Genomic DNA, 71,182 nt, shown 5'->3' with positions numbered 1-71,182 from the left:
AGAAATTGTTTACTATGTTATACTGTATTTCTCAGTAATTGACCTTTGCTTTTGGGGATTTGGTTTTTTATTTTTGAGATGGAGTTTCACTCTGTCGCCCAGGCTGGAGTGCAGTGGTGTGATCTCAGCTCATGGCAACCTCTCTGCCAACTCTCTGCCTCCTCCACCCATTTCTTCTTCTATGTATACTTCATTTGCATAGAATTATAACTTTGTAACTTCACCCTAGCCAACCAATTGGTGCAAAAAAACAACCAATCAGAGGTTTGCACAGAAGTGTGACCTTTGTAACTTCACTTCAGCCTCTGGTTGGCTGCTGTCCACAACCGTTCAGACTGATTGTGGGCTACCACTTCATTTACATGAGGTGAGTATGAAGTGGCCAATGGGAAACTTCTAGGTGGTATTTGAACCCAAGAAGATTCTGTATCTGGGCCCTTGAGCCACTGCTTGGCTAGAACCCACACTATGGAGTGTACTTTCATTTTCAGTAAATCCCTGCTTTCATTCTTTTGTTGCTTCATTCTTTTTTTTGCTTTGCTGGGCAATTTGTCCAGTTCTTTGTTCAAAATGACAAGAACCTGGACAATTTTCAGTCATGACCCTCTAGCGGTGACAAAACCAACCATTATTTGTCCATGTCCACCTTCTTACACCATACACTTACCCTTTTCACAAATAGCTCACTAGCCAGCCAGCACAAACACACACAAGGACTTTTTTTTTAAATATTTGAGACAGAGTCTTTCTCTATTGCCCAGGCTGCAGTGCAGTGGCACAACCTTGGCTCGGCTCACTGCAACCTCCGCCTCCTGGGTTCAAGCAATTCTCTTGCCTCAGCCTCCCGAGTAGCTGGGATTACAGGCTTCCACCACCACGCCCAGTTATTTTTGTAATTTTAGTAGAGACAGGGCTTCACCATGTTGGTCAAGTTGGTCTCGAACTCCTGACCTCAAGTGATCCGCTCACCTCGGCCTCCCAAAGTGCTGGGACTACAGGTGTGAGCCACCAGACATTCTTCATATAAGTACATACAGCAGATCTTGATGCCTTTGCTTTGTCTGGATTGAAGTGCCTAAAGGACTTTTGGATGGTAATACTCTGACCTGTGAGAACCTCTGGTAGAAGCCACGGAGCATACAGTAAACACAAGGGTGAAGTCCCTGCAATCACAGTTGACCCAAAGATCAGGAAGGAACAGACACAGTGAGGTGGAGGCAAGCCTTAACAACAGAAACAATCTATTTGAGAATGTATGTTCCAAAAATTACCAGATTTTACAAAATCATGTGTTAAGTCACAAAGTTTAGACTGTGTATGTGTTATACATACATACATATGTATATACATATAACATATGGATATGTAAAAATTGTATTGTAACATATATAATCTGAGGTATATATATCTGTTATATATAAGTAACATATGTATAACCTATATATATGAATTTCATGTATAACATAAGTATACTATAATGAATACAAGTAACATATACAAACATATATATAACCTATATTATATTAAATATATTATATATATGGTTTTATTTTATTTTATTTTATTGAGATAGAGTCTTTCTCTGTCGCCCAGGCTGGAGTGCAGTGGCATAATCTTGGCTCACTGCAACCTCTGCCTCCGGGTGTTCAAGCGATTCTCCTGCCTTAGCCTCCCAAGTAGCTGGGATAACAGGCACGTACCACCATGCCGAGCTACTTTTTGTATTTTTAGTAGAGATGGGGTTTCACCATGTTGGCCAGGCTGATCTCAAACTCCTGCCCTCAAGTGATCCTCCTGCCTCAGCCTCCCGAAGTGCTGGGATTACAAGCGTGAGCCACCAAGCCTGACCTATATGTAGATATAGTATACAGAATATATATAACATTTGCTCATTCTAATAATATTTAGTGGCAAACTATACATGTGCCAAGCCCTGTGATCCCTATAATGTGTGTTATTAGTCTACAATCTGCATCCAAACGTTCTTAAAATGAATGCAAAAGATCAACATTCAATAAGTAGGAGGTGGCTCACACCTGTAATTATAGCACTTTGGGAGGATAAGGTAGGAAAATTATTTGAGGCCACGATGTTGAGTCCAGCCTGGACAACAGAGCAGGACCCTGCCTTGACAAAAAAAAAATTTACATTAGGCAAGCATGGTGGTGCATGCCTGTAGTTCCAGCTACTTGGGAGGCTAAAGCAGGAGGATTGCTTGAACCCAGGAGGTCAAGGCTGCACTCCAGCCTGGGTGACAGTGAGACCCTGTCTTGAAAGGAAAGACGGAAGAAAAGAAAAAGAGAAAAGCAAGGAAGAAAGGAAGGAAGGAGGGAGGGAGGGGGGAGGGAAAGAAAGGAAGGAAGGAAAGAAGGAAGGAAGGATTCATTTAAGTAGACTAAAAAAGCAATTTTTGGCTGGGTGTGGTGGCTCATGCCTATAATCCCAGCACTTTGGGAGACCTAGACGGGTGGATCACTTGAGGTCAGGAGCTCGAGACCAGCCTGGCCAATATGGTGAAACCTCATCTCTACTAAAAATACAAAAATTAGCCAGGTGTGGTAGCACATAACTAGTCTCAGCTACTTGGGAGGCTGAGGTGAGAGAATCGCTTAAACCTGGGAGGTGGAGGTTGCAGTGAGCTGAGATCCCACCACTGCATTCCAGCCTGAGCAACAGAGGAAGACTTCGTCTGAAAAAAAAAATTAAAAATAAATAAATAAATAAAATAAAAAAGCAGGCCAGGCACAGTGGCTCACGCCTGTAATCCCAGCACTTTGGGAGGCTGAGGCAGGCAGATCATTTGAGGTCAGGAGTTCGAGACCAGCCTGGCCAACATGGTGAAACTCCCAGCTCTACTAAAAATATACAAATTAGCCGGGCATGGTGGCGCATGCCTGTAATCCCAGCTACTCAGGAGGCTGAGACAGGAGAACTGCTCGGGCCCAGGAGACAGAGGTTGCAGTGAGCAGAGATTGCGCCATTGCACTCCAGCCTAGGCGACAGCATAAGACTCCATCTAAAAAAAAAAAAAAGGCAATTTTTTTTCAAGCCTAGATCTTTTCGGGTCAGCCCAATGTAGCCAGTCAAGCAGATCTGCCTTTTCTCAAACTAACCATTTCACACTGCATCTGCAATAGAGTAAATACACCAAGATCAGGATCAGTGATATATAAGGGAGTTATCATGCACATTTATTAGAAAGCATTTTTAGATTATCAACTCCCTTTCCTGCTACATCTTACAGAGTGAAACAAACAACTTTAAAGGAAATGGCCAGTTTCTGACCTAATTGATCATATTTGATAAGAATTTTAAAATGGGGCCATGCACAGTGGCACACACCTGCAATCCAAGCATGTCAGGAGGATCACTTGAGCCCAACTGTTTCAGACCAGCCCGGGCAACACAGCAAGACCTCGATTCTATCACAAAATGTAAAAAGTGTGGTAGCATGCACCTGTGATCTCAGCTACTCAGGAGGCCAAGGTGGGAGGATCGCTTGAGCCCAGGAGGTTGAGACTTTAGTCAGTAATGATGGTGCCACTGCACTCCAGCCTGGGCAACATAGCAAGACCTTGTTGAAAAAAATAAGATAAAATAAAATAAAAATAAAGAATAAACTGCACTACCTTGTACAATTTCCCAAATCTCTAAGAAAAGAAGAATAGAAGTCCCAGAGCATTGTTAAATCACCATTGTCATCTTGCCTGTTTTGTCATCTCAGACGTTCCCCTCATTTGTTGGGTTTGTATTATGCCTTAACTCCCCACAAATACTCTTGCCATTCCCACTCTGCTGTTGTCTTGGGCCCTTGTTGCTTTGCCCAGGATTGCTGACACTGCTCCGTTCTCCCCGTGAACCGATTAATTCTGCACATTGCTGTCCAGGTAAGTGTCCCCTCTCAAAAGCCTTCCCTGGCCCATAGCATTGCTGTGTGTGCAGCGCCCCCTGCGGCAGTTATGTGCTTTGAGCAAGTTACTTAATAACTTCTCTGTGCCATTTCCCTCTCTGTGCAACATGACACATGTGTGTGCTTAGAAGAATGCCTGTCCCCTTTTCACTCTGTCACCCACGCTGGAGTACAGTGGCACTATTATGGCTACTGCAGCCTCAACCTCCCAGGCTCAAGTGATCCTCCCACCTCAGGCTCTCAAGTAGCTGGGACTAGAGCTGCACATCATCACGCCCAGTTAATTTGTGTATTTTTTTGTAGACACTAGGTCTCACTATGTTGCCCAGACTGGTCTTGAACTCCTGGGCTCAAGTGATCCTCCCAGCACTTTGGGAGACTGAGGCGGGCGGATCACTGGAGGCCAAGAGTTCGAGACCACTCTGGCCAACACAGTGAAACCCCGTCTTTACTAAAAATACAAAAATCAGTCAGGTGTGGTGACGCAGGCCTGTGATCCCAGCTACTCGGGAGGCTGAGGCATGAGTATCGCTTGAACCCAGGAGGCAGAGGTTGCAGTGAGCCGAGATCATGCCACTGCACTCCAGCCTGGGTGAGACATTGAGACTCTGTCTAAAAAACAAACAAAACAAAAACCAAAGTGCTGAGATTGCAGGCATGAGCCACCACGCCTGGCCAGAATACCTGGCTTTTAAGGGCAACGTGAATGCCAGTTACTGTTGCTGTTGTCCTTGCTGTTATTCTTAACCCCTCAGCCTTCCAAATCGTAGGACAGCCTTCCTGTCATTGTTGACTTGTAACTATTTATATTAGCCTACTATAGGTCAAATTCATGATTTGTCCCATGTATGTCTTGAACTTTTCCATTCTCACATTTTTGCCCTTCTCAAAACATCTGCCCCAACCACCTCCACCTGTCAAAACCTTACTAATTCTTCAAAACACACTCCCAAATGTCCCTTCCTTCTTGAAGTGATCCGAGTTCCTTTGAATTACACCCATTCCCCATCCAGCAAAGTGGAGTTGTTCCTGCCCATGACATACACATCAACATAGAACTTTAAACACTTTCGTTATTATTCTACCTCATGTTTGTGGTTATTTGTGTATAAATTGAATGTAAACCACACAAGGGCATAATTATATGTGTATCCTCAATGGCCTCCAACCCAGGGAAAATCATAATTAATGGTAGTTTAATGAAAAATATCTATAAGAATAAAACTAAGGGAAACTGTTCAGAGTTCACTTTTGCATTTTATTATGAAATTTTTCATGAAGAATGGTTGATTAATGAATACAAAAAAACAGTTAGAAGAACAATACCTAGTGCTCAATAAATCAGTAGAGTGACTATAGTAAACAATAATCTATTACCCATTTCAAAACTGTTAATAGAGAATAATTTGAATGTTCCCAGCATAAAAGAGAAAGATTTAAGGTGATTAATATCCCAATTACCCTGATTTGATTATTACACATTATGTAAATATATTAAAATATTACATGTACCCCCCCAAATAGCTACATCTATTATGTATCAATTTTTTCAAGTAAAAAAATATAGATGGGTTACTACCAAAGGGAAAAAAGATTTTTTGGTGATGTAATCAAAATTATAGCACTAAAATAAAGATCATGAATTAGTAAAAGTTAAAAACAAAAAAAAGAAAATTTTAGGAGAACACCTAGAAAAGACTCTGTAGCCACAGAAAAGACAGAGCATATGTGGAACACACAAGAAGACCTAATGCCTAGAGAGAAAAGAGTTCAAAGAAGAAAGCACGGTCAAAATCATGATCCTGCTTTGCTGAGCTCAAAACTCAAAATGTCCTGCATCTTTGTGCTTGAATGACCTTGTACCAGTTGCCCATGTGACTGCCTTAATAATAGAAAGAATTACTTAAACTACAGAGATGAGAACCAAGCAGAAAAGTGCCATGAAGTCCAGGTGACAGGGAGACAGCAGGGAGCACACAGGATGGGATGGAGGAAAGTCACAGCAAGCGGAGGAAGCTGCCTCCCTGCGGCACCTGCAGACCCGCAGTCTCACCAACAGCACGAGTGCCTGCAGCACCTGCCCAGAGGCTGGGTTCCCACCTAGCAGCAGCATTGCTTCTGGCAGCAGCACTTCCGCTGACAGCATCCCTTCTGCTGGCAGCAGCCCTTCCCATAGCCACAGCCACACGAGCCGCAGGTGCGGCGGCAGCAACAGATCACGGGTGTGCTGCAGCAGCCTCCACAGCAGCCACGGCAGCAGGGGCAGCAGCTGGAGCAGCAGCCCACCCGGTAGCACCTGCAGGTGGTGCAGCTGCCACAGCCACCACCACAGCCACCACTACAGCCACCACCGCAGCCACCGCAGCCACCACAACTTCCACAACCACAGCAACCCATGGTGTCAGTAGAGAGGACTGAGGAGAAGCGAGGATAGAGGGCTCAGGAGAGATGAAGAGGTCTGATGCCGCCTTCTGTCCGGGAAAGCCCTTATATAGCAACTCCAGCAAGCCAAGCCCAATATGTGGCCCATTTCTTGTTGTTGTTTATCCCATTTCTTGTTGTTGTTTATGAGATCTCATAAAAGATCTCATGAGTTGTCTTACGCCCTACCTCGTGAACATCTTAACAAGCTAATATTGCTAAATTTAACTTTTACTCATCTCTTAAACCTCTGTTTGGATGAGAACACACCTCTAAGACGTTTGTGTTTGCAAGAACTTAAATGTGTGTGTAGGGCTTAAAATAGTGCCTGACACATTGTAAGTATTCAATAGGTATCTTTTGAATTAAATAAATGCCTAGAACATTTAAGAATAATCTTCATTTCTTTATAATCATGAGAGTCTGAATCCAGAGCCAGGTACAAAGTCTTGTGTTTCTGTTGATACTTCTCAGTTGTCACAGGTTAGACAAAACATTGTTTTTCTCTCTATTGGAATTCATCACACAGTCTTATGATATAAAAAAAACTTTCTTGGCTGGGCCTGGTGGCTCACGCCCGTAATCCCAGCACTTTGGGATGCCGAGGCTGGTGGATCACCTGAGGTCGGGAGTTCAAGACCAGCCTGACCAACATGGAGAAACCCCGTCTCTACCAAAAATACGAAATTAGCCAGGTATGGTGGCACATGCCTGTAATCCTAGCTACTTGGGAGGCTGAGGCAGGAGAATCGCTTGAACCCAGGAGGTGGAGGTCACGGTGAGCTGAGATCATGCCATTGCATTCCAGCCTGGGAGACAGAGGGAGACTCTTTCAAAAAAAAAAAAAATTAGACCAGCTACTCAGGAGGCTGAGGCAGGAGAATCACTCGAACCCGGGAGACAGAGGTTGCAGTGAGCCAAGATTGTGCCATTGCACTCCAGCCTGGGTGACAGAGTGAAACTCCATCTAAAAAAAAGAAAGAAACAGAGTAGGCATTTCTGAATGTATTATCTTGCACATTATATCTCACCTTAAAACACAAATATTCTCTCTTCTGGCTCCTTGGGATTTTTCATTCACCAGAAGAATTGCTTGATCATTAAAAATTCCAAAAAAAAAATTGTGCTATGTGAAATGCTAAAAATGCAATTATTTAGGGCCTACTCCTAAGTCATCTGCCAAGGGTGAGGTTTCTGTTTGTTGTTTATCTGTTAAATAATTGGGAAAACAAAAGCAACAAAGTTTACATTTGGTGGCTGGCCTTCTCTCGTGTCTCTCTCACATTTAAGACCCACGGGGAGGCTCCAGGCTTAGGCCTGCCCACGCACTAATGGAATGTTTATTTGGAATGATCCCATTCGGTCCAACTGACTCTACCTGTCAGGCCTCCATTTCCTGCCCTAGGTAGCCCGTGGGTGTGAGTAAGTCAGTAGGGTAAGGTTCTTGCCTGACTGTCTCCAGAGTTTAAGGTCTGCCTGGCTAATCTCTATTCTCCAGACAACACACAGAAGAGGCCCATGCCGTGGAGACCCCGCAGTCCCTCTTGGAACTTACGCTGCAGGTTCTGATCAACAACCACCAGGCTCTGCAGGGGCTGCATGTCCCCCAGGATGTCAGTGTCCGTGGTTTTACAACTGGCACCTCTTTCATAAGCTGACTTTTTGAAAACAGAAGAAAGGCTTAAGAGACCCTCCCTTGATCTATCTCTCACAGGTGTGGGGCTGTGAGGATTCCTCCTGCTCTCCGTTTTGTCTGCCCAGCACCCTACATGAGACATGTGTGTAAGGTCTATGATGCCCACGTTAGAGACAGAAGGGCCAGACTCCCTCAGTTGGTTCCTGCTACTTCCAGACCTGCCTGCCCTGCTGTATGAGATGGCTGTCCTTTTTGTTTTATTTTGTTCTTTGATTTTTTGAGACAGGGTCCTGCTCAGTCACACAGACTAGAGTGCAGTGGTGCAATCATAGCTCACTGTAGCCTCAAGCTCCTTGGGTTCGAGTGCTTCTCCATCTTCAGACTCCCAGTAGCTGGGACTATAGACCCATGCCACCAGGTTCAGCTACAGACGGCTGACTCTGGACTCTGCCTGGGGACCTTGTTTTTGTACTCTTCTCCCTTTTCTTTTTAGATAGAGTTTCACTCTGTCACCCAGGCTGATGTGCAGTGGCACAATCTTCGCTCACTACAACATCTGCCTCCTGGGTTCAAGCAATTCTCCTGCCTCGGCCTCCCAAGTAGCTGGGATTACAGGTGTGCACCACCACACCTGGCTACTTTTTGTATTTTTAGCAGAGACAGGGTTTCACCATGTTGGCCAGGCTGGTCTCGAATTCCCGACATCAGGTGATCCACCCACCTTAGCCTTCCAAAGTGTTGGGAGTGTAGGCATGAGCCACCACGCCCGGCTTGTAGTGTGCTTTGACATCACAGCTAAGGAGTATTAATGACCTCAGTAACCCCTAACCAGGGAGAGCAGCGCTCCTAATTCTTCTACTTTCCTGGACCCATGTGTCCTCCAACACACACACAATAGCTTTGGGGCTGGGCTGGGAGATGTCAGGCAAAAACAGCAGCAGTGACAGCACGACAATGGCTGCCCTCCCCTCTCTGTGGAATGCAGATGTCTGTTTTTTCAATTGGCCAAAATCCTCAATGTCTCAGGGTTCCTGTAGGCTGAAAGTGAAGTAATTTGGGGGAAGTATCAGGGGATTGTTGGGCTCAAGTTTGCTCAGGTCATAGGTTTCAATAAGTAATTCACCCTAATCTTATTCTCTGCAAGTATTCAGCATTTATTTTTATTATTATTATTATTATTTCAGATGGAGTCTCACTCTGTTGCCCAGGCTGGAGTGCAGTGGCGCGATTTCAGCTCACTGTAACCTCCACTTCCCAGATTCAAGTGATTCTCTTGCCTCAATCTCCTGAGTAGCTGGGACCACAGGCACACAATACCACACCTGGTTAATTTTTGTGTTTTTTTTAGTAGAGACACGGTTTCGCTATGTAGACCAGGCTGGTCTCAAACTCCTGACCTCAGGTAATCCACCCATCTCATCCTCCCAAAGTGCTGGGATTACAGGTGTGAGCCACCTCACCCAGCAAGTCTTCAGAATTCTTATAGGTCATGCCCAGAACATCTTTGCTCAGGGAATTAGACCACATCTACAACCATTGCTTAGATTCCCAGGGAAACACAACCTAGATGGGACACCTACCTCAAAACACATTCACAACAGAGTTGAGGGTTGTTCCAAAATGCATGCTATGGATAGTAACAGCACTTACCCAAACACTTCAGAAGGTGCCACATCTAAACATCAGCAGTTGCCTCTGCCTCTTTCACGATCCACCTGTTGTCATGTCAGTTTATTGAGATTGACATAGAACATTGAAAAAGAAAAATGGGGAAAATTGAGTGGTTTTTCTCTCCTCTAAATTTTTTTTCTGAATTTAGAATAATAAATATAAGTTCATTATAAACAATTTTAAAATACAGAAAACCATAAAGGAGAAAATTAATAGTGCCTGTAATAACCACTTTTACCATTTTGTCGTATTTTCTTCCGTCATTTTCCTATGCCTTTTAAAAATGGAGATGGGGGTCTTGCTGTGTTGTCCAGGCTGGTCTTCAACTCCTGGGCTCAAGCAGTCCTCCTGTCTTGGCCTCCCAAAATGCTGAGATTACAGGCATGAGCCACTTCACATTGCTCCATCATTTTTCTATGTTTTGTTTTTTCCCAATATTTGTATTTTGTGGAATCTTAAACCCACAGAAAATTTGCAAGAATATTACAGTAAAATCCTGTATACCATTTACTTAAGTTAACCAGTAGTTAGCACTTTGTCATACATTTCATTATAGTTCTCTCTCTTTCATTTTATTTTATTTTATTTTATATTTTTGTAGAGATGGGGTCTGGCTATGTTGCCCACACTGGTCTTGAACTCCTGGCCTCAAACCATCCATCCACTTCAGCCTCCCAAAGCATTGAGATTACAGAAGTGGGCCACTGCACCCAGCCTTCTCCCTCCCATTTGAATGAAAGTAAGTTGAAGAAGAATACTACAAATTTTAGTAAGTGTCTCCCAAAAGGGAGATTCTCCTATAGAACTACAATAATATTATCACACTTGAGAGATTTAAAAGTGACATGTTTTTATGTAATGTTTAACCAATCTTAAATTTCCCTAATTATCCCAAGAATGTCCTATAATTTGGAATTGCATTTTTAATAATTTTTAATGTTAGATCCAATCAAAGATGTATTTTTATTGAACTTTAATCTAGAACGGTTTTCCAGTATTTTATTTTTGTCCTGGAGAGTTGTTTTGCAAAATAACCCTCAACAGATTTGGCTCGTTGTTTCCTCGTGGTCAGGTTCTGGTTAAACGTTTTTGAAGAAATATTACGCAGTTGATGTGTTTTCCTCAGTGCATCACATCAACAAGTGTGTGATGTTAATTGATCCCATTTCTAGTGGTATTAAATTTTATCACCCAATTAACATGATGTCCACCAGATTTTGCCATTGCTAATCTACTGTTTTCTTTTTTTTTTAATTAATTTTTTTTTTCTTTGAGACGGAGTTTTGCTCTTGTCACTCAGTCTGGAGTGCAATGGTGCCATCTCAGTTCACTGCAACCTCCACCTCCCAGGTTCAAGTGATTCCCCTGCCTTAGTCTCCCAAGTAGCTGGGATTACAGGCATGCGCCACCACGCCCAGCTAATTTTTATATTTTTAGTAGAGATGGGGTTTCACCATATTGGCTGGGCTGGTCTCAAACTCCCGACCTCAGGTGATCTGACCACCTTGGCCTCCCAGAGCGCTGGTTATACAGGCATGAGCCACAGCACCCGGCCTCTTTTTTCTTTTAATTAATATAGACTATTACCTTGAATTTTTTTTTTATTACTATACTTTAAGTTTTAGGGTACATGTGCACAATGTGCAGGTTAGTTACATATATATACATGTGCCATGCTGGTGTGCTGCACCCATTAACTCGCCATTTAGCATTAGGTGTATCTCCTAATGCTATCCCTCCCCGCTCCCCCTACCCCACAACAGTCCCCAGAGTGTGATGTTCCCCTTCCTGTGTCCATGTGTTCTCATTGTTCAATTCCCATCTATGAGTGAGAACATGCGGTGTTTGGTTTTTTGTCCTTGCGATAGTTTACTGAGAATGATGATTTCCAATTTCATCCATGTCCCTACAAAGGACATGAACTCATCATTTTTTATGGCTGCATAGTATTCCATGGTGTATATGTGCCACATTTTCTTAATCCAGTCTATCATTGTTGGACATTTGGGTCGGTTCCAAGTCTTTGCTATTGTGAATAGTGCCACAATAAACATATGTGTGCATGTGTCTTTATAGCAGCATGATTTATAGTCCTTTGGGTATATACCCAGTAATGGGATGGCTGGGTCAAATGGTATTTCTAGTTCTAGATCCCTGAGGAATCGCCACACCGACTTCCACAAGGGTTGAACTAGTTTACAGTCCCACCAACAGTGTAAAAGTGTTCCTGTTTCTCCACATCCTCTCCAGCACCTGTTGTTTCCTGACTTTTTAATGATCTCCATTCTAACTGGTATGAGATGGTATCTCATTGTGGTTTTGATTTGCATTTCTCTGATGGCCAGTGATGATGAGCATTTTTTCATGTGTCTTTTGGCTGCATAAATGTCTTCTTTTGAGAAGTGTCTGTTCATATCCTTTGCCCACTTTTTGATGGGGTTGTTTGATTTTTTCTTGTAAATTTGTTTGAGTTCATTGTAGATTCTGGATATTAGCCCTTTGTCAGATGAGTAGGTTGCGAAAATTTTCTCCCATTTTGTAGGTTGCCTGTTCACTCTGATGGTAGTTTCTTTTGCTGTGCAGAAGCTCTTGAGTTTAATTAGATCCCATTTGTCAATTTTGGCTTTTGTTGCCATTGCTTTTGGTGTTTTAGACATGAAGTCGTTGCCCATGCCTATGTCCTGAATGGTAATGCCTAGGTTTTCTTCTAGGGTTTTTATGGTTTTAGGTCTAACATTTAAGTCTTTAATCCATCTTGAATTGATTTTTGTATGAGGTGTAAGGAAGGGATCCAGTTTCAGCTTTCTACATATGGCTAGCCAGTTTTCCCAGCACCATTTATTAAATAGGGAATCCTTTCCCCCTTTTTTTTTTTTTTGAAACGGAGTCTTGCTCTGTTGCCCAGGCTAGAGTGCAATGGCGCCATCTTGGCTCAGCCTCCTGGGTAGCTGGGATTACAGGCACGTGCCATGATGCCCGGCTAATTTTTGTATTTTTAGTAGAGAGAGGGTTTCACCATTTTGGCCAGGCTGATCTTGAATTCCTGACCTCAGGTGATCCGCCCACCTTGGCCTCTCAAAGTGCTCGGATTACAGATGTGAGCCATCATGCCCAGCTATTTCCTTGAATTTATATGGCAAAATTAAAAGTATTGTGAATATATAATTTTGTATCCCGGTTTTTAACTTGACATTTAATCATATACAATTACCCTCATTATTAAATATTTGCTTTTCAGAAACTGTTTCTTAATGACCACATAAACACCAATTATGTAAATAACTTCTGTAAATTACCTCATATTCACCACTAAGCTCCCTAAGCAATTAAACATTTAGCTAACCATCTGGAAAAATAAACTTGGATACCAACCACCACCACCACAGCAATAACAAAATGACAAAATGGGTTTTTTCCTTCTTTTTTCTTTTTTTATTGAGACAGGGTGTCAATGTGTCACCCAGCCTAGAGTGACGGGGCACCATCATAGCTCACTGCACCCTCAAACTCCTGGGTTCAAGCAATCCTCCTGCCTAATCCTCCCAAGTAGGTAGGACATCAGGCATGAACCACCACACTCAGCTAATTTTTAATTTTTTTTTTGTAGAGACAGAGTCTCACTGTGTTGCCCAGGCTGGTCTTGAACTCTTGGCCTCAAGCGATCCTCATGCCTCAGCCTCCCAAAGTGCTGACATTACAGCTGGGAGCCACTATACTCAGTGTTTTTTGTTTTGTTTTGTTTTATTTTACTTATTTTGAAATTATAATAGACTTTTGGTTGCAAAAATAGCATAGAGAGGGCCCACGTACTCTTAGTCCAGCTTCCATCAAGGATAACATCTTACATAACTAAAGTGTGACATACAATGATTTTTTGAGTAAAACCCTTGCATCATGCCAAATCCCCATAAATTCCAGGGATCAAGTATTGAAATATAAAAAAGTAAGGCAATAGGGATAGTATAAAAAATGTGGGAGAATAGTATTATATTCCTGGGTTGTGGAATACTTTGCTTAATATGGCACCAATACCAAAAATCATACATGTTGGGGTGATCAGACCCAACACCAGGTCGTGGGGGTGACAAAGTTCAGCGGAGTCAAAGGATTGAGAAAAAGACAGTTTGACAAGTAAAGTGGGACCAGAGGGCCATTGCGATTGTGGAGGCTGCAAAGGCCCTGAGCTCTGGGAGCCCACGCTATTTATTGGTAATCCAACAAAGAAACAGGTGGTGAGAATGTGGGGGTCAAAATGGCAGGCACATGATCTACAGCTGTGACAGTTTAGCATTTATATGGAACATGTTCTGCTACTTGAGATAATGCGAATGCAATCTATCTAGGAGCCTAGGAGGGCTAGAAGCAAGGAGCCAGCAAGTCTAGACACATTCCAGAGGATATTATGTCAGACATGCAAGCCCTGCCTCAGTTTTTTCCCCAACACTCAGCTTTTTCCCAACAATACGGAAAAAAATGGAGAGATGTGACTTATAAAATATTTAAATTTCTGACAAAAACAAAGCTTCAAAATTTCTGAAACGGGAAAATATATATGCATATAGGACAAAAGATTAATATCTTTATATGTAAGGAACTTTTATAAATTCACATGGGGAAACATGCAAAGGAAGAATCAGGCATTTTAAAAAGAAATACAAATAAGAGCTCCTCGAAAAATGAATGATTCCAGGCTGGGCACGGTGGCTCATGTCTATAATACCAGCATTTTGGGAGGCCTAAGCAGGCAGATCACTTGAGGTCAGGAGTTCAAGACCAGCCTGATCAACATGGTGAAACACCACTCTACTAAAAATACAGAAGTTAGCCAGGTGTGGCAGTGGGCACTTGTAGTCCCAGCTACTTGGGAGGCTGAGGCAGGAGAATTGCTTGAATCTGGAGGGCAGAAGTCGCAGTGAGCCAAGATCGCGCCACTGCACTACAGCCTGGGTGACAGAGTGAGACTTCATCTCAAAAAAAAAAAAGAAAGAAAGAAAAGAAAAGAAAAATGAATGATTCCAGGCCAGGCATGGTGGCTCACGCCTGTAATCCCAACACTTTGGGAGGCCAAGGCGGGTGGATCACTTGAGGTCAGGAGTTTGAGGCCAGCCTGAGCAACACAGCAAAACCCCATCTCTAACTAAAAATATAGAAAATTAACCACATGTGGTAGCATGTGCCTGAAGTCCCAGCTACTTGAGAGGCTGAGGCATGAGAATTGCTTGAATCCAGGAGGCAGAGGTTGCAATGAGCCAAGATTGTGCCTCTATACTCCAGTTGGGTGAGAGCAAGACTCTGTCTCAAAATAAAAAAAATAAAATAAAATGATTCCAGATTTGGGGCATAAAATGTACGGGATAAGCCTGGAATATCTTGTCACGCCAGAAAACAAGGAAGCTACCAAAAGGCAGTGGGTTCATATCAAGACAATTTAAGCATCAAAAAGAAAAATGGCTGCAGTAAGCTAAAACACATAAAATTTTTTAAAATCTGTGAGTTCATAATAATAGCAAATGTTTAAGAAATCCTCATTGGTCATATTTGGAAGATGCTAAGAAATTTACACATTATTTTGAAATAGATATTTTTAATGGTAGGAGGAGAGTCAGGCATTTATTCTTCTTTTCCTAAACGAACTGTACCTCAGAGTAAGCAAAGATTTGAGGAGGGGACATTTGTTTTCTTTTCTTTTTTTTTTTCTTTTAGTATTAGAGACAGTGTCTCACTATGTTGCTCACGCTGATCTCAAACTCCCGGCCTCAAGTGATCCTCCCACCTTGGCCTCCCAAGGTGCTGGGATTGTAGGTGTGAGCCACCCCACCCAGCCCCCATTTCTTTCTATAGAGGTATTCCAACTAATAAATGAGGAAAAAGTAGAATATCAATCACCATTTTGCAACCCAAATGAATTAATGGGTGTAGGCAGTGACTAACAGCAGGTGCCACTATCATTCAAAGAGAGACAATTAGAATTACATGCTTCCTGGTGGAGGAACCCAACACCACCCATGAAGCATTCTTGTCCAAAAATAGAAACTGAATCTTAATGAGCTTCTAGATCTAATTACATGGGGATGCAATGATCAAAATTCAAAATTTGACCATGGAAAACTCACAGGAAAAACACAATTCAAGGAGAGAGAAAGAGAGGGAGATGGAGGGGGAACTACAGATTAAGAGAGCCATTCAGGCCGGGCGCAGTGGCTCACGCCTGTAATCCCAACACTTTGGGAGCCCAAGACGGGCAGATGACTTCAGGTCAGGAGTTCAAGACCAGCCTAGCCAACATGGTGAAACCCCATCTCTACTAAAAATACAAAAAATTAGCTGGGCATGGTGGCATACACCTGTAATCCCAGCTATTTGGGAAGCTGAAGCAGGAGAATCACTTGAACCTAGGAGGTGGAGGCTGCAATGAGCCGATATTGTGCCACTGTACTCTGGCCTGGGTGACAGAGTGAGACTCTGTCTCAAAAAAAAAAAAAAAAAAAAAAAAATCAATTAATTAATTTAAAAAAACAGAGTAGAGTTGCATTTCCATTGAATTTTCCCAATATCCCTGGGCAATACAGTGAGACCCCATCTCTACAAAAAATTAGCTAGGTGTGGTGGCATGCACCTGTTGTCTCAGCTACTCGAGAGGCTGAGGTGAAAGGATTACCTGAGCCCAGGAGGTTGAGGCTGTAGTGAGCCACAATCAAGCAACTGCACTGCTGCCTGGGTGACAGAGCAAGAGTCTGTCTCAAAGAAAAAAAAAAATCCTTCAATAATGATGGCTGGATTCACCCGCATCTTTTTTGCTGGAATTTTATCCCTCTGGTAGTGACCTGTGCACTATGTACTCTCTGAGCTCAGCTTTCTCTGAGAGTTTCCTGGGGTGCCAGGTCACACATCTAGGCAGGCAGAGAGTACCCCCTACCGCACCACATCGCATGCAGCATTATTCTGCTTCTGGCCTCTTCATCAGGGAGCCTGCTCTCTTCCTGTCATCAGCTCACAGGGGTCCCAGGTCTGCTGGGCTGACCCAACTCTCCTGGCATCCACTGCTTTCACCCCATTCCAGCTAAGTTCCCCTTCTCTGTGCTCCATCCCAAGAGTGGAACAGGGTCTTCCTTTAGTTCCCTACAACCTTTCAGAACCCAGATTATAATTATTGGCAAGTCTCTAGTAAAGGTTCATAGACAACCCAGAGTAGTTTAAAATCATGGTCAAATACAACCTCTGGGTGCCTCTTACAAGTACTTAACCTCTATCCCATGCTGCCTTCATTGGGCAGCACCAGCTGGCTCCCTCCTCCCAAGGAATGCCCTCAAGCATCTTTGCTCCCCTTGGAGTCTGGCCAGGAACACAGTTCAACTGCAATGAAAAGAGGAGGATGCCCCAACCTTTGGGAGGGCTTCACCCCCTTTTCAGTTCCCAGATCTGCCTCAGCTCCAGGTGATGGACAGCTAGAACATCTGCTCCCTTCAGGGTCTCCCACCCTATTCCTACCCACACCAGAGTGGGCTTGCCCCCTGCCCAAGTTCACAGCTGGACAATTACTCAGGACTCAATAAACCAACATTATTACCTCCTGATACTTGGAGTATTTCATTTCAAGCATTGCATGTGTGGGATATGCATATTACTTATTTGTTGAAATGTGTCAAACTCTGTCCTATTTGTGATTTCAGTCCCTCATTCAGCAGGAGGTTAAAATCAAACTGTGGCATCTTTTGTAGGGACCTGAAGTCAGTACTCCAGACCAGTTGTGAGCATCGGCTTCAACAAAAGCACACACACTCCCCACCCTCCAGGCAAGGAGCCACCTGAGTCTAAGCAGAGAAAAAAACACATCTATCCTAACATCTCCATATCAACACGACAGAAATATATTCCAAATTGACATGACCGAATGGAAACAGTGTCTGCCTCTACATAAGCAAGGGGCAAATACTTATCTGCCTGTGGACCCAAACCGAAGGAACTGCACGTTGAAGGTAATGGATGTCTCCACATCTGAGAAGAATGAGAAGAATGCTGCTTTCAACTTTTATATAAAACCTCTCCTGCTCTCATCAAAGTTTTATAGGGGACACAATTATAGAAGGGAAGACAGTTAACAACTTAAAATTTACATGTTAGAAACTGAACACTTGAAATTCCCACCAGCAATCCCTACTCACACCCCAAAAAAGCACATGATTTTCTTGCAGATATGCCCTTTATTTTGGGGGAAGAGGCGGGGGTTGAGACAGGTCTTGCTCTGTCTCCAGGTTGGAGTTCAGTGAGGTGATCGTAGGTCATTGCAGCCTTGACCTCCCAGGCTCAAGCAATCCTCCCACCTTAGCCTCCTGAGTAGCTGGCACCACAAGTGCTCACCCACCATGCCTGGCCAACACCTTTTCTAGTTAATCTCAATAAACAGCGACTCCATCCTTTTGGTTGCACAGGCCAAAAAGACATTGGTGCCACCTTGACTCCTATTTTCCTCTCACACCCTGCACTGGATGTATCAGCAAATCCACTTGACATTACCAGAGCTGACTCCTCTCTTGACCTACACCCCTACCTACCCCACAGGTTCAGGCTGCCTCACCCCTACCCAGCAAAAGCTTCCTCAAGATGGCCCAGGTCCTACTTTGGCCCCTCCTGTGGTCAATTCTCTAGGCACTGTTTGGAGTAATCCTTTTATAATGGAAGGCAGGGGATCCCTTCCCAGCTTCCCTACTTTACTCACAGTCAAAGCTGGTTTACAGTGACCTAAAATTGCCCCCGAGAGATGCCAACAACACCCTCTCCATCACTTCACTGAACTCCATACTCCTGACACTCCCATTCAGTGGGTGCTGGTTGAACTGCGTTTTCACTGTTCCCTTCACACTTTCTGGAATGTTCTTGCCCCAGAAAACTGGATAGTTCACTTCTTCATCACTTTCTAGTCTTTCATGGAATGTCAGGTTCTACCTGAGTCCTATTGGGACCACCCAGTTGGAAATTGAAATCCCAGCCACCATTCCTTCAATCCCAATCTGTCATACTGTGCTCTATTTTTTTTTAATAATGGTTACCACATTTTAACATATGCCATTTTTTTCTTTTTCTTTTTTTAATTTATTATTATCATACTTTAAGTTCTAGGGTACATGTGCACAACGTGCAGGTTTGTTACATATGTATACGTCTGCCATGTTGGTGTGCTGCACCCATTAACTCATCATTTACATTAGGTATATCTCCTAATGCTATCCCTCCCCCACCCCCCACCCCACCACAGGCCCCAGTGTGTGATGTTCCCCATCCTGTATCCAAGTGTTCTCATTGTTCAATTTCCACCTATGAGTGAGAACATGTGGTGTTTGGTTTTCTGTCCTTGTGACAGTTTGCTCAGAATGATGGTTTCCAGCTTCATCCATGTCCCTACAAAGGACATAAACTCATCCTTTTTTATGGCTGCATAGTATTCCATGGTGTATATGTGCCACATTTTCTTAATCCAGTCTATCATTGATAGACATTTGGGTAGGTTCCAAGTCTTTGCTATCGTGAATAGTGCCACAATAAACATACCTGTGCATGTGTCTTTATAGCAGCATGATTTATAATCCTTTGGGTATATACCCAGTAATGGGATGGCTGGGTCAAATGGCATTTCTAGTTCTAGATCCTTGAGGAATCACCACACTGTCTTTCACAATGGTTGAATTAGTTTACAGTCCCACCAACAGTGTAAAAGTGTTCTTATTTCTCCACATCCTCTCCAGCACCTGTTGTTTCCTGACTTTTTAATGATTGCCATTCTAACTGGTGTGAGATGGTATCTCATTGTGGTTTTGATTTGCATTTCTCTGATGGCCAGTGATGATGAGCTTTTTTTCAGGTGTCTGTTGGCTGCATAAATGTCTTCTTTTGAGAAGTGTCTGTTCATGTCCATCCCCCACTTTTTGATGGGGTTGTTTGATTTTTTTCTTGTAAATTTGTTTGAGTTCTTTGTAGATTCTGGGTATTAGCCCTTTGTCAGACGGGTAGATTGCAAACATTTTCTCCCATTCTGTAGGTTGCCTGTTCACTCTGATGGTAGTTCCTTTTGCTGTGCAGAAGCTCTTTAGTTTAATTAGATCCCATTTGTCAATTTTGGCTTTTGTTGCCATTGCTTTTGGTGTTTTAGACATGAAGTCCTTGCCCATGCCTATGTCCTGAATGGTAATGCCTAGGTTTTCTTCTAGGGTTTTTATGGTTTTAGGTCTGACATTTAAGTCTTTAATCCATCTTGAATTAATTTTTGTATAAAGTGTAAGTAAGGGATCCAGTTTCAGCTTTCTATATATGGCCAGCCAGTTTTCCAAGCACCATTTATTAAATAGGGAATCCTTTCCCCATTGCTTGTTTTTGTCAGGTTTGTCAAGGATCAGATGGTTGTAGATGTGTGGTATTATTTCTGAGGGCTCTATTCTGTTCCATTGGTCTATATCTCTGTTTTGGTACCAGTACCATGCTGTTTTGGTTACTGTAGCCTTGTAGTATAGTTTGAAGTCAGGTAGTGTGATGCTTCCAGCTTTGTTCTTTTGACTTAGGATTGTCTTGGCAATGCGGGCTTTTTTTGGTTCCATATGAACGTTAAAGTAGTTTTTTCCAATTCTGTGAAGAAAGTCATTGGTAGCTTGATGGGGATGGCATTGAATCCATAAATTACCTTGGGCAATGTGGCCATTTTCACAGTATTGATTCTTCCTATCCATGAGCATGGAATGTCCTTCTATTTGTTTGTGTCCTCTTTTATTTTGTTGAGCAGTGGTTTGTAATTCTCCTTGAAGAGGTCCATCACATCCCTTGTAAGTTGGATTCCTAGGTATTTTATTCTCTTTGTAGCAATTGTGAATGGGAGTTCACTCATGATTTGGCTCTCTGTTTGTCTGTTATTGGTGTATAGGAATGCTTGTGATTTTTGCACGTTGATTTTGTATGCTGAGACTTTGCTGAAGTTGCCTATCAGCTTAAGGAGATTTTGGGCTGAGATGATGGGGTTTTCTAACTATACAATCATGCCATCTGCAAACAGGGACAATTTGACTTCCTCTTTTCCTGATTGAATACCCTTTATTTCTTTCTCCTGCCTGATTGCCTGGCCAGAACTTCCAACACTATATTGAATAGGAGTGGTGAGAGAGGGCATCCCTGTCTTGTGCCAGTTTTCAAAGAGAATGCTTCCAGTTTTTGCCCATTCAGTATGATATTGACTGCGGGTTTGTCATAAATAGTTATTATTATTTTGAGATACGTCCCATCAATATCTAATTTATTGAGAGTTTTTAGCATGAAGGGCTCTTGAATTTTGTCAAAAGCCGTTTATGCATCTATTGAGATAATCATGTGGTTTTTGTCTTTGGTTCTGTTTATATGATGGATTACGTGTATTGATTTGCATATGTTGAGCCAGCCTTCCATCCCAGGGATGAAGCCCACTTGATCATGATGGATAAACTTTTTGAGGTACTGCTGCATTCAGTTTGCCAGAACATATACCATTTTTTAAGGGGCACAGGAAACAATGGTTTGTGTGCCCTTTTGGTTCATAGAACACTTTAAACATAGCCTTCTTTATTTAATTTGTTAATTATTTTAATGATGCAACTGTTCAGGACCTTGGCAGTATGATCTAACATAAGGCTCCTCCGGCGCAACCTGTCCTCCTGCCCTCCTACACCCAAGGTAGTCCTTGCCCTAAAGCTTGTGTTCAGCTAGGAGTGGTGGCTCACACCTGTAATCCCAGCATTTTGGGAGGCAGAGGCAGGAGGATTGCTTGAGCTCAGGAATTTGAGATTGGGCAACATAGCAAGAACTAGTCTCTATTAAACTTAAAAGTTAGCCAGGCGTGGTGGAGCATACTTGTAGTCTCAGCTACTCAGGAGGCTGAGGCAGGAGGATCACTTGAACCTAGGAGATCAAGGCTACAGTGAGCCATAATCATGACACTGCAGTACAGCCTGGGCAATAGAATAAGACCCTGTCTCAAAAAGAAAAACAGAAAAAGCTTGTGTTTGTTATTCCTTTGCATTTCTTTGGACGTGGTTTTACTACATCCACTTACATTCCATTTCTGTTCATTTACTCTCCAGACGATAGGAAGTCCCGTTGTTTCCAGGTTTTTGCTATTTTTGACAGTGCTACTGTGAGCATTCTTGTATGTATCTATAGAATTTACACAAACTTAGGAATGAAATTCCTGAGTCTTGTGGAAATAAATGACAAGCCACCAAATTAGTCCAGGTAAAGGCTATTTAATTTTGCTTGCCATAGCAAAGTAATGGTTTGCCACAGCATCACCTGTGTTTTCGTGGACACTCAAAGGCAGGCGGAGGAGTGGGAAAGCTTCATACCAAAAGAAGGGAAGGTTTCAGGTATGCCCAGATGAGACGCTTTTGGTATGGAACATTGCAGACAGACTAACTAGAAGCAGGGCATCTTATGTGATTCGTTAGGAGTGCATATTCTCTAATTGGTCCTAAATTAGAAAAAGGGAATAAGAATTAGGGAAACTGCCAGTTATTAATCAAATCCTGGCCATCTGGGGCTTGTTTTCGCGTGTCCTACTGTGCCCACCACAGTGTCTGATGCAAAGTTTGTGATTGCCAGATATATGCTGAAGCAAATTCATCTACTTTATATTATTACCTTGTTCTTTTGATCCACATATTGATGCTGAAACTGACAGGCAATAACAAGAAATAACCACCGAGTCAGCACTGTAGCCCGTCATCTTTTAGGTCCATATGGAAACACACTTGAGTCAGGCAAGAAGTGCCCATTTTTCCTAGACTCTTGTGAAACCCTCATAACAGCCTCTCTTTGGAAGCATTCGTGGTGTTACTATTTAATGCAGACTTTGAACTTGCCCCTGGACTAGCATCTTCTACATTCTTTTCACTGTAGCATTTCTGAAGTATCTACTTTCTGTGAGTGCTTCCAAGAATGGAAGAGAAAGAGAAGAGACCTCTGTGGTCCAGGAGCAAGAATCAGTAAATTACCTTTCTCAGGCCCAGGGAGGCTGCCAACACCACAGAGAATTCTTCTGCCCCTTTCTCCATCTCTTGCTTTCAACAGGGAACAGAGTTAGGCTCAAAATTCTAATGGATATCTCATCAAAAAAAGGGGACTACATTCAGAAGATGGGTTTTTCAACATACACCATATGTGGCTTCACTTTCAGGGGACTTACAGATGTGGTATGAAAGCCACCCTTTGTGAACTCTGTATTTTTTTGTTTTTATAATATTCTTACTTTCTTGTGATAGAATATAATTAAAGTGGGGCTGAGTGCAGTGGCTCACGCCTATAATCCCAACACTTTGGGAGGCCAAGGCCAACTCAGCTGAGGTTAGGAGTTCAAGACCAGCCTGGCCAACATGGTGAAACCCCATCTCTACTAAACATACAAAAATTAGCCAGGTGTGGTAGTGGGTGCTGGTAATCCCAGCTACTCAGGAGGCAGAGGCAGGAGAATCACTTGAACCCAGGAGGCGGAGGTGGCAGTGAGCTGAGATCGCGCCACTGCACTCCAGCCTGGGCAACAGAGTGAGACTCCATCTCAGAAAAAAAAAATATATATATATATATATATATATATGCATATATAAAATTAAAGTGGATATAGTGTTTTAGTAGGTCACAACTTTTACTAATAGATTTATTCAAATATGGCCACATTAGTATTTTGTGACCATAATCTACCAGAAAGACAATTAACTAGTACTGATGATGAATTTTTTTAAATTTCATTGAACTGTAATTAAATTTTAGTCTGTTAATAGAACCAAAAGCAAAATAGCCAAGACCTAAATAGCTCTAGGGGTTGAATTTCATCTGGCTATAGATGCTGAGGTTAAAATCTGTTAGAAAACTTGAATCTAAGGGTAGAGAGAAAGTGATGAAATAAGATCTCGTTGATACAGTTTTGTGAATCTTTTTTCTAATTCAGATAGAAGCCAACAAACTTTTACCACTGTGTGAAAACCTGTTAGGAACAGATTATTCATGATTTCTTTTCTTTCTTTTTTTTTTTTTTTTTGACAGAGTCTCACTCTGTTGTCCAGGCTGGAGTGCAGTGGCATGATCTCAGCTCACTGCAACCCTCACCTCCCAGGTTCAAAGTGACTCTCCTGCCTCAGTCTCCCAAGCAGCTGGGACCACAGGCGCACACCACCGCACCCAGCTAATTTTTTGTATTTTTAGTAGAGACGGGGTTTCACCATGTTGACCAGGCTGGTCTCGAAATCCTGGCCTTAAGAGTCACCCCCCTCAGCCTCCCAAAGTGCTGGAATTACAGGTGTGAGCCACTGCACCCAGTTTATTAGTGATTTTTTTTTTTTTTTTTTTGTTTGAGATGGAGTCTCGGTCTGTCGTACAGGCTGGAGTGCAGTAGTGCCATCTCAGCTCACTGCAACCTCCACCTCCTGGGTTCAAGTGATTCTCCTGCCTCAGCCTCCCAAGTAGCTGGGACTACAGGCACCCGCCACCACACCTGGCTAATTTTTGTATTTTTAATAAAGATAGGGTTTCACCATATTGGTCAGGCTGGTCTTGAATTCCTGACCTCAAACTCCTGAACTCCGCCCTCCTCGGCCTCCCAAAGTGCTTTGATTACAGGTGTGAGCCACCGGACCTGGTCTATTAGTTATTATTCTAAATCCATCACAAACAAACATAGGGAGTGTTAGTTTTCTAGATTTAATTGCATCTTTCCTTTAGACACATTAGAAGAACAAAGAAAGAAGGAGATGTCCATGAGTCTTTAATGCCAATTTTATGTGGTTAATTGGGAAAACATTGTCTCAGGTTTACAGAAACAGAAAGCAGGAGCAGACATGCAGGATACAGAAACTACAGAAAGAAGGGAAAAGGAATAGAAACAAACATTTTAGCAGTAAAATTTCAAGAAAACATAGCATTTAAAAATCCCTCTTTTTTGGGGGCTCATACTTTGATTGGTGATTGATAGAGAAGGTTTGTGTTGGTGGTTTTCACGTGCAGGCAGGAGCTCAGAGACCAGGGAATGTGGATAAAACTTCTTGTGACTTTCAAATCAGAGAAGACTGGCAGGAGGGAGAGAAAATTTACCAACACGACAGTTGGTTACCTGCAGCATCTTCCCAGAGGCTGGGGACTTGCCTAGCAGCAGCATTGCTTCTGGCAGCAGCATTTCTGTTGGCAACAGCCCTTCCCACAGCCATAGCCACATGAATTGCAGGTGCGGCGGCAACAGCAGATCACGGGCGTGCTACAGCAGCCCCCACAGCAGCCGCGGCAGCAGGGGCAGCAGCTGGAACAGCAGCCCACCCGGTAGCACCTGCAGGTGGTGCAGCTGCCACAGCCACCACCACAGCCACCACCACGGCCACCACCACAGCCACCACCACAGCCACCACCGCAGCCACCACCGCAGCGGCCACCACAGCCACCACAACTTCCACAACCACAGCAACCCATGGTGTCAGTAGAGAGGACTCAGGTGAGTGAGGAAGGAGGACTTGAGAGGTGAGGAGGTCTGATGCCTCCTTCTGCTGGGGGAGGCCCTTATGTACCAACTCTGGGGAGAGGAGAGGGAAGACACATGACCACTTCCTTGTTATTGTTTGGGTCAACTCTCATGGGAGAATCTCATAATATATTATTTACTGCCCTTTGGAATGGGAGCTAGGTTTATGAGATTACTTGTTTTGTTTATTTTCTGAGTCGAATGTCCTAAAAATTCCAGTAAGACCTCCTGAGAACCATGGGAAAAGGGGTATTATCAACAGTTTTGGGCACACTCAGAAAGCCCACATAGTACAACAGCAATGCTTGAATGGACGGTCCAACATTCAAACAACGAATAAACATTATCAGGAGGCTATTCCTGTATAGTGCCCAGAAATTCTCTTACCAAAGACTGGAGAAATGACAGGTGTCTCAGGCACAAATGTCATTGCCAACTGCAGAAGCAGCCGGATACTCTCACTGGAGATTGTCCACCCGAGAATGGAAGATTTTGCTCCCCACCGCACAGTTATAAAGCCTGGCTCTACGTTTCATTACTCAGTATATTTAACATTGTGTTGGCCAGGTGTGGTGGCTCATGCCTGTAATCCCAGCACTTTGGGAGCCCAAGGCGGGTGGATCACCTGAGGTCAGGAGTTCGAGACCAGCCTGGCCAACATGGTGAAACCCCATCTCTACTAGAAAAAATACAAAAAGTTAGCTGGGCATGTTGGTGCATACCTGTAGTCCCAGCAACTTTGGAGGCTGAGGCAGGAGAATCACTTGAACCTGGGAGGCAGAGGTTGCAGTGAGCCAAGATTGCACCACTATACGCCAGCCTGGGTGATGGAGTGAGACTCTGGCTCAAAAAATAAACAAATAAATAAAATAACATTGTGTGATTGCTTATGAAGCACAAGTAAACCTTCACAATGATTCATCTTTTTTGATACAATTCACATGGCATTTAAAATAAGAAAGCATTTTGTAATTAGAATAAAGAATAAGTTTGGGGGCTTGAAAAGTTTTATCAATTGCTGTCCAAGAGGAAAATCTACATGAAACATTATATGGCTGACAATGGCAAATAGATCAAGAGAAATAAAAGCAACAAGTTAAAAAATTGAAAGAGAGAGAGAGAGAATTAAATCCAATACTTTAGAAAAATAAAAAACTGCTTCAGGAAATGTAATTATATAGACTATTTGAGTTGAGTGAGCAATATTTATATTATAACAATTAAGTTACCATTGGTTATAGATTACAAAAACTAGTAATACAAATACATTAGGAGTGATACAAGAGAGTTAAATCCCCATCCATCTTAACAGAAACTAACATTGGCAATTAAGAAATAGGGGAATTAGCCGGGCACAGTGGCTCACGCCTGTAATCCCAGCACTTTGGGAGGCCAAGGCCGGTGGATCACGAGGTCAGGAGGTTGAGACCAGCCTGGCCAACATGGTGAAACCCCGTCTCTACTAAAACTACAAAAATTAGCCAGGCACGGTGGCGCGCGCCTGTAATTCCAGCTACTCAGGAAGCTGAGGCAGGAGAATCGCTTGAACCCTGGAGGCGGAGGTTGCAGTGAGCCGAGATCGCACCACTGCACTCCAGCCTGGCAACAGAGTGAGACTCTGTCTCAAAAAAAACAAAATTGGGGAAATTAATAAGAAATATGGAGGGAGCTATCAACAGAAACAGCTGGCAAGAGGATAATGCTGCTTCTGTTTAGTGGACTAGAGAAGAAGGTGGGATGGGAGAAGGAACTGTGGAATTATTTTAATCATGTGCATATATTTTGTTAATTAACACTCAAGGCATGTTTGAAATCAACTGACATGACCCATATTGCACAATTTCACACAGTCCAATAGAGGTGGCCGGACCCCCTCTGAGCCTTAGTTCCTGCTCTAAATCACAGGCCAAATCATGGCTGAAAATGTTCAGCTACAGAATCTTCCAGCACAGCACAGGCTTCTTTTTTGTTTGTTTGGATGGTTGTTTTTTTTTTTCTTTTGGGGGGGCGACACAGTGCCTCACTCTGTCACACAGATTGGAGTGCAGTGGCATGATCATGTCTCATTGCAGCCTCAACCTCTTGGGCTCAAGTGATCCTCCCACCTCAGCCTCCCAAGTAGCTAGGACTAGAGGTGCATGCCATCGCACCTGGCTAATTTTTTCTTTTTTGTAGAGATAAGGGTGTCACTATGTTGCCCAGGCTCATCTCGAATTCCTGGACTCATGTGATCCTCCTGCCTCAGCTTCCCAAAAGTGCTGGGATTACAGGAGTAATCACCATGCCTGGCCCCAGCCCAGAATATTTTACCTGACATGGGCACTATGCATCTTTGTTAACTAATTGAAGAATAATTTTTTAAGGTAAATCTCAGACAGAAATATTGTTTTGAAATAATGAGTGTGAAGATGATTTAGAAAGGAAAAACACTAAATACGACAAGATTTGTCAACTTTGGCACTACCGATGTTTTCAGACAGACAATTCCTTGTTGTGGGGACTGTCCTGCACAATGTAGAATGTTGAGCAGCATCTCTGGCCTCAAACCACTAGTTATGACAACGTCTCTGCCAGTTATAACAAGCAAAAACGTCAGGCTAGGAGCAGTGGCTCATGCCTGTAATCCCAGCACTTTGGGAGGCCGAGACGGGTGGATCACAAGGTCAGGAGATCGAGACCATCCTGGCTAACACGGTGAAACCCCATCTCTACTAAAAATATAAAAAATTAGCCAGGCATAGTGGTGGGCGCCTGTAGTCCCAGCTACTCGGGAGGCTGAGGCAGGAGAATGGCGTGAACCCAGGAGGCGGAGCTTGCAGTGAGCTGAGATCACGCCACTGCACTCCAGCCTGGGCGACAGAGCGAGACTCTGTCTCAAAAACAAAACAAAACAAAAAACAAGCAAAAATGTCTTCGGATGTTGCTAAGTGTCTCCTGGGGGCAAAATTGCCCCTCATTGAGATCCACTGCTCTACAGAAATCTAAGGGAGAATACCCCACATCATAGCACTCTGGAAAAGGATGCCAGTTTAGGAATAGCCTTTGAAGGCTGCAAAAGGACTTTACATGAAGTTCTTCTTTTCTTTTAATTTTTTGGAGACAATTCTTAAGACATATGATTCTTTTTTCTTCTTTGAGACCAAGTCTCACTCTGTTGCCCAGGCTGTCAAACCTCTGCCTCCCGGATTCAAGCCATTCTCGTGCCTCAGCCTTCCGAATAGCTGGGACTACAGACATGAGCCACCACCCGGTTAATTTTTGTATTTTTAGTAGAGACAGGGTTTCACCATGTTAGCCAGGCTGGTCTCAAACTCCTGACCTCAGGTGATCTGCCTGCCTCAGCCTTCCAAAGTGCTGAGATTACAGGCATGAGCTACCACGCCCGCCGGACTTGTGATTCTGAAGGGGCTAAGTACCCAGGGTGGTGAAAGAAGACAAGAGTGAGCCTTGATGAAAACTATGGACTTTGGGTGATTATGATGTCTCACTGTAGGTTTACCAGTTGTAACAAATGTACCACCCTGGCATGGGATGTCAGTAGTGAAGGAGGCTATGTCGGGGAGGACAGGGGGTATATGGGAACTCTGTACTTTTGGCTCAATTATTATTATTATTATTATTACTATTATTTTTTGAGACAGAGTCTCACTCTGTCACCCAGGCTGGAGTGCAGTGGCTCGATCTCGGCTCACTGCAGCCTCCGTCTGTCGGGTTCAAGCAATTCTCTTGCCTCAGCCTCCCAAGTAGCTGGGACTACAGGTGCCCACTACCACGCCCAGCTAATTTTTGTATTTTTTAGTAGAAACGGGGTTTCACCATGTTGACCAGGCTGGCCTGGAACTCCTGACCTCAAGTGATCTACCCGCCTCAGCCTCCCAAAGTGCTGGGATTACAGGTGTGAGCCACCGCACCCGGCCCTCGGCTCAATTTAGATGTGAACCAAAAATTGCTCTAAAAAATAAGGTCTTTTAAAAGTTTATGCATTATTTACCCTAAGCTAAGGAAACTGGGTCACATAGGGACCATGGCTTTTTCAGGGACATGAAACCAGCTGGTGGCAGAGGCTCTTAGCTACCTCATCCACTAATCCATGAGTATAGGACAAGAGGGGAACATGAGCCAGTGTGGGAAGCTCACTTTGAAATACACTGTGACTATCAACCCAAGATGGGTATCTTTCCCATATTTTGACTTGTGAATTAACAGCAAAAGTAAGTCTGAAAAGTAAGGCTGAGAAAGCCTTCTGAGATGTTAGCCAAGGGACCTTATGACATGTGAAGATTTGAGTGTTTGCTTCTCCTTGAGGGATCTCACCTTCTCTTGCATTCTGCAGACAGCACCTGAAAACAGAAAAGGCTTCCTTTAGAGGAGGGGGAAACCAGGGGAAAGATCCTCTGGGGGCCAAGGGATCCTGATGCATGGAAGATAGGAGATGGGCTTTCATCAAATGAGACTCATAGATCACACTTGAAAACTGCTAGGTTAAAACAAGACTAAATATTTAAGAAACAATTAGAAGCATAACTTGAGGAAGAAGTAAATGTGAAAATAAGCAATTCTATGAAGTCAGAGGTGTTCAATGAGGAAACACACTCAGGGTCTTGTGAAATTCCTCCAGGGAAGCTGGAGGAAACAAGGAAGTGGCCACCTGCCACATGTTAGGCCTGGAAGGGGTATTTAAGAGCCTCTGAAGCAAAGAACATCAGACCTCCTCACCTCTGCTGAGTCCTTCCTCGTCACTTCACCTGAGTCCTCTCTACTGACACCATGGGTTGCTGTGGTTGTGGTGGCCGCTGCGGTGGTGGCTGCGGTGGTGGCTGCGGTGGTGGCTGCGGTGGTGGCTGTGGTGGTGGCTGTGGCAGCTGCACCACCTGCAGGTGCTACCGGGTGGGCTGCTGCTCCAGCTGCTGCCCCTGCTGCCGCGGCTGCTGTGGGGGCTGCTGCAGCACGCCCGTGATCTGCTGCTGCCGCCGCACCTGCAGCTCATATGGCAGTGGCTGTGGCTGTGGGAAGGGCTGTTACCAGCAGAAGGGCTGCTGTCAGCAGAAGTGCTGCTGCAAGAAGCAATGCTGCTGCTAGGCGGGCCAGCCTGGCTCTGCCTCTAGCCTAAGAAACGCTGAGCTTTGCTCACAGAATTTAGTGAAACTTTCCTTCACCCTTTCTGCTTCTGTCCTGCCTTATCTACCTGGATGTATTGGAACTGTTCATGCTGTCCCTTGTTGTCTGAAGTCTCAGGATTGTTTTTCTTCCTTTGTGGTGGTATGACTACTTCAATTCCTTCTCCCTGTATCTTCCAAGACTTAGCATTATGCTATTTTGCTATCGTGCTGTTATGCTATTATTCTCTGTCATTTTTGTAATCTTGTTTTCTTTTGGAAAAAAAAGATAAAAGATTAGCATATATTATCAACATAAGGGGTGGAAACACAGCCACTCATGTCAAAAATATATTTGTATTCTGAGCTTAACTAAATAAAATCGTGAGAACTAATATTTTATTTTTTGAAAAAATTCTTATGATGGATTTATTGTTGTTTCATATTGCACATTCACTAACTTCTTTCCTGTTTCTGTGTCCCTGTTTTAAAAAAAAAAAAAAAGGCTACTCTTCCCTAATAAAAATAATAATCTCTCCATATTCTCAGGCATCTCTCTGTTCTGTAAGATGTACACCTTGCATTGGTGAGGCCAACACAGCAAAAGACAACGGGTGATATGTAAAGATTTGGGATGGGTTTCAGTTAGTGGATGCCAGGTCCCATACTATGCTGTAGCAGACTTTACAATAAAGATAAAAATTTGGGAGTAAATTCCAACCTTTGATCATCAGTGTCACTGACAGAAATTCCTGTGCTCGTCTACACATCTTCCCAGGATGTGGGTCTGTGTTGGGGTCAGTGCAGTTTCCCCTTCACCCTCCAAAGGTTCACTGAAAATCAACTCACAAAAAAGACACATTCATTAGAGAAAAGGCATACACCCAGAACTTTAGGAGGCTGAGGCTGGTGGATGACTTGAGGCCAGGAGTTCAAAACCATCCTGGCCAACACTGTGAAACCCCATCTCTACTAAAAATACAAAAATTAGCTGAGTGTGGTGGCACACGTCTGTAATCCCGGCTACTTGGGAGACTGAGGCACAAGAATTGCTTGAACTGGGAGGCGGAGGTTGCAGTAAGCTGCGATGGCATCACTGCACTCCACCCTGGGCGATTAAAAAAGAAAAAAAAAGGTAAAGGCATAGAAATATATTAATGTTTGCACAGGGAGAACCACAGAGTGTACCCACCTCCCAACAGGGTTCAGAAGCTTATATACTGTGGGGGAAAGAAAGATAGATCAGATTGTTACCGTGCCCATGTAGAAAAAGGAAGACATAAGAAACTGCATTTTGTTCTATACTAAGAAAAATTATTCTGCCTTGAGGTGCTGTTAATCTGTAACCCTAGCTCCAACCCTGTGCTCACAGAAACATGTGCTGTATTGACTGAAGGTTTAATGGATTTAGGACTGTGCAGGATGTGCTTTGGTAAAAATGTGTTTGCAGGCAGTATGCTTGGTAAAAGTCATCACCATATTCCAGTCTCGAGTACCCAGGGACACCATGCACTGCGGAAGGCCGCAGGGACCTCTGCCCAAGAAAGCCTGGGTATGGTCCAAGGTTTCTCCCCACTGAGGCAGCCTGAGATATGGCCTCGTGGGAAGGGAAAGACCTGACCATCCCCCAGCCCGACATCCATAAAGGGTCTGTGCCGAGGAGAATTAGTGAAAGAGGAAGGCCTCTGTGCAGTTGAGATATGAGGAAGGCATCTGTCTCCTGCTCATCCCTGGGAATGGAATGTCTCGGTGTAAAACCCGATTGTACATTCTATTTACTGAGATAAGAGAAAACGCCTTATGGCTGGAGATGAGACATGCTGGTGGCAATACTGCTCTTTACTGCACTGAGATGTCTGTGTAAAGTCAAACATAAATCTGGCCTATGTGCACATCGAGGCACAGCACCTTTCCTTAAATGTATTTATGACACAGAGTCCTTGGCCCACGTTTTCCTGCTGACCCTTTCCCCACCATTACCCTATAGTCCTGCCACATCCACCTCGCCGAGATGGTAGAGATAGTAATCAATAAATACTGAGGGAACTCAGAGACCAGTGCCGGCACGGGTCCTCCGTATGCTGAGCGCCGGTCCGCTGGGCCCACTGTTCTTTCTCTATACTTTGTCTCTGTGTCGTATTTCTTTTCTCAGTCTCTCATCCCACCAAGAGATGAACGAGAAATACCCACAGGTATGGATAGGCTGGCCCCCTTCAATCTACCAGCCTGGCTAAACATGTTATGGGAGGAGGAAGAAGAGGAATTCTTCTGAAGGACAATAAAGGATCAGGAATTGAGATTAATTTGTAAGTAGTTCTCTTTGACTGTGAGAGGGTCTATTCAAGTGTGGTTACATTCTTACTCTTACAAGGAGGGGAAGAAAAAACAATAGTTCCCCTTGGTGGGTCCAGATCTTAGGCAGACAGAAGACTTCAGCTTCTTCGGAAGAGACCTTGTCGGGGAGATCAGAGAGACCTTTAGGCTTCTGCAGTTCGGTATCTCAAGGCACTGTATTTTGTGTTATCGGTTTATGAGCTCCAACATCTGCAACTGAATTATGATTGGGAGCGTTGGATGGTCCCAGTATGGCAGGTCACAGCTTCACTCCAACTCTCCACGTGTTTTTTACTCATTCACTCGGCAAATATGTGGCTGCTCTATTAGGCCATTTATCCAGCCAAGATAGAAATCTAAAGATAAGGTCAGCTGTGGTGGCTCACACCTGTAATCCCAGCACTTTGGGAGATCGAGGCCGGCAGATCACCTGAGGTCAGGAGTTCGAGACTAGCCTGACTAACATGGTGAAACCCTGTCTCTACTAAAAATACAAAAATTAGCTGGGCATAGTGGCAGGCGCCTGTAATCCCAGCTACTCTGGAGGCTGAGGCAGGAGAATCCCTTGAACCCAGGAGGCGGAGGTTGCAGTGAGCCAAGATCACCCCATTGCACTCCAGCCTGAGCAACAGAGTGAGACTCCATCTCAAAAAAAAAAAAATCTAAACAAATATTTGCCTTCAAAGAGTTAACATTTAAGAGTGAAACAGATAAATTAGCCTACTTGCAGTAATCCTAATGTGAGATTTTCTTTGCCTGGCCACCTTTTCTCCACTCCTGTATCAACTATTCAAACAGATTTTTTTTTTTTTTTTTTTTTTGAGATAGGATCTCACTCTGTTGCCCAGGCTGGAGTGCAGAGGCACGATCTCGGCTCACTGCAACCTCCACCTCCTGGGTTCAAGCGATTCTTCTGCCTCAGCCTCCTAAGTAGCTGGGATTACAGGGGTGTGCCGCCACGCCTGGCTAATTTTTGCATTTTCAGTAGAGATGGGGTTTCACCATGTTGGCCAGGCTGGTCTCGACCTCCTGACCTCAGGTGGTCTACCCACCTGGGATTACAGGCATGACCCACCATGCCTGGCCTTGTATACATTTTCATGCACATAATTGCAGCCACATATTTGAGTAACAGTGCAAGAGGAAGTATAATTGGGAGGTACACAGTGTTGAGCAACTCTCTAATACACTATGGCTCCCTCTCCTACTGTTCTCATTTAGCTTCCCTGTAGGTTCTTTCCCAAGTTGGAGCCCCAAGCCTCAGGCTTAGTCCTCTTCTCCGTCCTCTTCTCAGTGGGATCCACAGCACTTACCACTTTCTAACACACTATAAAATTCACTAACTCATCATGTTTACTATTTATGTTCCCTCTACATATCCCATCCCAAGCTAGAATGTAAGTTACAAGGCAGAGATTTTTAACTTTATTCACGAATGTATCCCAAGCACCTAGGACAGTGTCTGGCACTTAGTAATTACTCAATAAATAACTTCTTAATGAAGAAATGATTTTTTTTTCTTTTTTGTGTGTGGGCTTATTTGAGGCAGGGTCTGGCTCTGTCACCCAGGCTGGAGTGCAATGGTGTGATCTCAGCTCATTGCAACCTCTACCTCTTTAGTCTCAAGCCAACCTCCCACTTCAGCCTCCCAAGTAGCTGGGACTACAGACGCATGCTACCATGTCTGGGTAATTTTTGTATTTTTGTAGAGACAGGGTCTCACTATGTTGCCCAGGCTGGTCCTGAACTCCTGGGCTCAAGCGATGCACCCACCTCGGCTCCCCAAAATGCTGTATTACAGGCATTAGCCACTGTGCCCGTCAGAATAAATGATTTTAAAACATTTTGTATTATGGAAAATAAACATATACAAAAATGGAAAATAGTACAATCAGTTTCTAAGAACTACCGCCCAAGTCAACAATAATCAACACACAGCCAATCTTTTGTCATCTATAACCCCATCCACACCCTTCTCCCCACACAATCGTATGGGATCAAACTCAAATGTCATGTCATGTAATCTGCAAATGTGTCATTTATGTTTCTATGCATGAATGAATTCCTCAATATCTCTCTCTGATTTAGACTATGGCTATGAGATATTAGAGAATCAGAGTAAGCTTCTCAAGGTCCAATTTGAACTCATCTTCTTCAAGAGGTGTGGAGGAAATCATGACACCTTCAGCCTTTAATAAAATTTCACAATATTCTCTGGGAGGACCCAGCAATTTGCAAGGTTGCACAATGAGCAGGGCACTCCTACACCTAAGGTTCAGCTCAGGACTTTTCACAAATCATAGGAAGATGAAAATAGAAAACCCAGAGCCATAGGACGAGAACCAAGACACCTCGGGATGTTTTAATCCATTTCACTTCCGCTGGTAGCCCTTAGAAGCCACACAGTGTTTATCTTTAGGGAGGGTTTTTCAGTTCCACCAAGAGATGAACAGAAATAAAAATATTTTTTCCATTTTAACCAATAAGAACCTCGTAATGCTTTTTAAAATATCCCCTGTTTAATAAGAAGTTTCACTTTAATATATAAACTCTTTGTAGGCTGAGTGTAGTGGCTCACGCCTGTAATCCCAACACTTTGGGAGGGCAAGGCAGGAGGATCCTTTGAGCCCAGGAGTTCAAGACCACCCTGGGCAAGATAGTGAGACTCTGTCTCTACCAAAAAAATTAAAAAAAATTAATGTGATGTGGTGGCACCCACCTGCAAGCCCAGCTACTTGGGAGGCTGAGGCAGGAGGATCACTGAGCCTGGGAGATCGAGGTTGCACTGAGGTGGGGTTGCACCACTGCACTCCAGCCTGGGAGATAAAGTGAGACCTTGTCAAAAAAAAGAAAAAAAAGAAAAAGAAAAGAAAGAGAGAAAAGAAAAGAAAAGAGGCCAGGTGGCCAGGTGCTGTGGCTCACGCCTGTAATCCTAGCACTTTGGGAGGCTGAGGTGGGTGGATCACCTGAGGTCAGGAGTTTGAGACCAGCCTGGACAACATGGTGAAACCCCATCTCTACTAAAAATACAAAAATTAGCTGGGCGTGGTGACGGGCACCTGTAATCCCAGCTACTAGGGAGGCTGAGGCAAAAGAATTGCTGGAACCCAGGACGTGGAGGTTGCAGTGAGCCGAGATCGTGCCATTGCACTCCAGCCCTGGGCCAACAACAGCGAGGCTCCATCTCAAAAAAAAAAAAAAAGAAAGAAAGAAAGAAAGAAAAAAGATCAGGCACGGTGGCTCACGCCTGTAATCCCAGCACTTTGAGAGGCCGAGGCAGGCGGATCACGAGGACAGGAGTTCAAGATGAGCCTGGCCAATTTGGTGAAACCCCATCTCTACTAAAACACAAAAAATTAACTGGGAGTTAATTTTTGGAGGCTGAGGCAGGAGAATCGCTTGAACCCGGGAGGCAGAGGGTTGTAGTGAGCCGAGATCGCGCCACTGCACTCCATACTGGGCGACAGAGTGAGACTCTGTCTCAAAAAAAAAAAAAGAAAAGAAAAGAAAAAGAAGAAGAAAAGAAAAAATTGTTTGTATCAGAAGATTTTCAAAGTGCCAGGAAACCATCCCACTCTACCTCCTTTAAAAAAACAAAAATGCAGAGTGATTATAACCACTGGCTCTGGAGCCAGGAGCCCCAACTAAAACCCAGGCTTCTCTATTTACTAGGCCTGCTTCCTTCCGCCTCACTTTCTTCACGTGTAGAGTGGGGGTCACAGCCAGCCAGCCCTCTCTCCTAAGCTTTTGGAGAGAAATAAATGGATTCATAAGAAAGGATATATTTGTAAATAAAGCAAACGATCGACGTTGGATTCAGGCCTTCTTGCTTCATTATGCTGAATGTCAGTGTATTACTTAAGTTGCTCCTTTCAGCGGAGTTGACTGTTTCTACCCAGAAAACCAGCCCTGGCCCAGGAAAATCTGGGCTTCCACACTGGGATGAAAGGTCTGAACGCCCGGATTCGCATATGCAAAACGTGGGGGCGTGGCCCCGGGCTCCCTGCCAGGCATGCTCCGCCCCCTTCCCATCAAGAGCGCCTGGATCCATCCGACAGACGCGGGTGCGTGGTCGTCCGGCAAGTGAGCGATTTGGTGAACAGACACTCCCTTCTGTAGGTAAGAATATCTCGGGGGGCGAATTAATTGAAGAAGCACCGTCATCCCTCGGTCTTAGCAGTGTCGCCTCTCTCTTCCCGGGTTTGGAGAGCTGGGGGTGGGTTCCTGGCTCTGCGGGCCTGGGCTGCACTCCAGCCGCGTGAGGAGCTCTCCCCATACGCCGCAGCCCGCGTGCTGGGATTCACCAAAGTGGGTTTGTCTGGAATTCCCATTTGCAGCCTTCTGGAAACGCAGATTAAATAAAATCATGATTCTCGTAAAGTGCCAGCACCTCCTGTGTTTACACCCCACGTTCACAGATTTTAACTGAAAAGGCATTTTAGCATAGAATTCCAAATTCCAATCCAAGGATGGAGAAAAAGTCCTTCCTAGTGAGAAAAAGGAAGGTGAGTTTGAATTTAAAAGAGCAGGGGCTTTTTTGGGAACCATTTGAAATTTAATTAATTGAAACTAAAAGAAAACGCAACTACACCTTACAAAAACACTGCTGGAAAGGATACCTAAGTCATCAAATAATAAATAGTGTGACAGCTGTTTACCAAATCAATGTCGCTGCCGCAAATGTGCAAAAGTTGGGACTTTCGGAGTGCTTCAAGTTTGAAAAAGGTAAAGAAATAATGTTTTCTAAAAGTACTCTCAGGACGGGCGCAGTGGCTCACGCCTGTAATCCCAGCACTTGGGAGGCTGAGCGGGGCGGTTTGCTTGAGGTCAGGAGTTCGAGACCAGCTTGGCCCTGGGATGAAACCCCGTCTCTACTAAAAAGGCAAAAATTAGCCAGGCATGGTGGCGGGCGCCTGTAATCCCAGCTACACTGGAGGCTGAGGCTGAAGAATGGCTTGAACTTGGGAGGCGAAGGTTGCAGTGAGCCAAGATTGCGCCACTGCACTCCAGCCTGGGCGACAGAGCAAGACTCTGCCTCAAAAAAAAAAAAAGTACTCTCATGTGTTTTGCTCCTATCAATATTGAAACATTGGTGTCTCCTGTGGCAAAAGGTGTTTTTTTCATCGAGGCACATATATTAAATAGACCAAAACATAACTTCCCAAATATCTTATAAGATTATCCTAGTAGTAGCTGAAATGGACAAAAGTACCAATTTCCTTCAGTCATTATTGCTAATAGACCAACAAGACTCTTTTAAGGTTGTATAATGGTAAATGCATACACATTTATTTAACATGCACACAGGGAGAATCAGAGTGATTGATTACCCACCCTGCAACATGTCTCGGAAGCTTATAGACTACCCTGGCAAATGAGGTTATGGGAGGGAGCAGAATAGCATCCACCAGAAGTGGATGGGCTTCTGCTAGGGAGGATGAATGGGTCAGGGGTGAGAATAAGCTACATTATCTTGTGAAAGGGTCTGTTCAGGTGTGGGGTACATTCTTGGTCTTACAGGGAAGGGAAAAGAAACAATTGTTCCTTTTGGTGGGTCTGGATCTTAGGCAGATAAAGGTTTTTTTGAGCTGGGAGCCGGGAAAGTCAGAAAGACCTTGAGGTCTCCAGCATGTCAAAGCCCCATATTTTGGGGTATCGGCTTCTGAGTCCCGGCACTTATTAGTGATGAAACTGGTGAGTCTGTAATAGCCAGATCAAAGAAGAATCCAAAGAGTGGGTACATTCACAGATCAGGAATATTGAATAATGAAATATAGATCAGGAATACTGAAACTGGTTTTCCATGGGGGAAAGAAAGACTGTTGTCCTTCATGGGATTAACCTTATTTGCATGTCTATAGACAATAATTATTTAACATTGCCATCAGTTGTTAAAATTTACAGAGTTGTAAAATAGTTCAAATGACCTCTAATTTTTCTTTAATCCAGTTTTTTCCCTACAACCCCACCTTCTCTCAGTGCATTTAATCAGATACTTCTTCCACTGCGTCTCAAGGATTAGATGTCAGTTGACTTTCCTTTTTTGTTTTGTTTTGTTTGGGGTTTTTGAAGTTTTTTTTTTTTTTTTTTTTTTTTTTTTGAGATGGAGTCTCACTCTTGTTGCCCAGGCTGGAGTGCAGTGGCTGGGATCTCGGCTCGCCGCAGCCTTCACCTTCCCAGTTCAAGCGATCTTCCCACTTCAGTCTCTGTACCACTGTAGTACCTGGCACTACAGGCATGCACCACCACGCCTGGCTAATTTTTGTATTTTTTATAGAGATGAGGTCTCGCTGTGTTGTCCAGGCTGGGATCAGTTGACTTTCTAAGCCGTTTTTTGTTTTTCTTAGTTTTATGGTTTTCTTAGGCATATTCCTTCTGCTCTACCTAAGACTAGATTGATCTAAACGTAGACATAACAGAATAAACAGAATTTGGAAGGGAATGATTAATTTACCAGCAAATACCTCATGCAAATTAAAAGGAATGGTACCATATATGATAAAATAAAATCTGAAGCATCTTAAAGATCACTTGGGCTGGGTGCAGTGGCTCACATCTGTAATCCCAGCACTTTGGGAGGCCAAGGCAGGCGGATTTCTTGAGGCCAGGAGTTCAAGAGCAGCCTGGCCAACATGGCAAAGCCCCATCTTTACTAAAAATAAAATTTTAAAAATATCACTTGTTTCTTCTCTTACAAAAACAAACAACAGAACTATTCTGACCCACATACTGAATATCTGGGTCTATTTCACGTCTTTGGAAGTTGTGTGGCGTGCTTTATTTCAGCAAAGATTTTTTTTTTTGAGGGGGTGTGGGGTTTGACATAAAGGATTATAAATGGGTGATAAGGCTACTTTGTAGTTTTTTGAGAGTCTAGGTCACTTAGCACAAAATTCTATAGAAGCTAAATTAGGTGACTTTAGTAAGAATAGTCAGGGCAAGGCCGGGCACGGTGGCTCGCACCTGTAATCCCCTCACTTTGAGTGGCTGAGGCGGGTGGAGCACTTGAGGTCAGGAGTTCAAGACCAGCCTGACCAACAAGGCAAAACCCTGTCTCTACCAAAAATACAAAAATTAGCCAGGCCTGCTGGCAGGTGCCTGTGGTCTCAGCTACTCAGGAGGCTGAGGTGGGAGAATCGCTTGAACCCAGGAGGCAGAGGTTGCGGTGAGTGGGGAGATTGTGCCACTACACTCCAGACTCCAGCCTGGACAACAGAGGGAGACTCTGTCTCAAAAAAAAAAAAAAAAAAAAAAAAAGAATAGTCAGGGGAAGGTGTTATTCGTGTATTTATCTCTCTAATCACTTGTGTTTCAAAAAGATCTGGATCTGGGTGTCTGCTTTTTTTTTTTTTTTTTTAATGGGATTTCAAATGGCATTGGCTGCAGAAGAGGGTGGGCCCCAGTACATAAAGCCACCAGAAGTGGATGCGCTTCTGCGTATAAAGCTATTGCTCTTGGCAGCTCTGTCTGAAGGAGGAGGACAAGAGACTCCAGGGAATGGAAAGGGATTTTCATAGTGGCAGGCAGCAGGAAGGAGCAGAAGTTGGATCTGAAGGCAGGAAGCCAGCTTGGTTCTAGAAAGAAAGAAACTGGGGGCACAGAAAAAAACAGGTAACTCAAGAGATCCTCCTGCCTCAGCTTCTCAGATTCAGATTCTATCTGTATTAATTGAAAAATGTTATATGTGGCCAGACTTACAAGGTTTATTGGCCTGTCCTAGCTTTGCTTTACGGGCACTGTTTTCATCAGAAATTTTCTGGGACAGACTCAGTTTCAAAGATCCTGTTCGGTTTTCCTATTATACGGAGGCCTTGCCCTGGTGTGGAATTTAAATTTAAAATAGTCATTGCACCACTAGAAAAAGTCCAGAGCTACAGAGAGTTGTGTACAGTAAAATGCTTTGGAGGAGGAAGAGTAGGATGCATTTCTTTAAGCTGAGGTATAATCTACATACAAACAAAGATTTTAAGTTTAAGTGTTTATAATTGTATACACCCACGTATCCCATCAAGATATAGGATATTTCATCAACCCAGAAAATCGCCTCCTGCCCTTTTACCATCAATTCTCACCCACCCCCACCTCCAAGATGACCGTAGTTGTGATTTCTATCAGCATGAAGTCGTTTTGGTTGTTTTGGACCTGGCGTAAATGAAATCTTCATGCTATGTCCTTTTTGTATCTGGATTCTTGTACACAGGATAATGTTTGAGACTGGTTTATTTTCTTCCGTGTATCAGTGATTTTTTTTTTTTTCAAATCATCTTTATTGAAGTACATCTTTATTTTTAATCTGTTTTCTGTTGCTTATAACAATACCTGAACGTGAGAAATTTAGAAAGAAAAGAGCTTTATTTCTTGCAGTTATGGAGGCTGGGAAGTCCAAGGTTTAGCGGGCACTTCTTTCTAATATGGACTCTAAAGAATCCCAAGGTGGCGCAGGTATCACATGGTCAGAGGGCTAAGGCTGCAAGCTCAGGGCTTTCTCTTAGAAAACCACCAGTTCCCCTCCCATGAAGACCCATTAATACATTAACCTTTGACTCCATTAATTCATGAATGAGCTAATTCATTCATGAGCACAGAGCCCTTATGATCTAATCACTCTGAAAAGCCCCACCCACCTCTTTTTTTTTTTTTTTTTACAACAGGGTCTCACTCTCCAGCCCAACCTGGAATGCACTGGTGCAATCATGGCTCACTGCAGCCTTGATATCCTGGGCTCAAGGGATTTTCCTGCCTCAGCTTCTCAGTAGCTTGGACTACAGGCGTGTACCACCATGCCCAGTCAATTTACTTAATTTTTTTGTAGAACCGTGTTCTTGCTATCTTGACCAGTCTGATTTTGAACTCCCGGTCTCAAGCAATCCTGCCTCAGCCTCTCAAAGCGCTGGGATTATAGGTGTGAGCCACTGCACCCAGCCTGGGATTAAGATTTAACATGAGTTTTGAAGAGGACAGATATTCAAACCCTAGCAATAAGGCTTACAAATAAGAAAATGTATATTATAAGTGTATAGTATTAATACATAAGTTTGGACAAATGTTTGTAATCATCACCACAATGAAGGTGTAGAGTGTTTTGGTCACCCCAGGAAGTTCCCCTGTACTCTATTGCAGTCACTCTCTTCCCTACCTCCCACCCCAGGCAACCACCAATCCAATTTCCATCACTACAGATAAGTTTTGCTTGTTTTAGGACTTTATATGTTAATGAAATCATACATTTTTTTGTGTCTGGATTCCTTGGCACAGCAAATTTTTCTTTTTATGTTCATTCAAGTATTTGCAATAGTTCACTCCTTTTTATTGCTAATAGTATTGGTTGCCAAAATTTATCATTATTTATTCATTCCCCATTTAATGGACATTTAGTTGCTTCTCATTTTTTCACTAATTTGAATACATGAGCATTCTTGGATAGATTGCCAAATGATTTTCCAAAGGGTTGGTACCATTTTACATTCGTACAAGCAATGTATATGGATTCACTTGCTCTAAATCTTTGCCAACATTTGGTATGCTGGCCTCTGTAGCCATTCTAGTACTAGTTTTCTCTCCTAGTTTTAACTTAGGATTTCTGATTACTTATGTTGAGTATCTTTCAATGTGCTCTTGGCCAACCACATCTTTTGCGAAGTATTTAAATCTTTTGTTCATCTATTTTTATTGAGTTGCAGGGGTTCTTTATTTTGGAGACAATTCTTTTATCAGATATTGCTTTTAAGACTATTTTCTCTTCAGTCTGTGGCTTCCCTTTCTAATTTCTTTGCCTTTGTGTGTGTGTGTGTTTGTGTGTGGTATTTTTTTGTACAGACAAAAAAAAAAAGTGTTGTCCAGGCTGGTCTTGAACTCCCAGGCTCAAGTAACCCTCCTGCTTCAGCTTCCCAAAGTGCTGGGATTACAGTCATGAGCCACTGCACCTGGTCCCTTGCCAGTTTCTTAACAGTATCTCTTGAGAAGCAGATGTGGCTTTTTTTTTTTTTTTGAGACAGTTTCATTCTGTCGCCCAGACTGGAGTGCAGTAGCGAGATCTCAGCTCACTACAACCTCCACCTCCTGGGTGCAAATGATTCTTCTACCTCAGCCTCTCGAGTAGCTGGGATTACAGGCTTGTGCCACCACGCCTGGGTAATTTTTGTATTTTTAGTAGAGACGGGGTTTCGCCATGTTGTCCAGGGTGGTCTCAAACTCCTGACCTCAAGTAATCCACCTACCTCGGCCTCCCAAAATGCTGGGACTATAGGCGTGAGCCACGGCGCCCAGCCTCCTTTCCATTCAGTTTCTTAACAGTAACTCTTGATAAGCAGATGTGGCCTTTTGATTAAATGCAATTTATCTTTTTTTTCTTTTAAGATTCTTTTTATCATTTCAAATATGTGCCAGTCCCTAGGTAATGAAGATCTGTTTCCTTCTGGATGGCATGCTGTGGTGTTAGTATTTGTTATGTCAAATTAGTTTTTGTGTATGGAGTGAGGCAGTGATCAGTAAGATGCATTTCAAGTAAGATGAAGTTACAGCCAGAATACAATAACTCCCTAGAAGTTGGTGGAACCACCTTCCAATTTTTATTTTATTTTATTTTATTTTACTTTATTTTTTTGAGACAGAGTCTTGCTCTGTCACCCAGGCCGGAATGCAGCGGCACTACCTTGGCTTACTGCAGCCTCCACCTCCTGGGTTCTAGAGATTCTTGTGCCTCAGCCTCCCAAGTAGCTGGGATTGTAGAAACCCACCACCATGCCCAGCTAATTCTTTTGTATTTTTATTAGAGACGAGGTTTCACCATGTTGGCCAGGCTGGTCTCGAACTCCTGACCTGAGGTGATCTGCCTGTCTCAGCCTCCCAAAGTGTTGGATTACAGGCGTGAGCCACCGCGCCTGGCCACCACCCACCAATTCTGGCTGCAGCAGAACGACGGTGGTTAAGCAAGCCCCCGGAATCCTTTCCCCATGCCTTCCTTCAAGACCATCTTGCCCTGACTTAAGCTGACTGCAGCCCTTTGCTTTATTTGAATGTTTTACTGAAAGTTATATTCTCTTCTATTTTAGTAATAAGCAGATTAAAAGGCATAATTAGCTTGTCTGCTCTGTCAGCTAAAAGCAAATATTTTTGTTTTTAATAATCAGACTTTGAGTTTGCTCTGTCTAGGGAGGGGCTTGACTCTAGCAGTGTTGAAAGCCTGGAAGGTGGGCTTTTTGGAAACTAGCTGATATAACATAAAATGTATTTGGTCTTTAAGCTAAAACTTTTGGGAATTCCTGAGTAATAGGTGTCTTTTTATTCATAATGACCCTCTTTGATAACGTGTTTATGCTAATAAGATAGCTTAGATTGGGGTCCACAGATAGTCTAAAAACTGAGGGGGAAGGAGCTGAAGATCATGCTCTGTAAGATTCTTTTTCTTTTTTTTTAAAATATTTAAAGAGATGGGGTCTCTATGTTCCCCAGGCTGGTCTTGAACTGGCTAATTTTTATATTTTTAGTATAGACCAAGTTTCACCATGTCGGCCAGGCTGGTCTCAAACTCCTAACTTCAGGTGATCCACCCGTCTCGGTGGTCTCCCAAAGTGCTGGGGTTACAGGCGTAAGCCACTGCACCCAGCCTTATTTTGTATTTTTGTAGAGATGGCGTCTGGCAAACATATAATTACCAATTTATTGCTCTTCTATTTGAAAGAAGTGTTTTGACTGCAGTAAAGTTCTAGCCTATTGTGAAAATCAGGCCAGCCCATTTCTCAGATGGCTGTCTGGCTAGACAGCTTCTCTGAGATGGCTGGAATGATTAGTAGAAAGGAGTGGACAGGAAGTAGGTGGAGAGTAGGGATTCTAGATCAGGGGTCCTATGGCCAGTTAAGAACGGGTCGTCACAGCAGGAGGTGAGTGGCAGGCAAGCAAGCATTACCACCTGAGCTCTGTCTCCCGTCAGATCGGTGGCAGCATTAGATTCTCCTGAAAGTGCAAATCCTACTGGGAACTGTGCGTGCAAGGGATCTAGGTTATGAGCTCCTTGTGAGAATCTAATGCCTGATGATCTGAGATAGAACAGTTTCATCCCAAAACCACTCCCCCCAACTCCTCCCCCATTTTTTCATGGAAAAATTCTCTTCCATGAAACAGGTTCCTGGTGCCAGGAAGGTTGGGGACCACTATTGTAGATAATTTCCTTCCAAATTACTGGCATCTGGGTTAATTCTGGCAGTATTGTCTGAACAACATGGACGAGGACTTGATAAAGTGATTTCTTTCCACCCACCCAATATCTTCTTCTTCTCCAGGCAGTCAGTTGTGGGAAACTTGCATAACCAGGTTTGAGGGAGTTATTTGCTTTCATCAGGTCACCTTGTCCCCTACCTCAGGGAGCCCCACAGCTCTGAGTGCTTTGGCTGTGAGAGAATTCCATCCTCTGGGTGTGCAAGTGGGTGTGTATGGGTGGAGGAATCTGACCAAATAAGGCTTTACCTTAGCTAGAAAATCACCCTGGCTTCAGGAAACCCACCAGTGCATGCCAGCTTCTGCAGTTCTTTTGTTGTTGTTGTTGTTGTTTTTGAGACAGAGTCTCGCTCTGTCACCCAGGCTAGAGTGCATTTGCTCAATCTCGGCGTTTGCAACCTCCACTTCCCAGGTACAAGCAATTCCCATGCCTCAGTCTGCCAAGTAGTTGGAATTACAGGTGCCCGCCACCATGCCTGGCTAATTTTTGCATTTTTTAGTTTGAGATGGGGTTTCACCAGTGTTGGCCAGGCTGGTCTTGAACTCCTGACCTCAAGTCATCCACCTGCCTCGGTCTCCCAAAGTGCTAGGATTACAGGCATGAGGCAGAGTGCCCAGCCTCAGTTTCTGCAGTTCTTGCTTTTTAATAGTTGTTTACCCTACAAAAATGGAAAATATACTTAGAAATATTTGTGAACGTAGGGCTTTTAAGTATATGCACTTAGAGATAGATACAGACAACCTACGGATTAGGAAATAGGACACTATACATGTCTGAAATTTAAATGAGGTCCAAATTAGCTTAGATCCAATATGATTCCCCAATGCATATATGAACAATACGTGAACATTTTTGTGTGCACAACTATGGAAAGGTCTTAATCTGCACAATGACTCTGAGATAAGACTCGCTGAAGGAAATACAGCAGCGAACCCAGGAGATGTGAGTTCCAGTCTTCATTTGTAACTCACTCCAAATGAGATCCTAGCAACGAAGTAATTTTTTTTTGTTTCCCACTGAAAACAAATAAACAAAAACCTTAGTTTTTCTATGCTACAGAATTAGGATGACAAATGAACTTATCTTGCAGTCACTATAAGAACATTGGGAGTTTCAGAGATAGTATTAAAAATCAACTAAACACTTATAATTATTGTTAAAGCATTTATCTATCAAAGAAGGGTAGCCTGCAGCAAGTTGGAAAGTTTTTTTTGTTGTTTTTTTGGTTTTTTGTTTGTTTGTTTGTTTGATAGAGACAGGGTCTCACTATGTTGCCCAGGCTCTCCTGGGCTCAAGCAATCCTCCCACCTCAGCCTCCCAAAATGCTGGGATTATGGGCATGAGCTGCCCGGCTGCCAGGTGGAAAGAACAATTTAAGGAGACGGTTAAAAGTGGAAAAGCCAATAACATGGTAATAATTGAAATAAAAGAAGAAAGAAAAAATTGAACTCTGATACAAAGAGACTACAACTGTGTAATAGGTTGCATAAAAAGAAATTTTGCAAACATATAATAGGTTGCAAGGCAGATAAAAACAAAAATCATGAGAAGCCACTCCTGCCAAATTCATTCATAGTCAAAATACAAGTTAACTTTTATGGGAGATTAAAAAAAAGAAAACTAAGAGCATTTTAAAATGAAGTAGGATTAGGTATGCTAGCAAGACGGTTATTTTTCAAAAGGCTGTGGCACCCCAAGTACCCCAAAGAAGGGGAGCCAGCAGTAAGCAATGTGGCCTTATGTGGAATACATGGCAACGGGCTCCAAATACAGATTCAGGCTGGGTGCGGTGGCTCACGTGTGTAATCCTGGCACTTTGGGAGGCCGAGGCAAGTGGATCACCTGAGGTCAGGAGTTCAACACCAGCCTGGCCAACATGGTGAAATCCCGTCTCTACTAAAAATACAAAAAATTAGCCAGGCATCGTAGCAGGCACCTGTAATCTCAACTACTTGGGAGGTTGAAGCAGGAGAATTGCTTGAACCCGGGAGGCAGAGGTTGTAGTGAGCTGAAATTGCACCACTGTACTGCAGCCTGGGCAATAGAGTGAGACTCTGTCTCAAAAAAAATAGAGATTGAGAGAAGCCGGAGGCCAAACAGTAGAGAACTGAAGCATCCTTGGTGGGACAGATGTGGCTTTTTTCATAATATGAAAAATAATTATTTCCATTATTTTTTAAATGTGTTTTATTATTTTTTTATTATATTTTATTTTATTGTATATTTTTTGAGAACAGGGTCTTGCTCTGTTGCCCAGGCTGGAGTGCAGCGGCACCATCTCAGCTCATTGCAACTTCCACCTTCGGGTCTTCAGCGATCCTCCCACCTCAGCCTCCCAGGTAGCTGAGGTTACAGGTGCACATCACGATGCCTGGCTAACTTTTGTATTTTTTGTAGAGACGGGGTTTCACTGTGTTGCTCAGGCTAGTCTCGAACACCTGAGCTCAAGCGATGCACCTGCCTTGGCCTCCCAAAGTGGTAGTATTAAAGGCATGAGCCACCGCGCCTGGCCGAAAAATAATTATTTTTCTACCAGCAAAAGAAGAAAGGAACCCATCAGTTCCAAGGCAACTGAAGTGACCACTTGCAATGCAAAGGTGCTGGCTCATTCAAAGTCAAAGGCACTGGCTGGATCAGCGCCTCTGTGTATCCCCACAGTGTCCGTGGCCGTTTTCTTCAGGGCTCATGTGGTGTGCTGCAACAGGGTCGGGGGCAAGTGCACTCTGGTCTGCTGTGCAGGTGCAGCAGGGAGACCCGCCCAGGGTCACTGTGGCTCTGGAGTGGAGCAAAGGCCAAAGCTCAGGGTTCACCTCCTCAGTCTGCTGTTGTAGCTAACACTGTGCCGCTGCAATCTCTCTCCTGTGCGTCCAAGTCTACCGAGGTAAGGTCTGTTGTGGATTTAGCTGCTCTGAGTCTCTGCTAAAAAGAGCAGCTGATGAACTGACTCTTTCTTTCTACTTTCAGCATCTTCACTGCATGTTTCAAATCATGAGAGCCTGATAAGCTGACTTTTGTTTAGGGAATGTGCCTTTTGTTGTTGTTATTAACACGGTCTTTCTCTGTTGCCCAGGTTGGGGTGCAGTGGCATGATCTCCACTCCCTGCAACCGACATCTCCTGGGTTCAAGTGATTCTCCTGCCTCAGCCACCCAAGTAGCTGGGATTACGGGCACCCACCACCACAACCGACTAATTTTTGTGTTATTAGTAGAGATGGTGTTTCACTATGTTGGCCAGGCTAGTCTTGAACTCCTGACCTCAGGTGATCCACCTGCCTCAGCCTCCCAAAGCACTGGGATTACAAGCATGAGCCACTACACCCAGCTTTTTAAAATTTTTGATCTACTATTTACACAGTGTTCTTGTACCTTTTTAAAAAGTGATAGAGCTTATAGTAATGGGTGAGGATTACTGCTACAGGAGCAACTTTTAAAGGGACTATCTTATGATTTGGAACGCACAGAAAATGAAGGGGAAAAGTAAACATCTGGCTTTCACAGGTATGAACTCAGAAAATCAAGTCAATTCATAGCCTCATCTTAGAAGGAGTGGAAGCAAAGGGACATTTAGAGCACTTTTTAGAGGCAGATAATATTACGGGATCAAAATGGAATGATAAATGGAAAAAAGACAAAAGAACAGTCTATTCCAGAATAATACTTTGTTGCAGAGGAGGTGATCCTCCCAAATAGTACAGGTGGTTACTATGTTCATAAGGGACATGTGTTCATATTTAGTGCATTTTTTCTTCTGCATTTTTTTTTTCAGACAGGATCTCACTCTGTCGCCCAGAGTGGAGTGCAGCAGCATGATTACAGCTCACTGCAGCCTCGAACTCCTGAGCTAAAGTGATCCTCTCACCTCAGCCTCCCAAGTAGCTAGGATTACAGGCATGCTTCACTACACCACGCTAAATGTTTGTTTGTTTGTTTTTTCGTCAACTTTTATTGTAAGTTCTGGGGTACATGTGAAGGATGTGCAGATTTGTTACACAGGTAAACATTTGCCTTGGTGGTGTGCTGCACAAATCAACCCATCACCTCGATATAAGCCAAGCATCCATTAGCCATTCTTCCTCCGCCGCCTCCCCATTACCCCGACAGACCCCCAGGCATGTTGTTCGCCCCACGTGTCCACGCGTTCTCATCGTTCCATTCCCACTGGCCAGGTTGCCGAGAAAAATAAATGCTTTTACATTGTTGGTGGGAACGTAAATTACTCCAACCATTGTGGAAGACAGTGTGGCGATTCCTCAAAGATCTAGAAGCAGAAATACCATTTGACCCATCATTCCTGTCACTGGGTATATACCCCCAAGAAATAGAAATCATTGTATTATAAAGATACATGAACATGTATACTTTTTTTTTTTTAAGAGATAGGGCCTCGCTATGTTGTCCAGGCTGGTCTCGAACACCTGACCTCAAGCAGTCATCCTGCCCTGGCCTCCCAAAGTGTTGAGATTATAGGCATGAGCCACTGAGCCCAGTCTTCCTCTACAACTTCTAACTTAGTACCATGTCCCATAGTAAGATAGTGTACATTATGATTATATATTTGTATTTATATATTGCTGACCCAAACAGAAGTTTCAGAAAAAAAGCTTAGCCTTTCTCTGCAGTGCATTCTGATAGTTAACATTTTTTGTACCATTAAAAAAATCCAACACTTTGGGAGGCTGAGGCAGGCGGATCACCTGAGGTCAGGAGTTTGAGACCAGCCTGGCCAACATGGCGAAACCCCATCTCTACTAAAAACACAAAAATTAGCCAGGCATGGTGGGTGCCTGTAATCCCAGCTACTCTGGAGGCTGAGGCAGGAGAATCACTCGAACCCGGGAGGCGGAGGTTGCAGTGAGCTGAAATTGCGCCACTGCACTCCAGCCTGGGTGAAAGAGTGAGACTCCATCTCAAATAATAATAATAATAATCCTGTTTGCAACCCCATACTAAATTTCCTTGACACAACAATACGAAAATCACTGTTTTAAAAGAAACTGAAATTGGATTTTTATTTTTATTTTTGAGACAAGATCTCACTCTCACCCAGACTGGAGTGCAGTGGTGTGATCACAGCTCACGGACACCTTGATCTCCTGGCCTCAAGTGACCCTCCTGCCTCAGCCTCCCAAAGTGCTGGGCACCATGCTCAGTTTACAATGGGAATTTTGAGGATATAGCCAGGTTCTCTCAAACAGAGGGTAAGACGAAAGATAGCTGAACTTGGAATTAGGAAACTGAGGCCAAGTCCAGGCTCTGATGTTTGTTAAAGGTGAAAATGAGCACAAATCTTACTACCTCTAGTCCTCCATTTCCCCATCTATCCAGTGACAACCGTATCACCTCCATGTGCCTCACAGAACGCTCAAAGAAAAATTAAATCATTTTCAAAATGTAAAAATTATTTTAAAAGATTGCATAAGTAATTCAATTATCATGGTCCTAGTCATAAATGGTAAAGCACTTGGAGATCTGAGGACCTTTCGGTCCTTTAAGGGATGCAGCTAGGAAGTGAGATGCCCTCACGAAAACCAGGCAGCACTTGAATTTATTCTCAGTGGTGAGGCGTGACTCATGCCCTTCCTTATAAGATTGCCTTCCCTAACCCCTGGATTCTTGCCTGTTCTGACACTTCTCTCTTTTCACCCTTACCCTTCTTTAAGTAGACTGTAGTGGTTTGTTTATTCAATTCATTCAGCATCTTCCTTGAGTGCTATGTATTAGGTGCTATGCTAGGCACTTAAGACAAAGTGGTGGACCAGGCAATATGCCCTGCCTTCCTGGGCTTGTGCTTTAGTAGGGCATGTCTTATTATAGGTTTTTTTTCCACTTGACCATCCCAACTAAATCGATTTGGACAGCAGTATTAGAACCCTAAAGAAACAAAAAGATAGATAATCCAGCAGGCTTTTAGCAGCCCGTGGATCACTGTGGCATAGTCCTAGGTCTCAGATGCATGGAGAAGATGATGACCTGGATTTAGTGAACAAATCCATGGTCAGCAAAGGTGGAGAGGAGGCTCTGGATATAGAGCCAGCAGATGCCACCCCAGCAAGACCACTCTTCAGAAGATGACCAAGCCCTCAGTGGTTACCTGTCCAGGACAGCCATTTCTATAAGATCATTAAAAACAAAGACAGAAAGCACCAGCAAACCCAGCAGCATTCCAGGAAGAACAGAAAGCCCTGTTTTCTGGACTAAGGGAGTAGGTGAACAGTCACTGTAATTTGCCTTTGGCAAAATTTTCACATCATCAGCATTGCTCACTGATGCTGTAATCCTAGTTTCAAAATCTGATCGCCCTTGTCTGTCCACTGCTTAATCAAGGGCTTTGTTGACATAAACAGCGTTTACCCTATTGAACTTAAGAGAGGAATTATGCAGCTGTCGGGGTCACCTTGGGAAAGGGTAGGGTGAGTGGCAAGCCGCAATGATGTGACCTAGTAGGTCCTTCCCACCTCCCCGAACCCTAGTAAAGCTCCCCACCCACTGGATACCTGGAACTCCACCCAGGTGACTTGCTATTCCAGAATGAGAAGGCTTTTCCCTCTCTCTAGTCTGCTTTCAAACTGTAATTGACCCTAAAAGCTCTATATATGTAACCATAATCTTTAGTATGAATGTGTTTATAAATACACGTTTTTTCCCTCACTGTGGTTGTCATTAGGTTAATACCAGCAGCTGATGGGGGCCTCCAGAATGAGGGAGAGTGGAGTGGGTGAAAGGTTCCTGATGGGAGTAGGGAGACCTGGATTCAGATCTTGATCATGTGGTTTGAAGCCAGTGTTTGGGCATCTTGGATCTTCCATATGCTTCTCTGGGAATGTGGGGAAATGATATCTGTCTTACAATTAGTATGTAGATTTAAGGAAATAGTATGCAGAAAAGCATCACACAACAAATTAGTTTCCTTCCTATAAATTTATCTCAGAGAACTTAGCCACATGCAGGACCGTCAAAAATCTATAAGCGTTACAATAAGGCAAAGCTTGAGCTAAAGTGTGGAGGAATTAGTGAATTTTCCTGTGCACATGATAATTCACATGAGATAGCAAGATGTTTTCAAATATAGCCGCCATACAATGATTTTTTTTTGTTTGTTTGTTTCTTCTGTGCAGTGACAAATGACATACTCTGTTGGGCTTTATGTCTAAAGCTTGCATTTCAAGCAATTTCCTCACTTGAGGTCAGGAGTTCAAGACCAGCCTGGCCAACATGGTGAAACCCCATCTCTACTAAAAATACAAAATTATCCAGTCATGGTGGCGGGCACCTGTAATCCCAGCTACTTGGGAGGCTGAGGCAGGAGAATGACTTGAGCCCAGGTGGCACAGGTTGCAATGGGCTGAGATCATGCCACTGCACTTCAGCCTGGACAACAGAGCGAGACTCCATCTCAAAAAAAAAATCAGGTTTTCATCGCATCAAGTATGCTAAAAAGAATAAGCATCACTTAATTTTCTCTTTGTTTCCATTTGATCAGCCATGGATTGTTACAGAAATTCACTAAGCAGTTCCTGGATTTACCCCACTGTGATCCTCTGCTTATTTGGTTTTTTCTCCATGATGAGACCCTCAGAACCATTCCTTATCCCATATTTATCTGGACCAGATAAAAACCTGACCAGTGCAGAGGTAAGTTAACATACATACATATCTTAATGTGGTTTTTCAAATTTTATAGGACTTGAACAAGGATACAGGGCTTCCCTCAACTTGATATAAGATGAATACATTAAACTCAGTGAGTCTGATTTTCATAATATGTGTCCCATACAGACACATATTATTTCCTCTTCTTACTTGCAAACCATTTCCTCTTCTTACTTGCAAAAAATTGCAGCCAAAACATATTACATGTGTTAACAAATTTTTAACTTGCATAGAGTCCTAACATTTGTGTTAATGATAGGAGCCTTTCAGGTCTCCATTGATTCTATTACACTAATCCTAAAATAGCATCACTGGCAGGCACAGGATCTAGATCTAAATAAACTCGCAGGCTGCTGAGGGATAAGCAGGATCTCATAAAAAATTGTGGTATTTCTTTATGACACTGTTTGCCAGCAGGTGAGCCATTAACAGCTTTATCTCCCAGCCCTTGCCTCCTTCTCTGGAATGCCAGATTATCTTACTTAAAAGAGCAACGCCTTTCTTTTTCTTTCTTTCTTTCTTTTTTTTTTTTTTTTTTTTTTTGTTTTACTGTTTTTGTTTGAGATGGAGTCTCACTCTGTTGTGCAGGCTAGAGTGCAATGGGGTGATTTTGGCTCACTGCAAACTCCGCCTCCAAGGTTCAAACGATTCTCCTGCCTCAGCATCCCGAGTAGCTGGGACTACAGGCATGAGCCACCACGCTTGGCTAATTTTTGTATTTTTAGTAGAGACAGGGTTTCGCCATGTTGGCCAGGCTGGTCTCGAACTTCTGGCCTCAAGAGATCCACCCGCCTCGGCCTCCCAAAGTGCTGGGATTACAGGCATGAGCCACCACCACCAGCCTCGCATTTCTTTATAAGAAGTACAACAAGAAAATGCACTGACCTAACTGCAAAATTACCCTGGGCTGATTTTACAATCTCCAGCCTTAGCCTTGAAAACACTATGTAAGGTGTGTGGCTTTGCCTGCAAGGCTAATTGGTGCCTCGGGTGGTGAGGTGGCAAGGACAGAAAGGCAAGCTTGTTCTGTAGTATCAGATCACTTAGGGACAACCCTGTTTCCGAGTTGCTCAGGTTGAAGCATGCCACAATTCAGACAACAAAGGACAGATGCAGGGTCAGAAGCAACACAATGAATCCACTGGGGTCTGCTTCTCCAGCCACTATGGACCAGTTAATAGATCCTCCCTCCAAGGAGCAGCTCAGTTGTGTGGTCTTTGCTCTGTGGCCTCCTGCTTTCTCCAGCAACCTCAGTGATCCAGGTGTCAAGGTGGGTAAGTTCAGTGATTTGAGAGGCTGCAGCACTCACCCATCCCTACAGATCAGCAACTCCAGTCCTTCCTACTATGAAAATTGAGATCCCATGCATTTCTGACTAAATCTGTGAGATGATCCATATTAAATTGAGCCATAGACAAATCATCAGAATTGTTAGGGGGAGCAGGGGGAAGGTTGGGAACCTAGCAAATTTGCCCAGGAAGGAAAATGAGATACATTACTTGCTTCCACTCTATAATGTGGCAAAGTTATTTACTCTTTCCCTATTTTCCCATATCTTTCCAGATGTTGGAAGGGCTGAAATGTTTGATGTAGTGATAGATCACATGACAATAGAGGCTGTTGGATTCTTTTTGTTGTTGTTGTTGAGATGGGGTCTTGCTCTGTTGCCCAGGCTGGAGTGCAGTGGCACAATCTCGGCTTTCTGCAATCTCTGCCTCCCAGGTTCAAGCGATTCTCCTGCCTCAGCCTCACAAGTAGCTGGGATTACAGGTGTCTGCCACCATGCCCGGCTAATTTTTGTGTTTTTAGTAGAGACGGGGTTTCATCATGTTGGCCAGGCTGGTCTTGAACTCCTGACCTCGTGATCTGCCTGCCTCGGCCTCCCAAGGTGCTGGGATTACAGGCGTGAGCCACCATGCCCGGCCTGGATTCTTTTAACATTGTAGTCTACTTGTCTAATGTTAATATTCAAACAAGAAGGAAATTATATTTTTTGAGAATCTTGGGCCGGGCGCGGTGGCTCACGCCTATAATCCTAGCACTTTGGGAGGCTGAGGCAGGTGGATCACCTAAGGTCAGGAGTTCAAGATCAACCGGATCAACATGGTGAAACCCCATCTCTTCTAAAATACAAAAATTAGCCAGGCATGATGGCGGGTGCCTGTAATCCCAGCTACTCGGGAGGCTGAGATGGGAGAATGGCTTGAACCTGGGAGACGGTGGTTGCAGTGAGCCAAGATCGGGCCACTGCACTCCAGTCTGGGCAGCTGGGCAAGACTCCATCTCAAAAAAAAAGAATCAGAAAAACTTAGAAGTGTCCAAAAACTTTTTAACTCATCTACTCAACTGTACATACTATTTAAACTTAATATATAATTCAGATTGCACAATAAGCCAATATACTCTTCTACCGGGGTTTATCTAAGCGTGTAAATTGGTTGGTTTTTACCAATGGGAAAGGAGACTATCTTTTCTTGTGATTTCCTTGAAAATCAGTTTTCTCATTATGTTTCTCCGTAATGCGAATAATTTCCAATTGGAGGCAGAATTTGAGATACAAACCACAGGTACCTTAGTACAGTACCGGTGCTTCATGGTCATGCAGTTTACCAACTTTGCAGATAACAAATGAGATCTTCCCCGTTTGGACATACTCCTACCTAGTGCTGCTGCTGCCTGTGTTTGTCCTCACCGATTATGTCCGCTACAAGCCAGTCATCATCTTGCAAGGTATCAGTTTCATCATTACCTGGCTGCTGCTGTTGTTTGGCCAAGGAGTGAAGACCATGCAGGTTGTAGAGTTCTTCTATGGGATGGTCACCGCCGCCGAGGTGGCCTACTACGCCTACATATACAGCGTGGTCAGCCCCGAGCACTACCAGAGAGTGAGCGGCTACTGCAGGAGCGTCACGCTGGCCGCCTACACAGCAGGGTCCGTGCTGGCTCAACTCTTGGTATCCCTGGCGAACCTGTCGTACTTTTACCTCCATGTCATATCCTTGGCCTCTGTCTCCGTGGCCTTCCTTTTCTCACTTTTCCTACCAATGCCCAAGAAAAGCATGTTTTTTCATGCAAAACCCAGCAGAGAAATAAAGAAGTCATCAAGCGTGAAGCCAGTATTAGAGGAAACTCACGGAGGTGAAGCACCAGGCTGTGAAGAGCAGAAACCCACATCAGAAATACTCAGCACTTCAGGGAAGCCGAATAAGGGCCAGCTGAACAGCCTGAAACCAAGCAGTGTGACTGTGGAAGTTTTTGTGCAGTGGTTCCAAGATCTGAAGGAGTGCTACTCCTCAAAACGTCTTTTCTACTGGTCTCTATGGTGGGCTTTCGCCACAGCAGGTTTTAACCAGGTTTTGAACTATGTTCAAATCCTGTGGGATTACAAGGCGCCATCCCAAGATTCTTCCATCTATAATGGGGCCGTAGAAGCTATTGCAACCTTTGGAGGTAAGCAAATGTCACTTAATCTTCCTTTGTTGGTTTTACCCCCTTAAGTCCATTTCTCCAGGTACCGAACTTCATGGCAGCGAATTAGCTCTGTTCAGAAGGCGGCATAATTTTCTTCAATCAAGAATGAAAGCAACTGCCAGGCGTGGTGGCTCATGCCTGTAATCCCAGCGCTTTGGGAGGCTGAGATGGGCAGATCACGAGGTCAGGAGATCGAGACCATCCTGGCTAACGCAGTGAAACCCGGTCTCTACTAAAAATACAAAAAATAAAATAGCTAGGCGTGGTGGCGGGCACCTGTAGTCCCAGCACCTTGGGAGGCCGAGGCCAGCAAATCGTGAGGTCAGGAGATCAAGACCATCCTGGCTAACATGGTGAAACCCCATCTCTACTAAAAATACAAAAAAATTAGCCAGTCATGGTGTCGGGTGCCTGTAGTCCCAGCTACTTGGGAGGCTGAGGCAGGAGAATGGCGTGAACCTGGGAGGCTGAGCTTGCAGTGAGCCAAGATCGCGCCACTGCACTCCAGCCTGGGCGACAGAGTGAGACTCCTCTCAAAAAAAAAAAAAAAATGAAAGTCACTGGAAAACTAATACCGTGACTTTCTATTGTGTTGTAGTTACAGCAAGTAACTTTTTTTTTTTTTTAGACAAAGTCTCACTCTGTCACCAGGCTGGAGTGCAGTGGTGTGATCTCAGCTCACTGCAACCTCCACCTCCCGGGTTCAAGCTATTCTCCTGCCTCAGCCTCCTGAGTAGCTGGGACTACAGGCACGTGCCACTATGCCCAGCTAAATTTTTTTGTATTTTTAGTAGAGACAGGGTTTCACCATGTTGCCCAGGATGGTCTCAATCTCTTGACCTCATGATCTGCCCGCCTTGGCCTCCCAAAGTGCTGGGATTACAGGTGTGAGCCACCGTGCCCAACCACAACAAGTAACTCTTAGGAGCTCAGAGCTTAGCACCAAACAATGAAATTCTAGTTGAATCTCTAAGATTCCAATTCATCATTAGCACAAAGGTTAATAACATTCCCTGTTCTTTTAGGATTATTTTTAATATCAAAATATATACATATATGTGTGTATGTTTTTATTATTTTAGAAAATACATTAAGGATTCCAAATTCTCACTTAAGGTTTTGTTAATACAGGATTTGAACTAGCTAGCATGCACCTATAACAATTCTAGGCTATACACCAACAACTTTCAAAAGCAGCTTTCTCATGATATTTAAATGAGGGGTGGAAGAGATGTGAAAGTCAGGATTTTAATATCAGAGGGAAATCTGTCTTTGAAGTTTAATCTACAATAAGTGTTTATTTCCTAGTAACTGGAAGCTTAAATGTCAAATGAGACTTTGAAGATATTTTTTAGGAAGTGAGAATTCACCCCACCCTCATTTACAAAAAGTTTTAGAAAACCCATGTGACCTCTATTTTATTATTATCTCCCTTGTGGGAAGCTTCAGTTTAACTCCTGGAAACCAGGACTGTGCCAGAACTGCTTCACTGAAATTATTGCTCCTACATTCCAAATCCATGTGCTGAAAATAGTTATTTTTTTTCCTCTGTAGTCATGATCATATGTGGGAAAGTTAGTCATATGTCAGTGTAGTAATTTGAAATCTGAATACCTTTTGTTTATTTATTTATTTTAGACAGAGTCTTACTCTGTCACCCAGGCTGGATTGCAGTGGCATGATTTCAACTCATTGCAACCTCTGCCTCCCAGGTTCAAGCGATTCTCCTGCCTCAGCCTCCTGAGTAGCTGGGATTGCAGGCGCCCACCACCATGCTGGCTATTTTTTGTATTTTTAGTAGAGCCAGAGTTTCACCGTGTTGGCCAGGCTGGTCTCTAACTCCTGACCTCAAGTGATCCACCCCCTTCAGCCTCCCAAAGTGCTGGGATTACAGGAGTGCGCCACTGTCCCCAGCCCTAAATACCTTTTACCTTTGTTAAAGAGAACCACACAAAAGTACTAACCCTAATTACTGTCAATTATTCAATTTCTTGAACTCTGTAAGTCTATATAGATGTTTTCACCCAAAGCTTCTCAAGTAAAGTATGTCAGATGTTGAAGACTTTAGAGTGGAGACTGGAAATAAGACTAAGATTACTAAAGATTCATAATAAAGACTAAAACTGGGTGGGGCAAGAAAAAAGACTAAAACTATCAATGTAACACATCTGATACCACTGAAAAAGACTTACAGCAAAAACTGAGAAAAGAAAGGCAAATAGAGAGTCCAGGTATATTCCCAGAGAATTTATTTCATCCTTTTCCATCCCTGCATGTTGTATTGAGTGATTAGGTTAATGTATCATTTCTCCTTACACATTCAGTTCGATCACACAATTTTGTGAAAGCAAATATTTATCTTTCAGAATTACCTGAGACCTGGGTTTTTAAGAGAGGGTGTTGATATTTTCCTGCATGCAAAGACATCATGTTTGATTGCCTTCAATGTTTTTTTTCAGGGGCTGTGGCTGCTTTTGCAGTGGGTTATGTGAAAGTCAACTGGGACCTTCTGGGAGAGCTGGCTCTGGCGGTCTTCTCAGTTGTCAATGCCGGTTCTTTATTTCTCATGCATTACACAGCCAATATCTGGGCGTGCTATGCTGGTTATTTGATATTCAAGTCCAGCTATATGCTTCTTATAACCATAGCAGTGTAAGTTTTACCAACCACTCCTAAAACTGAACTGTATTCCTCTCTCTTCTGTCTTCCTAAACTTTCTCTAAGAACTTCAGAGGGATTTTAGTCAATTGCAATATTAAACGTTGACTGTTTTATATTAAATTAGACACAACTAAGCTAACTTTTTGTTTAACAATTTGCTTTCTGAATATTGCTACAATATACCTTTAGTCATCAAGGGAAAAAGGTCTGTAGGTTTATAAACCAAAAGCAGTGAAACATTGTCAGGTTTTTCTTTTTGTTTTGTTTTGTTTGAGAGATGGCCTGGCTCTCTTGCCCAGGCTGGAGAGCAGTAGTGCGATCACAATCACGGCTCAATGCAGCCTTGACTTCCCAGGCTCAGATGAGTCCCCAACCTCAACCTCCTGAGTAGCTAGGATGACAAGCATGTGTCACCATGCCTAGCTAATTTTTCGTATTATGTAGAGATGGGGTTTCACCATGTTGCTCAGGCTGGTCTCAAACTCCTGGGCTCAAGCGATCCACCTGCCTTGGCTTCCCAAAGTGCTGGAATTACAGGTGTGAGCCACTACATCTAGCACCATTGTCAGGGTTTGATTTGTTTATTTCCAGCAACGTTCTACATAAGGTGTGATGTGATCTGCTTTTAAATGGTTAGGTTTAGATTTCATTCCTACTTTCATTTGGTTGCATGAGAAATTCTAAGCACATACTTTTGTGACACAAAAGATTCTCAGGAAAGTTATTAAAAAGTTGGATACTAAAAAGAGTAGATGCAAAGATAACAAGAAACCTTTAGCTGCAGTCGTATATGGAACCAAGCAGTTTTTCTTTTCTTTTGTTCTTTTTGAGACAGGGTCTCACCCAGGCAGGAGTGCAATGGTGCAATCATAGCACACCACAATCTTGATCTCCTGGGCTCACGCAGTCCTCCCACCTCAGCCTCCCGAGTAGCTGAAACTACTAGTGCATACCACCATGCCTGGCTAAATTTTTAATTTTCATTTTTGTAGAGACAGAGTGTCGCTATGTTCCCCAGGCTGGTCTCGAACTCCCGGGCTCAAGTAATCCTCTGACCTCAGCTTCCCAAAGTGGTAGGATTACAGGTGTGAGCCACCACGCCAGATCTAGTTTTTAGTCATTTTCTAAAAATAATTTCTGGGATTTAGAATTTCCCATCATTTTTGCTTCTACTTTTTTCTCAGAGATCTCTTTAAGAAAATGATTAAAAAACCATTCGGTTTCATGTAAAAGTACAGCTAAAGCTGACTGCAGAAAATATGCTTTGCTGTTAACCAAAAGCATGAGAAACATTTGAATTTCAGATTGCATGAAAGAAGTGGAGACAAAAGCTTCATCAAGTTTTGCTTTTAATTTGTGAAAAATGTTTTATAAACAATTTACAACATAGAAATATGAGCACTCCGGGAAAAAAAGTCATCAGACAAGGAAAAAACAATTAGTTGGTATGTTTATTTTCTTCATGGAAATGTCTTAATCAGAATCATATATCTTAGGTTGCTTTTTTTTTAAATGTGAAGATTTTGTTAAAGTAGGATTATATCATTTATTTGCATTAAAAAAAATATTTATGGCTGAGCACAGTGGCTCACACCTGTAATCCCAGCACTTTGGGAGGCCAAAGCAGGTGGATCACCTGAGGTCAGGAGTTCGAGACCAGCCTGGCCAATATGGTTAAACCCCGTATCTACTAAAAATACAAAAATTAGCTGGGCATGGTGGTGAGCACCTGTAATCCCTGCTACTGGGGAGGCTGAGGCAGGAGAATCACTTGAACCTGGGAGGCGGAGGTTGCACATTCTCATCAGCATTTATTGCTTGTCTTTTGGATAAAAGCCATTCAAATTGAAGTTTTGTAGTTTTGATTTACATTTCTCTGATCAATGACGTTGAGCACCTTTTCATATACCTGTTTGTCATTTGCATGTCTTTAAAGAAACATCTGTTCAGATTTTTGCCCATTTTTAATCTGATTATTAGACTTTTTTTCCCTATAGAGTTGTTTGAACTCCTTATATATTCTGGTTTTTTACCCCTTGTCACATGGGTAGTTTGCAAATTTGTTTTTCCATTCTGCGGGTTGCGTCTTTCCTTGACTGTGCAGGAGCTTTCTAACTTGATGTGATCCCATTTGTCCCTTTTTGCTTTGGTTGCCTGTGTTTGTGGGGTACTCAAGAAATCTTTGCCCACTCCAATGTCCCAGAGAGTTTCCCCAGTGTTTTCTTGTAGTTGTTTCATAATTTGAGGTCTTAGATTTAAGTCATTAATCCATTTTGACTTGATTTTGTATATGGTGAGACATAGGGGTCTACTTTCATTCATTCTTCTGCATATGGATATTCAGTTTTCCCAGCACCATTTGTTGAAGAGACTGTCTTTTCCCCAGTGTATGTTCCTGGCATCTTTGGTGAAAATGAGTTTACTGTAGGTGTGTGGGTTCACTATTGGGTTTCTGCGTTCACTCTTCTGTTCCATTGGTCTACATGTCTGCTTTTATGCCAGAACTATGCTGTTTTGGTTACTATAGCTCTAGAGTGTAATTCAAAGTCAGGCAATGTGATTCCTCCAGTTTTTTGTTGTTGTTGTTGTTGTTTCATTTTGTTTTGTTTTGCTTAGGATAGCTTTGACTATTCTGGGTCTTTTGTGGTTTCATATAAATTTTAGAATTGTTTTTTCTATTTCTGTGAAAAATATCCTTGGCATTTTTATAGGGATTGCATTGAATCTGTAGATTGCTTTGGATAGTATGGGCATTTTAACAATATTGATTCCTCCAGTCCATGAATATGGAATATCATTCCATTTTGTGTGTGTGTGTCCTCTTCAATTTCTTGTATCAGTGTTTTATAGTTTTCATTGCAAAGATCTTTCACTTCTTTAGTTAATTCTTAGGTATTTTATTTTATCTGTAGCTACTGTAAATAGGATTACTTTCTTGATTTCTTTTTCAGATTGTTCTCTGTTTGCATATAGATATGTTACGGAGTTTTGTATGTTGATTTTATGTCCTGCAAATATACTGAACTTATTTATCAGTTCTAATAGTTCATTGGTAAGAGTCTTTAAGTTTTCCTAAATGTAAGATCGTGTCGTCTGCAAGCAAAGATAATTTGACTTGATCCTTTCCAATGTGGATGCCCTTTATTTCTTTCTCTTGTCTGATTGCTCTAGATAAGACTTGCAGTGCTATGTTGAATAGCAGTGGTAAAAGTAGGCATCCTTGTCATGTTCCAAATCTTAGCGAGTAAAGCATTTCAGCTTTTTCCCATTCAATCCAGTACTAGCTGTAGGTCTGTCATATATGGCTTTTATTGTGTTGAGTATGTTCCTTCTATACCCAGTTTTTTGAGGGTATTTATCCAGAAGGAATGTTGAATTGTATCACATGCTTTATTTAGCATCAATTGAATGATCATAGTTTTTGTCCTTCATTCTGTCGATGTGATTTATCACACTGATTGATTTACATATGTGAAATGATCCTTGCATCCCTGGGATAAATCCCACTTAGTCATGATAGATTATCTTTCTAATGTATTATTGAATTCAGTTTGCCAGTATTTTGTTCAGAATTTTTGCATCAATATTCATCAGAGATTGGCCTGTAGTTGTTTTTTGTTTTTAATGTGTCTTTGTCTGGTTTTGGTGTTAGGGTAATACTGGCCTTGTAGAATGAGTTTGGAAGTATTCCCTCCTCTGTTCTTTAGAATAGTTTGGGTAGGATTGGAATTAGTTCTTTGATAGAATTCAGCAGTGAAGCCATTGGGTCCTGGGCTTTTCTTTAGTGGGAGGCTTTTTATTATGGCTTCAATCTTACTACTTATTATTGGTCTGCTCAGGTTTTGGATTTCTTCATGGTTCAATCTGGGTAGGTTGTTTGTATATAGGAATTTATCCATTTCTTCTAGATTTCCCAATTTATTGGCATATACTTGCTCATAGTAGCCACTGCTGATCCTTTGAATTTCTGCAGTATTGGTTGTAATGTCTCCTTTTACATCTCTAGTTTTATTTACTTGGGACTTCTCTCTTTTTCTTAGTCCGGCTAAATGTTTGTCAATTTTATCTTTTCTAAAACCCAACTTTTTGTTTCATTGACGTTCTGTATTGTTTTCTTCATTTCAATTTCATTTCTTTCTGCTCTGATATTTATTATTTCTTGTCTTCTACTAGTTTTGGGTTAAGTTTACTCTTGCTTTTCTAGTTCTTTAAGATGCATCATTAGGTTATTTATTTGAGACGACTCTGTTTTGGTTTTTTTTCCTTTTTTTTAAGAGACAGGGTCTTACTATGTTCTCCAGGCTGGAGTGCACTGGCGTGATAATCTCTACTCACTGCAGCCTCTGCCTCCTGGGCTCAAGTGATCCTCCTGCCTCAGACTCCTGAGAAGCTGGGATCACAAACATGCACCACCACCACACCTGGCTAATTTTTTTGTATTTTTGGTAGAGACAGGGTTTCACCATATTGCCCAGGCTGGTCTAGAACTCTGGAGCTCAAGTGATTCATCTGCCTCAGCCTCGCAGAGTGCTGGAATTATATGCATGGGCCACCACACCTGGCCTCTCTTCTTTTTTTATGTAGGCACTTGTAACTATAAACTTCCCTCTTAGTACTGCTTTCACTGTGTCCTGTAGGTTTTGGCATGTTGTGTTTCCATTATCATTTGTTTCAAGAAATTTTTCAGTTTCGCTCAATTTCTTCATTGACCCACTGGTCATTCAGGGGCATACTGTTTAATTTCCGTGTGTTTCTATAGTTTCCAAAATTCCTCTTGTTGTTGATTTCTAGTTTTATTCTATTGTGATCAGAGATGATGTTTGATATTAATTATTTCAAATTTTTGAATATGTTTTAAGAGTTGTTTTGTAACCTAACATGGTTTATCCTTGACAATGATCCATATGCTGACAACAATGTGTATCCTGTGGCCATTGGATGAAAAGTTCTGTAAATATCTATTAGGTCCATTTTTTCTATAGTGCAGATTAAGTCTGATGTTTCTTTATTGATTTTCTGTCTGAAAGATCTGTCCAGTGCTGAAAGTGGGGTTTTAAAGTCTCCAGCTATTATTGTATTGGATTCTCTTATCTCTTTCTAGCTCTAATATTTGCTTTATATATGCGTGCTCCAGTGTTGGATGCACATATATTTACAATTTTTTTTTTTTTTTTTGAGATGGAGTCTCGCTCTGTCGCCTAGGCTGAAGTGCAGTGGCGTGATCTCAGCTCACTGCAAGCTCCGCCTCCCAGGTTCACGCCATTCTCCTGCCTCAGCCTCCCGAGTAGCTGGAACTACAGGCTCCCACCACCACACCCAGCTAATTTTTTGTATTTTTAGTAGAGACAGGGTTTCATCCTGTTAGCCAGGATGGTCTTGATCTCCTGACCTCGTGATCTGCCCACCTCAGCCTCCCAAAGTGCTGGGATTACAGTCGTGAGCCACCGTGCCTGGCCATATTTACAATTTTTATATTCTCTTGCTGAATTGACCCTTTTATCATTATATAATGACCTGTGTCTCTTATAGTTTCTGTCTTGAAATCTATTTTCTCTGCTGTTAAGTACAGCTACAAGTCCTCTTTTTTTGTTTGTTTCCATTGGCATGACATATCTTTGTCCATCCCTTTATTTTCAGTCTATGTATATCTTTATAGGTAAAATGTATTTCTTGTAGGCAACAGATCATTGGGTCTTTTTAAAAATCCATTCAACCACTATCTTTTAAAGAGTTTAGACTGATAAGTAAGGACTTACTCCTGTTATTTTGTTATTTCTTTTCTGATTTTGTGGCCTTTTTCCTTTTCTTTCTTCCTTTTAGTGAAGGTGACTTTCTCTGGTGATATAATTTAATTTCTTTTTTACTTTTTGGGTATCCATTGTATGTTTTTCAATTTGAGGTTACCATGAGGCTTGCAAATACTATCTTATAACCCATTATTTTAAGCTGATAACAACTTAAGACTATTTGCATAAACAAACAAGCAAAAAGAAAACTAATAACTCTACAGTGTAACTTTGTCCTCCTGTGTTTTAACTTTTTGTTGTTTCTCTTTATATCTTATTGTACTGTCTGTCTTGAAAATTTGCAGTTACTATTTTTGATTGGTTCATCTTTTAGTCTTTCTACTTATAAGAGTAGTTTACACACCCCAGTCACAGTATGATAATATTCTGTGTTGTTCTATGTACTTATTATTACAAGTGAGTTTTGTGCCTTTACATGTTTTCTTATTGCTCATGAACGTCCTTTTCTTAGAGATGGAAGTACTCCCTTCAGCATTTCTTGTGGGACAGGTCTGGTGTTGATGAAATCCCTCAGCTTCTATTTGTCTGGGATGGTCTTTATTTCTCCTTCAGGTTTAATATTTTCACTGGATATACTATTCTAGGGTAAAAGTTTTTCTCCTTCAGCACTTTAAATATGTCATGCCACTCCCTGGTTCTAAAGTTTCTACTGAAAAGACTGCTGCCAGACATTGGAGCTCTATTGTATGTTATTTATTTCCTTTCTCTTGCTCCTTTTAGAATCTTTTCTTTATCCTTAACCTTTGGGAGTTTGATTATTAAATACCTTTAAGTAGTCTTCTTTGGGTTAAATCTGCTTGGTGTTCTGTAACCTTGTCCTTGGATATTGATCTCTTTAGGTTTGGGAAGCTCTCTGATATTATCCCTTTGAATAAACTTTCTACCTCTATCTACTTCTTTACCTCCTCTTTAAGGCCAATAACTTAGATTTTCCTTTTTGAGACTGTTTTCTAGATATTGTAGGTGTGCCTCATTCTTCTTTTTTCTGTTGTCTCCTGACTGTATTTTTAAATAGCTTGTCTTCAAGCTTGCTAATTATTTCTTCTGCTTGATCAGTTCTGCTGGTATGAGATTCTGATGCATTCTCAGTATGTCAATTGGATTTTTCAACCGCAGCGTTTCTGCTTGATTCTTTTTAATTATTTCAATCTCTTTATTAAATGTATCTGACAGAATTCTGAATTCCTTCTTTGTGTTATCTTGAATTTCTTTGCGTTTTCTTAACTATTTTGAATTCTGTGTCTGCAAGGTCGTATATGTTTCTCCAGGATTGGTCCCTGGTGCCTTATTTTAGTTTGGTGAGAACATGTTTTCCTGGATGATCTTGATGCTTATGGATGTTCATCAGTGTCAGGGTATTGAAGAGTTGTATTTATTGTAGTCTTTGCTGTCTGGGCTTTTTTGTACCTGTCCTCCGTGGGAAGGCTTTCCAGGTATTCAGAAGGATTTGGGTGTTGTGATCTAAACTGTATCTACATTAGGGAGCACCCCAAGCCCAGTAACACTGTGGTTCTAGCAGACTCTTAGAGCTACTGCTTTGGTGGTCTTGGATAAGATCCAGAAGAATTCCATGGATTACCAGACAGAGACACTTGTTCTTTTCCTTTACTTTCTTCCAGACAGTCTCTCTCTCTCTCTCTTTGCTGGACTACCTGGAGCTGGAGGTGGGTGACATAAATACCCCTGTGGCCAACATGTTCTATCTTTTTAACACTTCCATCCATGTATATTATAGTTAAAATGCTTATTTATGTTTAATGATAGATTTCAGATTGCAGTTAATCTGAATGTGGAACGCTATGCCCTGGTATTTGGAATCAACACCTTTATTGCCTTGGTGATTCAGACCATCATGACTGTGATTGTAGTAGATCAGAGAGGGCTCAACTTGCCAGTCAGCATTCAGGTAAGCTGCAATACTTCTGTTTTCAACTAGGTAACCTCAAAAGTTTCTCAACCTTACAACAAGCAATATTTAAATTTCTTGAGTTCCTTGGTTAAGCAATTAAAAAATACATAATTCCTTAATTATCATATTATAACACACCAAGTAGGTTTTGAGCAATAATTGCAACTAGGACAACATTTACATGGATAAGGCAGGTAAGAAGTAACCTCAATGCTTAAATTTATTCTTGGAGACATTGAATGTAGCATTGCACCAGCCTCCAAACAAAGACATAGAGACAGATCAATGAGTTTTAGTGTTTTTTTGTTTTTCTGTTTTGTTTTGTTTTTTACTATTGATGATAGTAGCTATGATTTTAACCCAAGCAACCTGCTCTAAAGCCAAGACTCTTAGTCACCGTATTGCTTACATCTTCTTATTTGATCTTGATTTCTTACTTGATAGGAGAGTATTGTTCAACCTAAATAACCCATATTAAAAACCTGGGTCTCAGCTACCCCATAATCCAAGCAAACCAACAGTATTATGATGTATTATCATTGACATAGATGGTCATATTTTATATGTGGCTAATTATTTGTTTTTCTCCAGTTTTTAGTTTATGGGAGCTATTTTGCAGTAATTGCTGGAATTTTCCTAATGAGAAGCATGTATATTATCTACTCAACCAAATCCCAGAAGGATGTACAGAGCCCTGCTCCAAGTGAGAATCCAGATGTGTCTCACCCAGAGGAAGAGAGTAATATCATCATGTCAACAAAACTCTAACCTCATTGCAACAAATGCAGCAGTGGCTTTCAAAGTTATGCAATAATAAGGAAGGATTTTGAGATGGGTGGCATATGTTTTGCCATAACTTGACATGCTTTGCAAATCTGGATTCCAATGGGCCTTTCAAAACCACAACAAAACCTCAGTTTTAGATGAGTTCTCTATGTGACCAATTTTGCTGGATGCAATTGACAGGACCCATCATCATAATTAAACAACCCATATTGGGGACCCCCTGTGACTAGTAGCAGCTGGAAAATTCTGGGTTTTATCACTTGTAAGGACATGCAGATGGCGTGGAACCAAACCATAAGAAAACTCCAGCCATCCTGGAGTTGATATTCACCATTTGTGAGGAGAAGTACTAACTGGACTGACCCTATTGCTTGGCTTAAATACTTATTTGATCTTACCAAAGAAGTCAACACATGGGACCTTTTTGTCACAGGAGCCATTTTCTTTCCTCTCCTAATAAGTGTATTTCTGTTTAAGTTACAGTTCTCTAAGAGAATTACAATGTTTGTCCCATTTCTAAGGGCTCCTCTTCAACTCTAATAACAGCATTATTCACAAGTTATGATTTGATAGTATTATTATTTAATTTTTTAATGATTATTTTCCATTTTGTGCTCTGAGTTTTGCTGTTGAAAGTCTACCTCAAGAATAGCTTCAGATCCTCTTGTGTATTTGCAGAATACACAAGGGCATTTCCCAGTGGCCTGGGAGAGGCAGTGAGCCTTCTCTCCACCACCATATAGAAGTGTTAATGCATCTATGGGCCAGGTGCAGTGGCTCACTCCTGTAATCCCAGCAATTTGGGAGGCCAAGGTGGGAGTTTTGCTTGAGGCCAGAGGTTCAAGACCAGCCTGGGCAACACAGTGACACCTGACTCTACTAAAAAATTAAAAAATTAGCTGGGCAGCGTGGTGTGTGCCTGTAGTCTCAGCTACTTGGGAAGCCATAGTGGGAAGATGGGTTGAGCACAGGAGTCAGAGGCTGCAGTGAGCTTTGATTGCACCACTGCACTCCAGCCTGGACAACAGAGTAAGACTGTCATCCCTCTCCTCCCAAAAAAGAGCACCTGTGTGATGTCTGTCTAAATTAGGAAAACTTAAAGGAGATTTCTAGAAGTATTAGAAATAAGAAAACACTGATGGAGGGAGTGGAATAAAACACCTGATTTTGTTTTGTTTTGTTTTGTTTTTTGAGACAAAGTCTCACTCTCTCACCCAGGCTGGAATGCAGTGGCGTGATCTTGGCTCACTGCAAACTCCACCTCCTGGGTTCAAGCCATTCTCCTGCCTCAGCCTCCCAAGTAGCTGGGACTATGGGTGCACACCACCACGCCCAGCTGATTTTTGTATTTTTAGTAGAGATGAGGTTTCACCACGTTGGCCAGGCTGGTCTCAAACTCCTGACTTCCGGTGATCTGCCTGCTTCGGCCTCCCAAAGAGCTGAGATTACAGGCGTGAACCACCATGCCCGGCCAAAACACCTGATTTTTAAATGGTAGCAATTGTGCTAAATAAAATGTGTCAAAATTTTAAAGAGTTGTTAACATTTTTTGATGAATTCTGCTGAAAATTATCTGAACATACCTGTTTTTTGAAACTTCAAGAAACTTCAATAAGGGATGCATTGAGCAGTCTGACAGTGAGAATAAAGAATGCTGAGTCAAGATTTATATTAGGACTGGCAGCTGTGGCTCACACCTGTAGTCCCAGCATTTTGGGAGGCTGAGGTGAGAGGTTAATTTGAGGATAGGGGTATGAGACCATCTTGGCCAACATAGCAAGACCCTGTCTCTAAAACAAACAAAAAAATTTTTAATTGCATTTTGATATGGTTTGGATCTGTGTCCCCACCAAATCTCATGTTGAAGTGTAATCCCCAGTGTTAGAGGTGGGGCCGGCTAGGAGGCAACTGGATCATTGGGGTGAATCCTTCATGAGTAGTTTAGCACCATCCCCTCTGCTGTTCTCATGACAGCGAGTTATCGCAAGATCTGGTTGTTTAAAAGTATGTAGCACCTCCCCGCTCTCTCTTTCTCCTGCTTTGGCCACGTGGAGATGCCTGCTCCCACTTTGCCTTCCACCATGAGTAAAAACTCCCTGAGGACTCCACAGAAGCAGATGCTGCCACGCTTCCTATGTAGCCTGTGAGGCAATTAAACCCCTTTTCCTACAAATTATCTAGTCTCAGGCATTTCTTTATAGCAATGTGATAATGGACTAATATGTTTCTCAAGTATACTCCTCTCCAAATCCCCAAATTCATTCACTGGACTAAGATCCAGCCCAAGAATCAATGCACTCACTTAGTGGAGAAAACTAATAACATTCCTACTTACATTAAAGGCAAGGAAGGAATGGCCGCTATTCTTCTTCTTCTTTTTCTTCTTTTTTTTTTTTTTTTTTTTTGATAGAATCTTGCTCTGTCACCCAGGCTGGAGTGCAATGACACAATCTCAGCTCACCGCAACCTCCGCCTCCCAGGTTCAAACAATTCTCCTGCCTCAGCCCCCTGACTAGCTGGGATTACAGGCGTGCGCCACCACGCCTGGCTAATTTTTGTATATTTAGTAGAGACGGGGTTTCACCATGTTGGTCAGGCTGGTTTCAAACTCCTGGTCTCAGGTGATCTGCCCGTCTCGGCCTCCCAAAGTGTTGGGATTACAGGCTTGAGCCACCTCGCACCCAGTCTATTATCCTTCTATTTTAACTTATTATTCTGGAAGCATTAGGCATCACAATTAGACAAGCAAGAAAAATCAGAGGTCAAAAATTGGAAAGGAGGCCAGGTGCAGTGGCTCATGCCTGTAATCCCAACACTTTGGGAGGCTGAGGCAGACAGATCACATGAGGCCAGGAATTGGAAGCAAGCCTGGGCAACATGGTGAAACCCTGTATGTACTGAAAACAACAAAATTAGCTGGGTGTGGTCCATGCCTGTAATCCCAGCCACTCGGTGGCTGAAGCATAAGAGTCACTTAAACCCGGGAGGCAGAGATTGCAGTGAGTTGAGATTGTGCCACTGCACTCCAGCCTGAGTAACAGAGTGAGACCCAAAGGGGACAAAAAAATGCATTATGATTCATTCACATATTCACCTATAACAAAATTAACTGCTAAAAAATGAGGAAGATTTTTAGTGACACAGAACTCTAAGAGCTCTACTATCAAGTGGAAAAAAGTCAAGCACCAAAGTAATAATGAACGCGGCAACTCAGCATTTGTATAAAAAGGACAAAAATATCTGTATTGGCTTATATATGCATATAACTTTTCTGAAAAGACAAATGAGGCCTGGCACGGTGGCTCATGCCTGTAATCCTAGCACTTTGGGAGGCTGAGGCAGGTGGATCGCTTGAGTTCAGGAGTTCAAGACCAGCCTGGGCAACATGGTAAAACCCTGTCTCTACAAAAAATACAAAAATTAGCTGGGCATGGTGGCTTGCACCTGGACTCCCAGCTGCTTGAGGGGATGAGAAGGGAGAATCGTTTGAGCCCAGGAGGTGGAGGTTGCAGTGAGCTGAGATTGCGCCACTGCACTCCAGCCTGGGTGACAGAGTGAGACCCTGTCTCGAACAAACAAACCAACAATCAAACAAATAAATAAATAAACAAATGAAACTCATACCAATGATTGCCTACTGTGGAGTAATGGGAAATGGGAGGGAGACATCACATTCTCATGGCGTTTGATGCTTGCACCAAATGAATAACCCACCAGTAAATTAAAATACTACTTTTACAAAAAAGCGTTTAACCTCTTGGGAAATAAATTCTTATTGAAGAATGAGGAGCTGGAGATTTGCCATGCAACCATTATGATGGTTTTATATTTTTGGCAATGTGAATGGATTACTAAATGTGCATTTATAATTAAAAGGAAGAAACAACAGAAGAAAAGCATAAGTAGGCCTGGTCAGGCACCATGGCTTGTGCCTGGAATCCCAGCACTTTGGGAGGCTCAGGTGGGAGGATCGCTTGAGCCCAGGAGTTTAAGACCACCCTGGGCAACATAGTGAGACTCCATCTCAAAAAAATTAATAATAATAAGTAGACCTGACATTGAAAAATTAAATTAAAATTTTTTATTTGGTATCTCAGTAATGAAAAA

The 71,182-nt window shown here is 42.7% G+C and overlaps 4 protein-coding genes across 5 annotated transcripts; 2 read left to right on the top strand and 2 right to left on the bottom strand.

Moving 5' to 3' along the window:
* Positions 1 to 6,010: 6,010 nt before the first annotated feature.
* Positions 6,011 to 6,307, bottom strand: LOC129057898 (small cysteine and glycine repeat-containing protein 9-like). The gene has a single exon (XM_054549060.1). The coding sequence runs from the start codon at positions 6,305 to 6,307 to the stop codon at positions 6,011 to 6,013; it is 297 nt and encodes a 98-aa protein (XP_054405035.1).
* Positions 6,308 to 24,779: 18,472 nt separating this feature from the next.
* LOC129057897 (small cysteine and glycine repeat-containing protein 4) lies at positions 24,780 to 25,097 on the bottom strand. The gene has a single exon (XM_054549059.1). It carries the CDS (start codon positions 25,095 to 25,097, stop codon positions 24,780 to 24,782), a length of 318 nt encoding a protein of 105 aa, XP_054405034.1.
* Positions 25,098 to 29,913: 4,816 nt separating this feature from the next.
* Positions 29,914 to 30,225, top strand: SCYGR6 (small cysteine and glycine repeat containing 6). Its single transcript, XM_054549058.1, has one exon. It carries the CDS (start codon positions 29,914 to 29,916, stop codon positions 30,223 to 30,225), a length of 312 nt encoding a protein of 103 aa, XP_054405033.1.
* Positions 30,226 to 36,609: 6,384 nt separating this feature from the next.
* Positions 36,610 to 70,954, top strand: SLC19A3 (solute carrier family 19 member 3). 2 transcript variants are annotated; one of them, XM_024243471.2, is made up of 6 exons: positions 36,610 to 36,695; positions 52,272 to 52,423; positions 55,063 to 55,891; positions 58,372 to 58,564; positions 66,145 to 66,286; positions 66,881 to 70,954. In XM_024243471.2, exons 2-6 carry the CDS (start codon positions 52,274 to 52,276, stop codon positions 67,055 to 67,057), a joined length of 1,491 nt encoding a protein of 496 aa, XP_024099239.1. In that variant the 5' UTR covers positions 36,610 to 36,695; positions 52,272 to 52,273; the 3' UTR covers positions 67,058 to 70,954. The 2 variants fall into 2 exon arrangements, with proteins under 2 accessions (XP_024099239.1, XP_054405891.1); XM_054549916.1 differs by lacking the exons at positions 36,610 to 36,695; positions 52,272 to 52,423 and adding an exon at positions 53,450 to 53,711.
* The last annotated feature ends 228 nt before the right edge of the window (positions 70,955 to 71,182 follow it).

This window comes from Pongo abelii, chromosome 11, assembly GCF_028885655.2.
Source record: "Pongo abelii isolate AG06213 chromosome 11, NHGRI_mPonAbe1-v2.0_pri, whole genome shotgun sequence".
Taxonomy (NCBI): Eukaryota; Metazoa; Chordata; class Mammalia; order Primates; family Hominidae; genus Pongo; species Pongo abelii.
Note: the sequence above shows the minus strand (reverse complement) of the source record. Positions and strands in the feature narration are given on the sequence as shown.

What these genes read in the sequence shown, in the direction of transcription:
- SLC19A3 (XM_024243471.2), top strand. Translation starts at nt 52,274, where the DNA reads ATGGATTGTTACAGAAATTCACTAAGCAGTTCCTGGATTTACCCCACT. An exon ending in CTTCTTATAACCATAGCAGT is followed by an intron (nt 58,565 to 66,144) that starts GTAAGTTTTACC and finishes GTTTAATGATAG; the next exon opens with ATTTCAGATTGCAGTTAATC. An exon ending in ACTTGCCAGTCAGCATTCAG is followed by an intron (nt 66,287 to 66,880) that starts GTAAGCTGCAAT and finishes GTTTTTCTCCAG; the next exon opens with TTTTTAGTTTATGGGAGCTA.
- SCYGR6 (XM_054549058.1), top strand. Translation starts at nt 29,914, where the DNA reads ATGGGTTGCTGTGGTTGTGGTGGCCGCTGCGGTGGTGGCTGCGGTGGT.
- LOC129057897 (XM_054549059.1), bottom strand. Translation starts at nt 25,097, where the DNA reads ATGGGTTGCTGTGGTTGTGGAAGTTGTGGTGGCTGTGGTGGCCGCTGC.
- LOC129057898 (XM_054549060.1), bottom strand. Translation starts at nt 6,307, where the DNA reads ATGGGTTGCTGTGGTTGTGGAAGTTGTGGTGGCTGCGGTGGCTGCGGT.